This window comes from Polyodon spathula, chromosome 37 (genome assembly GCF_017654505.1).
Source record: "Polyodon spathula isolate WHYD16114869_AA chromosome 37, ASM1765450v1, whole genome shotgun sequence".
NCBI classification, from domain to species: Eukaryota; Metazoa; Chordata; class Actinopteri; order Acipenseriformes; family Polyodontidae; genus Polyodon; species Polyodon spathula.
In genome coordinates this window covers 2,692,533-2,753,480 of record NC_054570.1, presented here as the reverse complement: position 1 = coordinate 2,753,480, position 60,948 = coordinate 2,692,533, and the positions used below count along the sequence as shown (strand labels likewise).

General features: G+C 36.6%; 3 protein-coding genes across 4 annotated transcripts; all 3 read left to right on the top strand.

The window, feature by feature from the left end:
* The first annotated feature begins 6,691 nt into the window (after nt 1-6,691).
* On the top strand, nt 6,692-12,059 carry LOC121304368. 2 transcript variants are annotated; one of them, XM_041235468.1, is made up of 6 exons: nt 6,692-7,057; nt 9,747-9,768; nt 10,213-10,245; nt 10,329-10,388; nt 10,997-11,035; nt 11,331-12,059. In XM_041235468.1, exons 1-6 carry the CDS (start codon nt 6,932-6,934, stop codon nt 11,690-11,692), a joined length of 642 nt encoding a protein of 213 aa, XP_041091402.1. In that variant the 5' UTR covers nt 6,692-6,931; the 3' UTR covers nt 11,693-12,059. The 2 variants fall into 2 exon arrangements, with proteins under 2 accessions (XP_041091402.1, XP_041091403.1); XM_041235469.1 differs by lacking the exon at nt 10,329-10,388.
* A 17,015-nt stretch (nt 12,060-29,074) lies between these two features.
* On the top strand, nt 29,075-30,896 carry LOC121304363 (lymphotoxin-alpha-like). The gene is made up of 4 exons (XM_041235460.1): nt 29,075-29,274; nt 29,893-29,935; nt 30,070-30,135; nt 30,469-30,896. The coding sequence occupies exons 1-4, from the start codon at nt 29,092-29,094 to the stop codon at nt 30,876-30,878; spliced, it is 702 nt and encodes a 233-aa protein (XP_041091394.1). The 5' UTR covers nt 29,075-29,091; the 3' UTR covers nt 30,879-30,896.
* Nucleotides 30,897-38,493: 7,597 nt separating this feature from the next.
* LOC121304374 (lymphotoxin-alpha-like) lies at nt 38,494-38,985 on the top strand. Its single transcript, XM_041235477.1, has one exon. The coding sequence runs from the start codon at nt 38,551-38,553 to the stop codon at nt 38,935-38,937; it is 387 nt and encodes a 128-aa protein (XP_041091411.1). The 5' UTR covers nt 38,494-38,550; the 3' UTR covers nt 38,938-38,985.
* The last annotated feature ends 21,963 nt before the right edge of the window (nt 38,986-60,948 follow it).

Genomic DNA, 60,948 nt, shown 5'->3' with positions numbered 1-60,948 from the left:
CAGTACAGTACAATTATCACACAGGGCACAGGAAAGAAGGGCTTTAAAATTCCTTTTAGCAGTAGCCACATTATCAGCACCCTATCCTACTTTTCAGACTCACTCTGTGTGACCTACAGCACAGGTATTTGAAACATTTGTATACTTAACACTTTCAGTCCTGAATTATCTACCTCAGACTGGGACCTAGGCAGAGAGAGAAGAGAAAAGCGTGTAGAGAAGCAGTACTCAGCACAGAGACAGGAGAGAGAAGAGAAGGTGGGCAGAGAGATACAGTACTCAGCACAGAGAGAGGAGAGTGACTCAGTGCAGAGAGAGGGGAGAGAAGAGAGGGCAGATAGACAATCAACACAGGGAGAGGAGTGGAAGGAGATAAGAGAGGGGCGAGTGGTACTAAGTATTGGGATAAGGGAAAGGGAGAGAGGAAAGTCAGTACAGGGAGAAGGGGGAAAGAAAGGGGTTCGGTTTGTCTATCTGTCAATGCGTGGGCGTCAGATCCGTGAATTGCTGAGACAGGTAAACGAGTCGGTAAAGGGCACCAGCCGGGTTACAATAAATAAAGCACACAGACAAATCTATTATAATGAAGTCAAACCTGGGTGCCTGTTATGAAGTTTTTCCACCACTAGATGTCAGCAGAAACACGTAACATTCCCTCAACTCAGCTTATATTGATTAGCCTTAAAAAAGTATGATGCAAACACTGTTCATTCTACAGGGTGATGCAAAACTTTTGGCCATAGCTGTAGATGTGTTAAGCTGCTTTCTGTAATAGCCCTAAATTTTAACTTTTTTTTAATGAGCATTCGATATTGAGGCAACTATTTAAAATCTAATGTAAATGACATGTTTTTTATATATATATATATATATATATATATATATATATATATATATATATATTTGTATGAGCTTAACATGCAATCTACAGCACTCAGTATTCCCAGGTGGTCTCCCATTCAAGTACTAACCAAGCCCAACATTGCTTTGCTTATTCATTGCACAGTAAGTTCTATATGAAGAGCTATTCGCCATCACAGACGTTGCCCAGGGGTCACTACAAGGAAGTAGCTCTTCTTGATCCCCTATAAATGACGTCAATTTACACAATAAAAAAAGTAACACCCCCCTGTTTGCAATGTACACGGGCAGTGTGTGTTCATGTGGTCTATATAAGCTGTGTGAAACTATTCAGCAACAATCCTGGGAAAGCAGAAGGACCTCAGTGATTTCATCCGTAATGTCTTCTAGTCAAAACATTTGTTGTTTGGTTCGTTGAGTTTCTTTCTGTATTTCACGGTCCTCTGAAAGACTCAAGTGGAAAATCCATGAAGTGTAACCCTGACACATTGACCACCTCAGCATCACAAACAAGAGCTCTCCAATCTCAAAATCAAACTCCCACGCCAGCAGAAGACAGCGTCAGCACACCAACAGCCTCAATGCTGGGTCGGGAGATACGTGCTCCTTCATTAATAATACAGCATTACTTTGAATGAAACAATAATAACAACAATAAGAAAAAACAGAATTAAGACTTCTACCCACTACTGAAAAAAAAAAAAACTGAAAATGTATGCGTTTTGGTAACACTTTAGTTTTGGGATCCTTTATAAGTGATTACAAACAAGTGATTAAAAACGTGATTTAATATTTGAAAGCCCTGTTCTGTTTTAAAGGATAACAATCACTCTACTCAGAATCTGATTGGCTGAGGTGGTCAGTGAGATTTATAAATCGGGATTAAATGTGGCTGGAGAGAGTTTGAACTCATGAAACTTTGGAAGTAATTCGATGCTGAAATATTAATTTGGCATTTACAGTACTTGAACTTGTACTTGAGAAGCAGTGTAGGTCTACATGTGAAGTAAACATATCTCAAAAGCTTTTGTGAACAAAAAACAATCTTTCAATTACTGTTATCTTTGTAAAATATCAGGTAATTTGCCAGTGCCCTTTTGGAAAGGTATTTTTGACCCTCCCACTCTGCATTGACATTACAGTGGCTTTCTGTGATAAATAACTTTATCTAACTTTAGATAAATAACTAGTGAGTTTGCTCTTTACAAAGCAAGCAGAAAACAAAACTGTGGTTTCTGAAGCCCACAGTGGCCTACTCTTTGCAACACTCATCGGAAGTTCCCTTGTTCCAGTGGCAACCACAGCTAGGTATAAAAAGAACCTTGAAGACAGAGGCCTCTTCTTCACTGACACCAAAATGTCCGGCCTAAATTTTCAAGCTTCTAAAATGATTCAGCAAGGTTTTTTTTTTTTTTTTTTTCCCCCTCTTAAAGAGCAAGCTATGGAATGTGAAACTTTTAATTACACAATTGTTGATATGGTTGTTGTTTTTTTAAAATGCAGTTGGAGGGAAAAAAAGGGGGTTGTATTGAGTAATTTTTTCATATAATGCAAGGAAAGTAACCTAGTAGGATACAATACAATAACTTGAATGTAATGTGCTATACCTAAAACAATTTTATAGAACTGACAAATGCACCAGTGTTCGAATTGCCATTTCAAATTCATTTTTATCTTTATTCAAGGCAGTATTTATCAGTATATGTATAACCTAATATTGGTGCACTGTATTCCGAAGTGATGTTTCATTAACAAACTAAAATAACACTAACACAATGGAGAATGAATGAGAAGTGAATCATGTTGATTATTTATTATGCCCCTGGTTACTAATGTAAATATTTAAAAGCTACCAGTACTATTATTCCTTAAGCTGCAGTCATAGAAACGTATCACTGTTATAACACATTTATTTCTGAAAAAAAAATAAGGTATATAAATGATAGACACTGACAAAATGTTTTTTTTTTTTTTTAAATCACTGTATCATTTATCCTTTACACTTCAGAGACTTTGACTGAAGCATGTGCACTTAATCACCTAATCAGCGAGGCAGTTGATTGGACACTGGATATGGAGTGATTTCAGCTGTTGAATTGCAAGGTTGAATAAAAGCAATGAAGAAAATCACAGAAAAAAAAACCAATATGCCACATCTGTCAAGAGAGCAGAGCCTTCGTGCGATCGGCATGCTGGAGGCTGGGCTGGGGCAGCGTTCTGTGGCTCCCCTTCTTGGGTGCTCACAGCCAGCGATTTCAAACCCGGCGAGACTTTTGCTTGGTTTTCTTGATCTTTTGGTGATTCCACTGTTCGCACCTCTTCTGTTGTCCGCAGTGTAGGTGTCCAGCTATCATTTGAAAAACATATTTCTACTGTGGTAAAGGCAGGGTTTTATCACCTAAAGAAAATGTCCAGAGATTGTTGTTTTCTGTCTCCCAACGATGAAGAGATCCTTGTGCATGCAACCTCTCCATTGGATTACTGCAATGCTCTTTTTTTTTCTGGTCTTCCTACTCGTTCTCTGAATCGTCTTCAGATGGTGCAAAATGCAACGGCAAAGGTCTTGACAGGCACTAGATGGACAGAACGCATCACCCCGGTCCTTATGCATCTGCATTGGCTTCCTGTTCATCCTCTTGCTGCCTTTAAGATTCTGTTGCTGACATACAAGGCTTTGCACTGTCAGGGTCCTAGTTATGTTACTCTTGGCGGGCGTAGTTTTAGCTGCGTTGCCCCTTCTCTCTGAAACTCTCTGCCCGGCTACATTCGTGACTCCACACCAGTGTTGAATTTTAAGACACATTTGTTCTCTGCAACCTTTTTACAGTGATCCTGTGGACTTGTTCTTAAAACTTTTCATGTTTTTTTTTTTGTAATTATTATTTTTATGAATGGGTTTTTATTTGCATTCTACCTGCTTTTAATGTACTTTTGAATTGACTGTTTATTGTTTGCTTGGTTTTATTATTGTTGTTATTAGTATATTCCTGATTCTGTTTTTTCATATTGTGCAACACCCTGAGACTCCTTGTTGTGAAGGGTGCTATATTAAATTAAAGTATTATTATTATTATTATTATTATATTATTATTATTATTATTATTATTATTATTATTATTATGTCTGGACCTGGAGAATTTTGATTGATTAAAAATTATCATTATTATTCATATATAGACTATAGTTTGCTTGAAAATATGGGATTCATTTCATGGGCTGTGCATGGCAGAAGGATTACAAACTTGGCTGAAGGCTTATTTGATAACACTGCCTGTATAGCCTTTCATCTATTTAACATGTTCACTATATCTCTTAACCATTCAGCAGTTTATAAATCTGCATTCTAAAACAGCTTTTAAATACTCTTCTGTCAAATAAGCACATTTGCTTATAAATCTCATTTTAACCTGCGTTGCTAACCTCCCCAAATGATCTTCAAAGGCAATGTAATGGCTCTGTGTTATACTAAGCTCATGTAACACTAGGTTACTTCTTGTGGGAACTTGTAAAGCAATTATGTTGTAGGGGATATTTTCAGCTAAAATCAAGACAGTAAAAAATTGCTTTAAAATGTCTCGATCGACAAGATGCTCCAGAGACATTTGCCAAGAAAATTAGTTGGAGCTTTTGGGGCAACACAAGTAAAGGACATCTACAATGGGATGGGAGTTTGCCATGGTAGAATGGTACCAGAGTATGTCAACTATACCCATCCCCAAAATACTGTACTAAGAGGTAAAAAAAAAAAAAAAGAAAGAAAAAAGCTGTCTCCAAAAACCCCAACAAGTAATTTCTGTAAAGCACGAATGCCTTAATTCACAGACTAGAGTGGAACAGAGATTACAGTATTATTCAGACCAGGAGAATGTATGTTTACAGTTTTAACGAGACTGTCTAAAACAAAAGAATAAGTAAAAGATCGGAACCAACACTTTCACCCATAAAATTTTCCACAGCACAGGCCAGAGAGTTGCTATCTTCTTACAAACTCCCAAACAGCTTGATACAGAAGGCTGATAAAGCATGCGCTCAGAAAAGTGGGTTTCATTTGCATACAGCAGCCTGCAGTTTACAGAAAAGATCCTTTATTTTTTTTTAAATATCTTGTTGCAATTTGAGATCAACTCAATACTTTAACAAGCATGCCAGTGACATCCATCCCTCATTGGCACAGATACAAGTGTGACATACAGACAGATGGACAGACAGCCATTAAGAAAAAAAAAACACTAAGAAAATATATCCAGTTTCAACACCCATCAAGGCATGGTGTCTTATTTGAGGTGCGCAAGTTGAGAACCCATTCTAGAATTCTTAAAATGAAATTTTGCGATTCTTAAAAACAGATTAAAAAAGAAAACAACAAAAACAGATAGATAGATAGATAGATAGATAGATAGATAGATAGATAGATAGATAGATAGATAGTCTATTATGCAATGCTGTTTATTTGTTTTGGTCCAGTAGACATGGCTTGGTGATTAGCATGAATTTCCAGGATGAAATCCCATGTTAATTTGGAGTACTTGGCTTTGAAACAAAGAATGAAGAATGAAGGCATTATCTACTGGGAATATGTTTAGTGTCTTCACAAATAACAGTCCACTTAGGCACTTCAAGATCGTCGAGTTGAGAGAAGTGGGCATCTGGCATTATTCTGTTCTGATACTATCCACTGTCCAGCAAAGAAGAATGGGAACACAGCACCCATTTACTTGCACGACTTCAAATGAACAGCCCAGGAGTTGAATTCCAGCGCCTGTAGATATTCTTCCCATGTTTATTTCTAATACTTAACAGCAGGTGTTTTTCTCTCTTTCAGAGTAAACAGCTGTAGGAAACATGCAGCTAATGCATGGCAAATCACCTTCTCACGCTAAAAAGCTATGTAAATTTCACTGAAACGTTTTGCTTGGCAACAAGGTCCTAAGAAGTATCTTAGACTTTAGCAGCAGAGCGCTTGTTTTTAACTAAAAGACATTTTGACCATTCAGAATAAATAAGACCCACACTGGCCCTGCAGAATGTGAATTTTGGTATTTATTAGGGGTGTGCTCATATTCTATTTTCTTTAAGATTTAGTCCCAAGTTTGTGCAACGGTGGCTCCTAAGTTCTATGGAAAGGTTTCAAGAAATGTTTTCCTTCTCGGTTTACATCCTTGATACAGCAGCACAGGAAGTATAAATGGCTGTGAAAATTAGCTTCCAATCAGCTTTTAATGGACGCGAAGTGGGAGTTTATTGCCACTGATTGGCATTCAATTGTAAACATGAAGGAAGGGCAGATTTTCATGCTATGAAATTCATTCATTTGGTTTTATTGAATACCTGTCGAGAAAAATGTATTAAAGGGAATATTGCACACCCCTAGGAATTATTATTATTATTATTTTATTATTTTTTATTATTATTATTATTATTATTTGAACATGTAAAATATGTACGATTTCGTACACGATCTTACTCTTTTTTAGAATTAATCGAATTAGTAAGCTTTGCATTAACTAACTATTAGATTGATTGATAATGTAGAAAAGTTATGACTTTGAAACCTGGCGATGGGGCCCCGGAGGGGGGGGGGCGGACGGGGACTGATTCTGGTCAAAGTTTTATTTTTAAATAAAACTATAAATTCTCCTCTCATCTCTCACTGGCTAACCACATTCACAGTTTTACACTAGCCACTGAATCAATATTCAGGCAAAAGGCCAAAAGAAAAAAAAAAGAGAGAAAAACACACACACACACACACACACACACACACACACACACACACACCACACACACACACACACACACACACACCACACACACTACACACCACATAACAGATACATTACAGCTACTGCCGCAGGGGAAACCCTCTTCGAATGAGGAGACTGCTATGAGAGTATGATTTTCCAGACATAGTCAACAAAGAGCTTGTGAGTGAGTGTGCAATTGTGTATTTCGGAGCGTTTCTCTAACTCTCAGCCTCTCAGTTTCCCTTTCGGAGTGGATGGTGTCTGAGGTCCCTGGTGTGACGGGTGTCTGATTAATTTACTGGCAGGCTTTTACAGGACAGGCAGGAATGCAGGCCTCACCTACATCCAAATTGTCATGGTTGCTGTTGCTATGGTGCGCTGTCTTGACAGCAGCCTTCCTGGGAATGGCCTTCTTTCTTGTAACAGGGCAACATTGTGACAAAAACAAAGAGGTAAGTCTTTCTGTCCCTCTACAGAGAAACTTGAAAAGTTCTTTTAATCACTAAAGATGCAAATCTCAATCGATTTCTGATTGCCATGGCTTTTATTCTGCGAATCGCAATTAAATCAGTCGATTTAGCTGCTCTCTTAGCTCTTGTTAGCTTGGGTCATATTGGAATGGTTATGTTTTCGTGTATCAGCTGTCCAGTGAAAAAATATATCTGAAGTTCTCACCTGTTAGGGGTCTGTAGGGGCATGAGTGCTGATTAAGGGAATATCAACAAATTATAATCAACAAATGAAAACTGATGTTTCTTTTAAATAGGTAGATAAGAGAAAGTCAAAGGTAAATGTTAGGGGGCGAGGGGGAGAAGTCTCCCTGTGAATGGCTCGGAAGTAGATATGTTTTGCAATATTAGGATGAAGGATTTCGATTTTTTTTCTTCTTTTTTTTTGTGATACGAGAGTGTGTTCCTGGATGGACTATCTCAATTAAAACCCTTTATGGGTTTACAAGGGCAATTGTTAGTATCTGGGAAAAGCAAGTACAGTCATATTATTATTATTATTATTATTATTATTATTATTATTATTTAGCAGACACTTTTATCCAAAGCGACTTACAGAAATTAAATAAGACGTATATAAGTTACAGGCAATAAAAATGGAAAACAAACACATTTATACAATACAAAATAAACAGAAAAAAAGGTTGTGAGGCTTTGATCAAAAGCATGTACTGTAAATCTACAAAAAAATGAAAGCAAAGATCTGAGTATTGGTGAAAGACGGGAAACAAAAATCCTTTCCTCAGTTATTTTGGTACGTATCTATCAGTGTCCTACTAAGAAAGATTCATTCCATGCGTCAAATCTGTAAATATTCCTTTGTAGGTGTATATGAGTCTTTGAGATCGATTAAGAGGCTTTTACAGTATATCATGATTTATATAAGTGGGAATGCATGTAAAAAAAATAAATAAATAATTCTCAGAATTACTCAAGCTACGTTTTTTGATGCAGGACAATCTTTAATGCTTTGTTAAACCATAAAGATAATTCAGCTGATGGTTAATCTATTCTGGTATGTTTTAATTGTTCATAACAGATAACATTATTAGTATATTATAAGATGCTACGAGACATTTGTTAGAGTGAGTAAACCACCTGGAGGGCGCAGGGTCTCTGGAGAGGCTAAGAAGCCTGTTGAGTTTATTATCTGTAAGCTTGAAGCACACTATGTACAGCTATGGCCACAATCCTAAAATTATAAGCGATGCAAAACTTTTGACCATAGCTGTGCACCAGAGGATTGGAGAGAGGCCTGGGTCTAGAACAAAAGCTGGTCCTAATGATTAGAGCTGAGAAGGGACAGGGAAGGAGGGAGGGAGGCTGGCACTAGTGCTTTGAGCTGAGGAGAGACTGGAAGGAAAGGTGGGACGCTGGCACTAGTGCTTTGAGCTGAGGAGAGACTGGAAGGAAAGGTGGGACGCTGGCACTAGTGCTTTGCTGAGGCAGGAGGCTGATTCTACTGGTTAAAGTAGGAGAATAAGGGAGGGAGGCTAGCCATAGTGGTTAGAGATGAGGAGGGAGAAACTGGGACTGGGGACTGGAGGAAGACCAACTCTTGCGAAACGAAACGACGGACTGGGAGGGAGGATTTAAAAAGTCTTTGGATAAACCCACAACTATGAGGAACTAGCAAGTTTTTCAAACAAAAGGAAGTTTCATGTTTCACAGCAGACTGGAACTTTTCAATTCCACTTAAAACAATCTGTAACTCACTTATTTCAGTGCGCCTCGCTGCTTGGAGTTTCAGTAGCATATGTGTTAGCAGAGTTTCTGAGGGTATCGAAAGTGGTCTGGGTTAGTTTCACATCTCCTGAGGTTATTTTTTTCTTCTGTTTCTAGTAGGGTAGTTAAAATACCAAGGGTTTTCACATGGGAAGTGATCTTTTTAGAAATCAATATTCTGTATTGTTGTCTGCAAAGACATTAAATAAAACTGACCAAAAACATGAGAATATCCTCAATAGCCCACACGGGGCTAAATTCTCAAAGCTATTCACTCCAAATAGTCCAAAAAGATGTAAAACAATTGAACAACAAAGAAACAATCTGGGACTACTAAAAAGGCACTAGCTGGTTGTCTGTTTTGTATATAATCTGGTTGGTAGCCATAATATGTATGTTTAGTAAATGGAACACGTGTTACAGTGACACAGGAGAAGGGAGATTACAACAGCACACCCTGGTGGTCATTTTTCAAATCACCTCCCTTCAAAGTTGGTTGAAAACATCAGGTGGTAAACACAAAAGATACTGCCAGAGAGCACACATAATATCATATTAAACAGGTTATAGATTCAAGACAATGTAGATGGTACCAAGAATTTCATTCACTAACTCTCCACAAACAAAATAGGGGAATAGAATGAACACCCGCCATGACACTGTCAAGCCTCTATGGGTCGTCAGGACAGCACTGAGGGATACAGCATGTGACCAATCCTCATCGATTAACAATAGCCTCTACTTCATTCAGGATTGTATTGCATTGTATTGTACTGTACTGTATTGTACTGGGGTGGGAATCTGCAGGCAATGATAAGCAGTTTAGTTGAATCACTTATCTTTTGGAGTTGTGTAGAAAATTTCATACACTAATTGTAGATTCAATTTGTTTCCCATTCCAATTCAGGTAGACAAAGATGCAACTAAAGGTAACTATTATTATTATTATTATTATTATTATTATTATTATTATTATTATTAGCTCAAGGGTAGGTGCTCAGACATCCTAATTAAAAAATGTAATTAATTAAAACATTACAATTTGGGACAATAGGACAATAGCACAGAAACCAGGACCAGAATTTGAACAGATTTAGGACAGACGGTTGGAGACGCGACTTCACACAGTGGGGAGGGTATGGGATGGGTGACCTAGCCATGCTGTTGATGCTGAATCACTGGAATCCTTTAAGAGCTCAATCAGCCGCTAGATGCTGTATAAAACTCATTAAAAAAAATGATATTTATTAATTTTAAAAAAGCCATACTGACACATCTTTCTTCAATTTTATTAATGACTCATGCTTATGTCAACTCTTATTTTCTACAAAACAAAACAAACAAAAAAAATAGAGTTGTCTTTATTTTTTCAGTTAAAGCAAGTGGACAAATGGGGCAACGATACAGTAAGTAGATCTCTGTTGTGTTTGTGTCTGTCTGCCTGTTTTTCTGTCAGCTTGGACTAACTCTGTGCCAATCGCCCCTGTAGACAGCACTTCTACTGCAGCGCCCCCTACAGTCACCAGTAAGATCTTACTCCCCAGTATCGGTGAGTTTGGAGTTTTTACTAATTTAGTACAATTCTTTACTATAATGGTTTCACGTTTACTCAATAGCTTGGTCACAATCCCAGTTTGCTTGTCTGATTCTCTCTATAGATTTAATCTCTAGCAAACATAGCAATCCGTATAATTAATGCATTTTAAAGTACATAGAGATAATAAAATCATTCCAGAAAATCTTACTAATTTTGCATTACCGTCATTTCGTAGGTCCTATGTAAAAGACAACCTCATTTTGGTAAACTTGTATTTGATATTCTTGTATAATGCCCTGGTGAGACCATACTTGGTCTCCACACTATCTTACAATTGAATGCCTTTTTTTTTTTTGTAATCACAAGGCTGCTTCGAAAAACGACCGTATGTGCAACTTTAATCCCTGCCTCCTCTTCATGTGTGGCAGTTACACAGGTGCACCCCCTAGTGGCCATTCCTAAAACTTCTGAGATTCATTTTTGTATTTTCAGAAACCGCAGTGGTTGAAAAATGACATTAGTTAGTAAGCGTGGTAAATAATAACCTTAGCAGAGGCATCGATATTATACCCAACTAACAGGATTTTAAACAGGTATGTTTATTCAATGTCTTTAAACAGGTGATCGCCGCAGACAAACGCCTCTCATTCACTTGACCAGTAAGTATCAGAAAATGGTTTCAAAAATTGAATTGAGATCCTGAGCGACCGTAACAGCATTACAGCAATTGCAGCTTCCAAAATGGAGCGGTTCTGGTTGCTTTAAATGTGTGCAATGATTTCTATTCAAATGCTTATGTAAAAATCGCAAAGATTGTATTCAGGAATTACTATAAATATGCTTTAAAAAAAAAGAAATATACTGCATGTTGTATGAACAGATGATCTCTGCACATATTAATTTTGACAATGGGGATTGGTCAAGCTCTCGTCATTATTTGCCACATCTAAACAGGGACAAACGAAGGCTGGAAAAACTCCCAGAGCACAAGACGGATCTCTCTGAAGTCCGACGTCATCGTGATAGAAGACGACGGATACTACTATGTGTATTCACAGGCAACTTTCCTGGTGAAAAGAGCAGGTGTACAGCTAGGCATGATCCTCTTCAAAAACAGCCCCAGCTACCACAAGAACAAAACCATCTGCGAATCCATGGACTCTCCTTACTGGGAGCAGCGGCCCCTATCCCGGACTCTGTCCCAGGGCACAGTGGTCAAGCTAGAGGAGGACGATGAGCTCCAACTCGCTGTCCAGCCAGAAGAAGACCTCGATCTCGACTCCATGTTCTTCGGAGCCTTCAAGATTTCAGAATGATCGCTGATTTTATAAAAACTAAGCAACCGAAACGTCAAATTCTAATATGAGGGTCACATTTTGCCCTGATCACAGCCTTGACATGGCATAGACCGCAAGGTGTTAGAAGGTGCCTCGAAGGATCTTGTGTATTTTATACAGTTGGCGAGGCAGATCGTGGTAGTGAATTGTCTTGAGCCCGTTGCTGCTTTAGCTGCTTAGCGCATCGGCTATCTGAGATCTGAGCAGATCACAATCTGAGAAAAAGTACTGATCTTTTTTTTTGTTGAGCGGGTTTCTTTAGAAATGTAGTGTGGAATTGTACCAGCAGTTTTTTAAAAATGAGATTGTTCAGCTGTAGCCAAAGGTTTTGCATCACCCTATAGAATTAATTAATTTTGCTTCATAAAGCTGAATGAAACCATTTGAATAATGTTACGCTACCATATTGAATTACATACCGCTTTGTAGTTTTCCAAAAACTGACAACAATTATGTCAGTAGACTTTTGCGATATCATCTATATATATATCATGTATCAATCCTAAAATTCTAGGTGATGCAAAAGGTTTGACCATAACTGTCGTGTAAATTTTGTAGGAACAAGTCCAACTTTTAATCTTAACTATTGAACAAGAATAAAATGTCAATTGTATTCATATTTGCTTTATGTTAGACTATGCCGTTGTTACTGTATTTATTTTAAATAAAGTATTTAATGTTTTTAATAAAGAATGAATAAATCACTGATCCATCTACATGAATGAATGTCGATAACATCCTACCAGCAGATGGCAGTGCAGAGACAGTTTAAAAAAAAAAAATGTAACTCATAGCAATGACTTCAAATGAAAATAACAAGCACTCATATATTTGTTGCAATATATTTTTCATTATTTTTTTTTTCACTATATATATTATTTCATGTGAAAATTTAGAAAACTGTTTTGCAAATCCTAGGTTTTATTTGTCAGCAATTTTATTTTGTCAACTAGCACCCCAGCTTAGAAGTAGGGTCAATGCTATGTAACCCAGTGCATTAAATATTGCGTTGGCAACTCTCTGCCACTAGATGGCAATAAAGGTATAGAAAAGAACATATATTCTTTTCCTGGTGAATATCAGTAAGATGAACGGTAAACCTCCATTATACACGTTTTTGACCGATGTCTTCATGAGAAACCGAGTCAGCAGAGAAACATTTTCACTAATGCCATCATCAGTTTTACTGATGAAAAATAGACGGGGCTTATTTGATTGTTTTCTTTAGTAATCCTGGGTTAACCACAGATGGATGATACAATCTAGGTTAATTCCACAGTCCTGTAAAATGTTCCTAGAAATTCCAGTTGAGGTTATCCCACGAGAATGTGGATTGATCAAGTCATCCTCTTAAATCAAACAACTTTTTTTTTAGCAAATGCCTTAGACAACATGTGATATGGTAAGTCTAAAAAAAGCCAAGTTAGAACAAAGACAAGGGTGATCTACATATGATCAAGTTAAAGGGTCTAATGTGGTGAATGTGTATGGAGTAGCCCAATGTAGTTACTTCACAAGTGAGAAAGGTTGAATATTAGGGTGTTTGTAGTTATCCTATATGAAGCCAGTCCCAGGTCAGGTCCACAGTGTATATATTATAAATATTAATATATATATATATAGCAAAATATATATATAGGATATCAATTTATTGTGAAACTTTTTGTATGCATTTGCTATCTTCACAAGTATAAATGCACATGTCATATACAGTTCTGGGATCCTTGTATGGGTTCACTGATGGCTGCAAAGGGAGCACCCCACGTGGTCTATTGCAAACCGTCTCCCTTGAGAAAGTTTTTTTCAGAAGCAGCCCCTGTGGTTGAAAACTAACATCAGTTAGTAAGCCTGTCAATAAAAACCCAAGCACAAACAGCAACAGAGGATTATATAAAGCACACACAACGGGATATTTAAAAGTTACTCATATGTTGATGGTATATTGTATCCCTCTAAGCATGACAAAATAACCATGAAACGTGACCTGGATTCTGATGTTGAGCACCTTTTTCAATGAGAGTATATAAATAATGTATTATATTATTAGTTTAGTCAATATGGCTAGTTTGGTGAAATATTACCGTTAGAAAAATACAAATAAAAAGTTGGAATTTGGACTTCCCTGACTAGTTTTTCAGTCAACCCCAAACTCAGCTTATTTATGTATTTACTTGTATAACAAAACGCTACACCGGAGAGATTGCCTGTGTCAGGGTAATGTACTCATTGGATTTGTTCCCTAGACTGTGACGTAAGAATATGCAATACTTCTGCGATAAAAAAACATTAAAAACTTTGCGGCCATGGAGCGCTACAGAACCACGCTGTTCATTTAGATTGGCACGGGTCCCCGCAATTCCACCTGATCTGTCTAGAATCAATCGAGTCAATGGGACGTTAGCAAGGAAAATCATCCTATTGGAATGGGCCAGTGAGTACCTGGTAGCCTCCCAACAGTGTTTTAATGGACATCGGATGCAGTAGCTGCTAGAGGGTGGGAAACAAGCAGTTGAAATAGCAGTAAATTATTTTAATAGTAACACTGTTGGGTGTGGGTTGGAGATTAGGGTTAGGGGTTGAGATTTGGTTAGTTGTAGACATTAGGACGGACGGACGGACGACAAAAACAAAAAAAAAACCGTATAACAACTGAGTAACTTTTTTTGGTATTATTTTAGTCTTTACTACTGCTTTCACCTATTAATGGGAGATTGAAAAAAAATACATATATATTTACTGTGCAGAGAACATTGATGGCTGGTATATTCATCACCGCTGTCTGCACAGTAAACACTTACCAGTTCACATTTTTTCTTTTCAATTTCCCATCAACAGATGAAAGCAGTAGTAACGTTATAAAAAAAAAAAAAAAAAAAAAAAAAATCCCCTAACACACCTGTCGCGGGTACCTGAGAATCAATCCCTTTGTGGCGGCTGCGTGGTTTGCACCCTGAAGGAAGTGTCGGTCTCATTCATTACAGTCCCGATTCGAAGGTGAATTGAAAGTACGTAGGTATTGTTCCACTAGTGAGACGGCGCTCGAAACCTCGCTTGTTCGGCAGGTAATTCCCCCGGCTACAGTCTACTGCAAAAAATAGATAATTAGATAAGGTTTCAGGTTCAAAGAGTGTGCTTCTTTACCTCAGAAACCATTCCAGCAGAAACAGTAGATAGATAATTCAATCCAAATCTTTTTCACGAGCCTTCCAGGGACAGTTATCTGCACAGTTGGATTTTCTTTGACCTGTAGGCTGACAAAACTCCAGGATAGACAGGTTCCAGGTTGTAAAGCAGGGGTGTCCAATCCCATTCCTGGAGAGCTATTCCACTCCAGGTTTAACAGGTAAAAATAAATAATGAACTACTTCAGGGTCTGGATGAGGTTCAGTTAAACCGTTTAGAATAGGGTTGGAACAAAAACCAGGAGTGGATCCACCAACTTTGGCCACCCTGTTGTAGAGGGTATCATACCATTCATATTAATAGGGATTGGACCAAGAAATGATGTTGAATTATGCGGAATGCCGGTATGGGTCAGGATTAGACAGTTCCTCCACATCTTCTCGAAATTGTCACAATAATAAAAAAAAATAATAATGTGATTTTTCTCGTAAAATATAGCACACAAATTCTATTAATCCAGGTGGATGTTTGGTTGAGTGTGTTGTTTACTTGTATTCACTACCTTGGTTTTATATGTTTTATATTTCTATATTTTTATATGAAAAATATATTGAATATTTTTAGAGAGAGAGAGAGAGAGAGAGAGAGAGAGAGAGAGAGAGAGAGAGAGAGAGAGAGAGAGAGAGAGAGATGAACTGTGAATACACCCTGAAAATATATAACAGCACTGCAGAATTACTACAGTATAAACAACAAAGCCAACATCTATATTATAACACATGAGAACATAGTAAATCTTCACAACTTAGGGTATAATTACATGACACACAACTTTTGGTTGTGTGTAAATATGAGACCCTCACAATACCAGATCACATGATCATGTTCACTCAGAATGGGGCTGACAGTAATAAGAGGTTGCACAGCTCAGCACAAAGCACCAGGTTCGATTGTATTGTTCAGCTAACGCTTTCTCCGTTCTAGGTCACTCAGCACAAGCACAAGCTGACAATTGGGTTTTATTATTATTATTTTTTACTAGACTAGCAAAGTCCCACTTAAACAAGTCCCAATTAAAAAACCCTTGGCATGGAAGAAACATGAATCTAAAAGGGTATCAGTATGTGTCCATGTATTTCAAATTATTATTATTATTATTATTATTATTATAAAAATACAGATTTGTATTTATGAAAGTATTTTAGACTGACAATTCTTTACACAACATCTAACATTCAGCCTTTTTAAAATACTTGTCTTTTCTGTCAGTCTCTAATGCTTATGCTTGGATAATTATTTGCTGTGTTTACTAACTATTCCATTAATACTTCTGCTGAGATTCCTCAATGCTGATTTTGTGAAGTGAGGTGGGGAAGCATATTAATGATGCACAGGATTCTGTGCACATCTGGGGCTGCAGTGCACAGAGCAACACTAATATGCTTCCCCACAACTTACTTATTAGTCATTTTATCCTAAGCGACTTACAGAGACAAGGCGGGTGAACTATGCATCACAACTGCTGCTGCAGAGTCACTTACAATAGCATCCCGGTTTACTTCCTACAAAGGACATACATATTAAACAGTGAAAATGTTTCCTGATTAATGCAAAAGTCACATAACCGTTTTATTTTCATTGCATGATAAAAAAGATATAGATCCAGCACCATTAACTTGGATGCAAGAAGGATCTGTAAACCCCCTGCCCTACCCAGGAGATCCCCGTTCAGCTAGGTGTTGCTTTTCTTCAGTACTCATCCCCTCAGTTCCGATGAAGTTCAAATGCATGGTACAGGAGAGGCTGTCACTACCCATTGCAGTACATCTGTGACAGAAGAAGTCTTGCTATGACTTAGAGACAGTGCTGCTGGGAATTTGAAAGCCTTTTCCAGGTAAACTTGCCACCCACTCACTCACCAGTCGCGGTTTCCTATAAAGAGATAATATACTGTAAAACAACAGAGCATTGCAAGGATGCAACATAATCGAGATAACATAAACAAAACAGCTCTGAGCACCAAGCAACCCATCTATGTGGGGACTAAATACCAAGCGTGCGGAATAGATATTAGTCACTGAGATGAAACTGAAATATGGTAGGTAGGGTTGCTATATGCTGCTTAGTTTAGCTTTCTGAGATCTGGTGAGGCTATAACAGGAAACTGTTGTCTGACATACTTTATAAGAACTCACCTGACTTCTACAGGTGTACAGCTATGTCCACAAGTTTTGCATCACCCTCCGGAATTAACAAAAGTTGAATGAAAGCTGCTGAATAATGTTATGTTAACAAGTTGAATCACGCATCACTTTGTAGTTTTCCAGATACTTAACAAAAAACTGACAACAATTTTAAAAAACTGACATTTCAAAATCTAACATGAAATACTGTACTACTGTCATGGCTTCCGGTAGACTTTTGCGATCTCATGTTGTAGTTTCCTTGATTATGTGATGTTAAATAAAAGATCTAAATTATGTTCATATTGTTTTTATTATGTCTCAATCCTAAAATTATAGGCAATGCAAAATATTTGCCCAAAGCTGTGCATTTGTAAGATCTGTGCAACTCACAATCCAAGAAGAACACATTTCCTTTGCTTTGCTTATCTTTCTGAGATGTCAGCAGATCGCAATTCAAGAAGACGTTCTGACCATCGCTGATCCAGCTGCTATAGTGTAATTGATTTCTGAGATTTGAGCCAACCACAGCCCAAGATGAAGAATATATTGACCAGGCCTGGCCCTGCTTCTTGTCTTGAGTTGGGCTGGAGATCAGAGTGGATACCCACTCAAGAAGCAGTATCGACCAGGCCTGACTCTGCTTTTCAATTTCATCTCTTTTGGATTAATTTATTTCAGCAGAGAATAGATTGAAACAGCCACTTTTTTACTTTTGTGCCTTTTGTGTGTGTGTGCGGTTTTCTTCATAATCAAGAAACCAATATTCACCATTTCCTGTAAAAATCAAGTTTAATTGAAACCATCAGAAGTTATGTCTAAGTAATTGTTTGTGCAATAAGGTGTAGAATTCGATATACAGCTATTGCCAAACGTTTTGTATGACCTAGAATTTTAGGATTGAGATATAACTTTAATGAAAAAAAAACAAAAAAAAACTTTTGGAACATAATTTAGATCTTTTGTTTAACATCATGTAATCAAAGAAATTACAAAATGATATTTGGAAAAGTCTGCCATAATATTAGTACAGCATTTCGTGTTAGAGTTCAAAGCGTTAATGTAATTCAATATGTTAATGTAACATTATTCAGCAGGTTTAATTGGACTTTATGAAGCAAAATTAATTAATTCTATAGGGTGATGTTCTGTAGGCTGCAGATGGGACTGACTGCAGCCTGAGTTTGATATTTGGAAGACTGAAACAAGATGTGGCTTCAGTTTATCTCTCCGAGATATGAATTTTAATAAGTACTGTATTGAGCAGGTTTCACATGATGCTATGGTTCTATATCATTTCTGAGATCTGAGCAGATAAGGGGCTAAGGAGGTCCTACCTATTTTGAATAAAGATAAGATTCAAACATTTCTTTATTACATGTGTTTTTGTTCACTTTTTTTTCGTTTATTGGTTAGAAGTCTCGTTCTTGCTCCCAGAGTTATATTGGAAGGGGAATGGCATTTCTGGACTGGAAACATGCAATACCACTTATATGAAAGAGTGTCATTTCCCAAGCTTGACTCCTTATCTTGGCGCTATATGTTAACAAACGCTGTTGGAAATCTGGATTGGAACCAGAATTGGAACTTCAGGGGACTCCTGGGTCCCAGTCTGAGGTAACGTGTAAATACATGTATAGAAAAAAAGGAGTTTATCCTTCAGCTTGACAACAATGATTCAGAACTGAAACTGTTAAACAAAGGTAACATTTTACTTGAGAACATGCTTTCTTTTAAAAAATGATATCTACTAACATGCTCGTTTAATGAAGCCTAAGAGCCTGATTATTTCTCATTTCCTTCCTTTATTACTTTATTATTACTTTGTTTCCTTCCTTCATATATTGACTGATAAAATGTAAATGCAATGGCAGGCTGATTAGGTAAGGAGGAGAAGAAAGCTTCTCGGAGAGAGCGGTAATTTGGATCCGACGAGCAAGAAACCCAGCCACAACTCAATGACGAGAAGCATTAACCCCGCCTGGCCCTGCTCGGCTCTGAGCCAGATCCAGAGGTGTTGTGAGGCCACAGTGGCACGGTTTGGTTCTGTCTCAGGCTGGGGCTCTCACAGCTCGAGTGTGCCAGTGGAACAAGGGTATCCGCTTCATATATTTCATCCTTACCTATACATCACTCAGTGGTGGTATATCTACAGCTCTGCCCAAAAGGTTTGCATCCCCTGTAAAGTTAATGAATTCTGCTTCATAAAGTCGAATGAAACCTGCTGAATAATGTTATGTTAACATATTGGATTACACCCCGCTTTGCAGTTTTTCCATACACTTCATAAAAAACTGCCAAAACTTGGAAAATGTGACATTTTGAAATCTAACATGAAATACTGTACTACTGCTATGGCTTCCAGTAGATTTTTGTGATATCATGTTGAAGTTTATTTGATTACATGATGTTAAATCAAAGCTCTAAATGATATATATATTTATATTATGAATATATTATACATAATTTATAATTATGTCTTGAGCATAAAATTCTTGCTGATGCAGAACTTTTGGTCGTAGCTGTAGTTGTATTCAAAGACACTTTGACAAAGGTTTGTGACTGGAGCACTTTCTCGATGCATTGAAGTGCATCTGTTGCTGTTTCCTGTAGTGCATTTGGGGTCAGAGGTGCCAGACCATGGCAGCTATAAGGGGAAGCAGCTTAAAGACAGGAAGGAAGGTGCTGAAGAGGTGAAGTGAATTTCACTCTCCACGACTATAGAAAGCAACTACCAGAAAAAAAAGACATGCAAATTGAACGCTTCCTTCAACCTTGTATGGTAAAAGATATCATTTTTTAAAAAGGAAATGCATATACCCTTAAATGAAATGCATGTACGCTATAGCATCAAAACTGGGCAGTATGTTTCACCACTTTGCTTGAAGAAGCACTGCTAATAATAAAGAAGGGTTGAGGAAGGACTAATAATATAAAAATGCAATGACATTTTTTGCTCGATACAATGTAATACAGGGTGTTCACTTACTTACTTCTTTGGAATACAATAAAACGTTATTTTGGAATTCACCTTTGCTTGTTTTTAACTGTCTTCCTGTAGATGCTATCTCCCCTCACATCCTGTCCCACATTACTGTCAAACCTCTAACCACTTCCTGGATTGGGCCTGTCAACAAAGGAAAAGACCAAGAAATGAAAACTGTTTTTATTTCAGTGTGCATTTGAACAATACAAACAGGCGCCTTGCAGATCGATCTACAATAAACCCTAAAACAATTTCTGTCACTTGTGCACAGCCTCATTTTCTCTGATTGACAGCAATGTAAACTCACCTTCAATGCTTTTCAGTGTTACTCTTATAAGAGTTTCCTGTAGTAAAGCAAAGTGTAATATCACACAGTGAAAGCACGGTAAAGCATAGGTAAGCATCGCGAAGCAAGAGAGGTGCGGTAAAGATTAAATAATAAGATAAAATAATTCTACATTGCTTTTTTTGATTCTTTTCTTTTCTGAAGGTGAATTTAGGTGATTTTAAAGATTACTGTTTGGTATAGACGTTCCCCTTTACTATCTTGGAGTGACAGAGAAGGCAGAAATTACAGTAACAACGCCCTAGTGGTCATTTTTAAAATCATCACACTTCAGAAATGTCGCTTTCCAAAAGCAGGCCCCTTGGTTGACATTTTTTGCAGGGATATTGGTAAGACTGGTAAACAATGTACAGACATGGAGAAAAAAAAAAGATATTGAAAGAGTGCAGATTGGCAAAAATCCCCTTTCACAGGTAGAAAATGTTAATGCTTTCTGATTGTAACTTTGCTTGAGATGAAAGTGGATTTAGTGGCAAACCTCAGAATTAAAATGATGCCACTCCTGCAACCCACATATTCGCTGGTTTTCCCCCTAGCTGGATCAGTCACTTCCCCCTAACATGCATTTCTCTGTCTGTCTGTCTCTATCTCACCAGGGGTTGCTGTGACAATATTAACCCCAGTTTTGGACTGAGAAAAACGTATCACAGTAAGACCAGTTATCATTATCAGAGATTCACCAGTGTTGGTATAATTAATAACTGGTTTGCTGTGGAACTTAATATTATAGTACTATGCATTGCATTGACAGTATTTTTAATCAGTACACTATATTTTATATGCACAACACACTCCAACAAATAAAACAGAAGAAAACTGTATGCTACTGTACAGTGTGCTGTTTTATATGACATTTCAATACTCTGCAACTGTGTAAAACAGATTAGGCAAATGTTTTAACCAAACTCAAAATATAGCAACTGCAACTTTACATTTCTGTTTTATTTTTATTTTTAGTGTTGTTGAGGGGCATTATTGAAAGTTCCTGACTAACAAGAATTATAGTGCGTTTTTTAGTCAAGTTTTGAAGCCATTGACATGTTGTTTGCTATTAAAGGAGTGCTGACCAAGCTTTTTAATATAATTTTCATACCTCTTATTCACTATGAAATTCTTACAGAACACGTAACTTAACCTTTTTTGTGTTCTTTTTTAAAACAGACTTTGTAATCACACCTCATGCGATTGGGTGCGTTTGCCCGTAGAAAAATCCCTTCAGTGCAATACGATCACGCTCTCGCTTGCAACTGTGCTGGTTTTCTGTCATTTCAATCAGAGCCAGCATTGCTTTCCTGGTGAACGCTTCTCAGTGTTGCGAAATGCATTGCCTAGTTGACCCATGCAAGATGCGTGCTTTAAAATGTAAAACAATTCAGCGATAAGTGTAAAAAAAAAAAAAAAACCACAACGCTGTTATATAGTCAACACTGGACACAAACCTGGTAACGTACAGTAATGATCCCAGAACAGTAATGTCAGCTATCGTCACCACATGCATGTGCTGTAGGGAAAGACATTTCTGTTGCTAGATTTGGATACTGTCGATAACTTAAACAAGTGTCCTTTGCAAATTCCGTCTCAATGGGTCAATCTCATACATGTGAAACTCATACATGTCACACATACGTGCGTACGCCCGCACTCCATTCCCTGTCGCCTGGGGGAGGGCGGTGGGGGGGGGTAATTCAAATAAAAATAGAAAAATAGGTCAGTTCTACAAAGCGGAGGAATGGAACAGAAAGCCCAGTCTGTATGACTGCTGGATTCTGTGACCTCGTCGCGCACAAACCACGAGGCAGGAAAAGACGTGGAGGCATTAATGCATGTCAAGTTTCCTGCGCTGAGACATTCAGGGTCGGTATTCACAAAGACTAGTCTAAGAGAAGCATACTATGCCTTAGATTTGCTCTCTCAGTCATGGCATACACAAGGAACCATACCTACAAACATTCTCAGTCATAATGTTACACTGAATACACCCGCAGGGCAAAAATGGTTTTAACATATGCAATAATGTCGTGTGTGTGTGTGTGTGTGTGTGTGTGTGTGTGTATAATAAGTACCTAAGTATGTATTCTCAATGCATTTCCTTTTTCTTATGAGCTGGAATATGATCCTAGACATGAACGCTAACATCTTAAGGATATGCTTATTTTTTAAAACATTTTTAAATAGATTTATTTCCCTGCTGTGGTTTCAATCTATTTAAAAGGTGTGCCACAACTTGTACTCTTATTTGGAATTGGTTTTAAGAAGTATTTATCGGCAGGTATCCCAAGAGAAGCTGTCCTTCCCTCATGTATACAATTGAGTACCAATTGATTGGCAGTTTATTTCCTTATATGTTGGCATATCAAGGATGTAAACTGATAATGCCAAGTCAGTTTACAGTCTTGGTACACCATTCATTGGTTGCAGATAAATATGTCTTAAATTCTCAATGAGTACTTCTCTAAAGTCATGGTTTGGTTTAGAGAATGTTAGAGGTTTGCTGTGAATACCACTTTAATTGAGACTTAACTTTCTTTCGTGAACAACAGAACACAACTAGGCTTTTTTACAGATAGATACACCTCACTAACCACCCCTACCCCCCCCCCCCCCCCCCCCCCCCCGCTCTCTCGTCCTGACAGATGTTTCCTAATACAGTGTCTGACTACAGGTATGTATAGAAGGATCCTATGTCCAGAACTGAGACGGTTAATATAGAATGCATCCGAAGAGTATAGTATGATTTTTATCTGGACCAATGGTTGGCGTACTAAAGTGGGGTAAATAGAAAATCCCCCAATATCTCCTTTTGTGTGACCCGGTGGGGGGGTGGGCCCCAAGGGTTCGGAAGAAATATACTGTAGAGACAATCCTTTGTGCTATAGGGGTGATGGAGTGGGGGTAGCAGTTCAGTCTCCATGCCTCAAGTCTTCCCTAGACTTTAAGGGCCACTATCTTAAGCCCACCCTGGCCTGGAGGACAACCCTTATTGTTTAAACATAGTTTACAAATTGAGCTAATCCCATTGATAAATTGTTTAAAAAGATAATATGCCATGAGCTGTTTCTTTAATTGAACTGTTCATGTAGTCTAAACAACTCCTGTCAACTGCCCTACTTTTCAACAGTGACATCACAGGAAAATATATGTTGCTGACATAATTGAGTCACATAATTTGCATAAAGTCTCTCTTTTGTTCTCTCTGGATATATGCTTCTAAGTGAAGCGGATTTGCCCTAACAAGGTGGCATGACTGTGAGTCAAGAAGGCCTTCAGAGTTTCACCACAGTCAAAAATAGACCTGGTATCGACAGCAATCTCGTTGTGAACCAATCTTTCCTTTGAGGGGTGAATGAGGAAGCAATTAAGACTCAAGGAGCATCTTTTCTATTCAGGCAGGGGTGGCCCTCCCAAGTTGTCCCTCCCACTCTTTTTTCTAAATGGTTTAGTTGGAACAATTATAGCTCCACCATGAAGCAGTTCGTTATATAATTTTACCTCTTAAATCCGGAGTGGAAAGGCCCTCCAGGACAGTGATTGCACACCCCTGTATTAGAGTCTGAGGAAGGGAGCCTTCTCCATGCCTCAAGTAATCCCTAGACTTTAAAAAGTAAGTAGCTGGGTTCCTGCAACTGTGTAAATGACATACCTTTTCATTTCTTCTTTTCATTGTTAACGTCCTTAAAAACTTTTTGCACTGATAACTCACATTTGTTTATCTTTAGTTTATCTATTAAGGTACACAATATTGTCGTTATTTTTTTTTTCTGAAAACTGAATTAATTTGTGAGTTATCAAGTTTTTCCACCATACCTTTTTTTTAAAAAATGTTTTCCATAAAATTTAATGTTTAATGGTTATATTAAGCACAAAATTAAATAAATAAATAAACAGATCAGTACATCGTTGTTTACTTATTTATTAAATATGTCAAAGTGCAGTGACTTTTTTGTACTGGTGGAAGGAAATGTTTATTCAAGATTTCTGTTATAATTGCAATAACTCACTCCCATAGAGTGTAATAATCACAATTAATAGGCAACAATGCACACTTTTTGTATCTTATAACTTAAAACCACAACCACAGATATGATAAATATCCCATGATGCATTTTCTACTGCAGTTTCTGCTTAGATAATCAGAGCTCTTTTTAAACATGTCCTAAAAGATTACAAAAAATACTTGATAACCCCCATCGTTTTCTATTAGCAACCAGATACAAGGATATATCAGACAGAATCTGAGAATTACGTTTGTCAACAAAACAAAATAAGAAAGAATTATCTTCATTAGAAATTTGGGATTAATTTCTTTGAATGTATCAATTTCTCGATGGCTGGTTATTGTCTGCCTGTCCAGAAAGCAATTCATAGGCTTAGTTAATATCTTTCTGAGAACTGATTGCAGTGATAGAATAAATGTTTAGTAAAGTTAAAGACATTGCAGCTAACAAATAGTTCCCCTAACCCTATCCATGTTACACTTCCATTGGCCACATGGGTCTCAATGTGTGGTCATTAAATAAACTCAAACTTGTGTTTCCTTTTTAAAACACGGTCTCTGGTGTGGCCGAGAGTTTTGCATCAGCCTATAGAATGAACTAGTTCTGCTTCATAAAGTCGAATGAAAGCTGCTGAATAATGGAATGTTACCATATTGAATTACATTCCGCTTTGTAGTTTTCCCAGATACTTAACGGAAAACTGACAGAAACTGAAAAAATGTTACATTACATGAAATCCTGTACTACTATTATGACTTCCGGTAGACTTCTGAATCTCATGTTGTAGTTTCTTTGATTACGCTATGTTAAATAAAAGATCTATTATTATCAATAAGGGAAGCAGCTGGTTACTTGCAGGACATAAGCCAACGAATGGGCGGGGACAATTCCCCCGTGTTGGCGAAATTATCCAGGAAGTGCAAGCCAGTCTAAAAGCACGCTTTGCAAACAGAGATTTTTTTTTTTTTAACCCAGTGTAGTACCAGATTTCATGTTTTAAAAATGAAAAGATACATTCTTCTAAAATATGTGGTTCTTTTTAAACTGCACATCTGAGACCCAAATATGATTGTTATTTCGTTAGCTACAATTACAATACAAAAGACACATACAGTAATAAGATATTAACGTATAGAAAAAAAATACATTTCAGCCTATAAATGCATTTGAAATCGGCAGGAACCTGCACCCGTATAGAATGTTTTTCTCCCATATGCTAAGAATACATCCTCTTCTGTGCTGTACCTTTTGTATACTCCCTTTGTGCTGTACCATGCTCTCCCATTGTGCTCCATGCTTCCCTTTATCACCCTCAACTGTGTTTACATGACCTCCTGTGCTTTAACATAATCCCTGGTGCTTTACCATGCTTCCCTGTGCACTTACTACTGTATAATAATAATAATAATAATAATAATAATAATAATAATAATAATAATAATAATAATAATAATAATAATATTTATTTTATATAGCGCCTTTAAAAGCAACATCTCAAAGCACTTTAAAACAAACAAAACAGAAAACAAAAACAGTCATGAAAAATGCCTTTCTACAAAAGTAGGCCTTTAAGCTAGATTTAAAAGCATTAAGAGTTGCACAATCCCTAATCTCTTTAGGAATGGAGTTCCAAAGTTTTGGGGCATACCAACAAAAATCCCCGTCGCCCAAAGAACGCGGGTGAACAAAGGGAGCACATAACAATCCGAGGGGTGCAGACTGATAAGAGATCAATGCTGTGGAGCCAAACCACGTAAAGCTTTAAGAGTAAGAAGCAAAATTTTCAACCTGACAGGCAACCAGTGCAGGGACTCCGAACAGGAGTGATATGGTCCCTTGCATGTGACCCTTGTGAGGATACAGCTGCTGAGTTCTTAACATGTTGCAATTTGGACAGCGTGCTTTTGGAGACGCCTGCAAGCATGTATGGTTCTCTCTATGAATGACACATAAGATGTTTATCAGAGATTCTATTTCTGTTCATAGGTGATGAAAGACAGAATGACTCAGCAGTCTTCTCTTGAATCACAATGGAAAACACTAATGCGATCTAAAGGCAAATCTACTATCTGATACCTTCTAATTATAGGGCAATGCTTTGACATGCATATTTACCTGCGTTAAACCCCTTGATTGCTGCAGGGAATATTATATTTTTTATAAGTGAATTGATTTTGTGGGTTGGTTTTGGAAGGACTGAGAGGAGAAAGCGTGTGCGCTCTGTTCCTGCAGTGATGTTGCTTGGGTGCTGGTTTATTTCAGATGCTTGGTTTAAACGTTTGATTTATTTGTTTGTGAAACATGTGTGTGAAAAGCGCTTGAACTGCAATTTTCCGTCTCCCGCTGCTAGCCTCGACCGCAGCGTTACCCTTCCACACAATCAACAGCATTTAAACTTCTTCAATAATTAATTTAAAAGCCACTTGGGAACACATTTTTTATTTCACCCGGGGGGCGCTGACAAACGCTTACAAACACCTGTTATGAAACTAGCAAATGTTAAGTGCTTGAAACAATGTCCTAATTTGCCTTTAATGAATTAAATTTCCCCTCTGTAGCTGTCGTAACGGATATCAACTAGATTAAGTAAAGATAAGAAAAAAGCCTTCTTAGAAACTATTTCAACGCTCTGCTTTTCAGATACACCCTTTCCTCTCAACTGTCTTTTTTTTTTTGTTTTTTTTGTGTCTCATTTTGAAATATTGTATTCCAAAGACAGAATATTCTTTCATTATATTGTTTCATTATATTGTTAATATTTAACAAAAAAATAATTCTTGAGAAGACTCCTTAAAGACGGTTTTCTGAAGACAGCTGGGGAAGCCTTTTGGTGTTGCACAGGCTTCAGTGCCCAATGCTTCCGCTGTTTCCTCGCTTCATAAAATAAGCTTTGAGGAGTCTTGTCATGTGTTTATTTTTTTTAATTTTTTTTTTTGCTTTTTGACCTACCTAACACATTTTCTCTCTAAATCAAAACACATATTGTGGAGATCAACGGGACATATATGGTTCAAGGGCCATCCATTAAACAACCCTGATGCTTTTATGCATGACTTTATAACCAGGCTTCCCATTTTTATTGATGTCCTTTGTCTATGCTTATTTTGATCTGTTTTCGAGTTTTAGGTTAATGTTTTTTTTTTTTTTTTTTTTTTTTCGTGGGCCTTCGTTTTTCATATACTGTAAGACATTATTGTTTTCTGTTGCTTTCCAAAATTCTTGGGCGTTTTGTCCTATCACAATATGTATAGTACTGGACAGTATTTGCACACTTCAATTGTAATTTCTATCCTTTGCTGTCCAACGAAATCCTTATGGTCATGGGCACATTCCTCTGTGGTTTTTGTGTGTGGCATTTTCTCCGCAATTTGCAATTCTAGTTTAAATTCCGCAAGCAGGTGAATACTTTCTATCGAACTGTAACATAGCTTTAAATCTTGCGAGCAAGAACAATCCTCAGTTTCTAATTATAAAGTTGTTTTAAGAAATGTCAGGATTTGCTACCACTCAGTAGCGTCGGATGGGTTTAGCACTTTGGGGTCTGATGCATGTCACAAGTCAGATGTCAAAGTTATGTTGCTATGGTCACCCCATGTCGGGTTTGAAGCCACAGTGAATATCTTGCACCACAGGGTCGCTGGTACGAATAATTTGAATGCTGTTTTTTTTTTTTTTTCTTTTTCTTTTTTTAATTTTTTTTTTTTTTTTTTTTTTTCTTTTTTTTTGGTTGCTGTTGGTCCCTTTTGTATATATTTTTTGTTTTATGTGTTTTGTGTTATCTGTACTAAATAGGGTGAGTCACAGACTACTCACTTTTTGTTATGGAAGCCTAGTGTATGCACATTCATTTCAAATATGACGTGTACCTGTAATCTTTATAGTTAAAGTTATAGCCACAAATTTAAACACATAAAAAAAAAAAACAAACAAGTGAAAATAGCTTGGACCCTCAATTCAGAACGAATCAAGGTGAGATACGCCGATTTCATTTTGATTGTATCGGGTATTTTAAAGTTTTTATCGGTTAAAACTGAAAACCAGTCTGGGAAGAATGACTGCGTCCCCTACACACACACACACATACATGGGTGTGTGTGTGTGTGTGTGTGTGTGTGTGTGTGTGTGTGTGTGTGTGTGTGTGTGTGTACACACTTAACTTCTGCACCCCCAAATCTAAGTGCGCAAAACACATTATTATTATTATTATTATTATTATTATTATTATTATTATTATTATTATTATTATTAATAATACTTGGAAGAGCAACGAAACGACTGAAAAAGATTCTTAAAGCTGTATGAATTCATTCTCAGCTATTTTTAGTGAATGCTGTACGTTTCAAAAGTTACGAAATTTGGTCTTTGGTAGTTTCTTGTTCCGCAGTGTTTCACTTTACAAGTGCATCTTTGAGTTTCACCCTCTGTCCTCGACTGTCCCAAACTTTCCCCCCTGCAGTGAAAACTAGTTATCCAATGCATTTAAAAAAAAAAAAAAAGGAACTTCACATTTCCATAATTTCGAAGTTGGCTTTGATCTAAAAGTGTTTTCTCAGTCTGTGTGTATGAGTTTCCGTTATTCTACCACCCTGTTGACATCATCACACGGGTTTTCCCAAGAGGCACTTTTAAAAGACAAGCTGAAAAATGACAGAAGCACTTCACTCTTGAAACAACTACCACTACTATCACACACACACACACACACACACACACACACAACTCGAAGTAAGCTAGTCTCCGACGCCATGGACTCGCAGAACACGACCCTCGACGTGGAGAATGGATGCAAAGTGCTCTTAAGGGACGCTCAACCCAGAACGCGTGTAAATGTGAGGTGCGCTATCTCGCTGCTTTCTATCGCGCTGGTCGGTACGCTGCTGTTCGCCGGACTTCACAGTAGGGGGAGCTCCACTGGTGCCGACTCTCAGGTAGGTAACTTAGGCACACCTGCAACCGTCTCTGTCATTATATTGGTTTATTGCAAACCATTAAATCTAGGTAGATGGCAAGAAAACGTGGACAGTGAAGTTAATTGATTAATAAATAATAATACAACAAAAATGGTTTTAAAAAAGAATAACAATGTTATTGTTTTAAAATGTACATATTTTGTGAAGGGGTATATATATATATATATATATATATATATATATATATATATATATATATATATATATATATACACACACACACACACACACACACACACACACACACACACACACACACACACACACACACACACACACATATATCCCTTTTCAGAAAACAATCGGTTGTTAGCCAGTCAAAAAAACAAACAATTGTTTGTTATGTTTTAGTAAAACTCATTTTTGTTAAAATTTTATAGTTAGTTGAGAACTCGCAGTTGTTATAACTAGTGCCGGATATCACCCATCCCCATTAATAATAATAATAATAATAATAATAATAATAATAATAATAATAATAATAATGCATTTTTTACAGTTATTAGTATACTTCAAATACCCACAGAAAAAGTATCCTAGATTTACCAATGTAAATGTATCTTTGGTTTCTTACAGAATGACGAACTTCTGCGAGTCAAGGACGAATTAGCGGAGAATGGTAAGTACTTGCGACTGAATTACTTTAAATAAATAAATAAAAACACTAGCTGCAGTTTTGTAGACAAGTTGTTTTAATTCTCTTTACCCACGAGGCGGCGCTGGTTTATGTTCATTTTTTTTTCTCTCTTTCAGCTTTTCAGGTCCGAACACTAAAACAAATGGCGAGCAAGCCCAGCAAAGCAGCCGCGCATTTAATAGGTAAGTTTGCTTCATCAAATGTTTTTTTAAAAAAATACACCAATAGCTCCCTCATTCACTGAAAGGACTGGTCCGTCCCAAAGTGTTCCCTCACTTACCTCAAAGAAAGACCCCTCCCGTCCAGGACAGACTCATCAAAACAACTTGCATAGTCGCCTCGCCGGATCATTTACATATATATATATATATATATATATATATATATATATATATATATATATATATATATATATATATATATATATAACCGATAAATAAATCATTGAGAAAGCCTTCTACTCAGTCAGAAGCTTGACATTGCAATTCATTATTTGCGATTATCGTTTTTTGCAGCGGATGTTACAGAAGGCAGCAGCCAAGTGTCCTGGCTAAGTGATGTTGACCAAGCGTTTTCAAACGGGATTGACAATACCGAAGACAAGATTGTGGTGCCGAGGACCGGCCTGTACTTCGTCTACTCGCAGGTGTCGTTCAATGGACAGTGTAAGGGGCAACCCGTCTATCTCTCGCACAAAGTCGAGCGATTTGCCGTGTCCTACCCTGAAAAACGCAATCTCCTGAGCGCCGCAAAGACGGCGTGCATAGAGACGCACGGGTCCTCGAAGGACATCTGGTATAAGACCATCTACCAAGGTGCCGTCTTTAAACTGGAAAAGGGAGACACACTGTCCACCAAAACTGGAGGGGTTGACAAACTTGTAGTTGATGGGGGAAACTCTTTCTTTGGAGTTTTTGAACTCTGAAAGAAGTGTCCTTTTTCCTTTTTTGAAGAATTTGATTACAAACGGTTCACAAACGTGTAGGGGAATAAATATAAAATACCCTCTGACACGACCAGGAGTACAGCATCGGTTGTAATATTGTACACAGTGCATGTAAGTTATTTACACACATGTTGTGTTTATATTATTTATTTTTGAAATGTAATTTCTTTGTGTTATTTATTAATGCCAGGTATTTTTTGTATATGTTTGTATGTACATGTATATTTGTTCTGTAGCTGTGCAAGTCAGTGAAGCCCACTGTTATTTACTGTACATCAGCATGGCTGTTGAGCTGCATAGTTCATAATTTATAATACAGCATGCAAACACAACCCCGTTCAATCGGGTTACAGTATATATGCACACCTATATATTTATTTATTTAATATTTATTTACTAAGTGTTGGCTTAATTATGCTATGGAATGCTATCAGAGGCTTAAAATCAGTTTTCTATGCACATGATCACTGGTCCCTCTTCTGTAGTGTTGAATGTATATATACCTAGCTCCTTCCTGTGCTGTAGGTTAGATTCACTCCCATGGTTTAACTAACCATATTCTCAACATGTTGCTAGTACTATTAATTGGTAAGAAAATGTATTTTAAGCCCTGGTTAGCACTCAAACCAAACACTAAAAGGCTCTACTCTGTTCTCGCCTAATACACGTTGGGTGTGTGTATTGCACAGCTATATTTATTTATTGTGTAATGCCTGTTGGTGTGATATGTGTGTGTATTGACTGCAAATGAATCAATAAAAAATATATATTTTTGAAAAAAAAAAGCTTTTCTTTTTCCCCCCTTGTGATTGGGATATTCACAGACACCTACAAATATTGTTCTACCCCTTCAGCCCTCCTGCTTACTCACTAAACATCTAGTAACCTTGAAGGTGAATACTGAAAAGTATTTTTTCCCCTTTTATCCCACAGACCCCCTGCTTGCTAAATACATTTCGCATACCTCTGCATTTAATTTCCCAATAGTCTTTTGTTAATATGCTTTTTAATGCTTAATCACAAGTGCAGTAACATCCCAAAATAATATTTATTATTAGGAATATAGAACAACTAGGTGGTGTACCCTATTCTTTCTGAAGAGGCTCACTAAATATCTTGGTAGCTCTGAACAGATAATAATCTCTTAATGAATAATCCATCCCATAAGTCGTGTGTCCACACCTCGATATTATCAATTTACTACCTAGTGAGACACGTGCTTTCCATTTCACCCACAGAGCATTTACAAAATGCTAATCAGTTGAACCATAATATAAATGAATTAGTCAGTGCAGTGTATTAAATATCATTTGATGATAATTCCAACTGATTTAGGCAGCACCAATAACAGAATGTAATGTAGCAAAGAAAAAGAAAAGGTTACATAGATTACAACTGGATATTTGCTAGTTACAGATGATCCACTGGAGAGTAACTTTTCAGTTCTTAGTTTTCAGTCCCCTTTGGCATTCATTCTAAATGCTTTTCATTGCAATTTCTCCCATGTGTGTTCTTTTGTATAAGTCTCTAATGTGCTTACATTAAGAGTTCAGGAGGTGATGGTATGTAACATAGGCTGGATCAGCCAAAGCATCTTTATATTAGTAAGCACCAGCACCATCTAGTGAGCAGTTGGTGTATTGCTAGCAACCCTAGAGAAAGCATTACCCAAAGTGGTCACTACAGGGTGCTCTACAAACACACTATGGCTTATCTAGTCTAGTTTATATATAGCTATGACAGGCAACTAGAGCAGAAAAACTGATACTGAAGTCATAGTCAAAGCACCTAAAAAAAAAATAAAAAAAATTCAATATTTGATTAACTGCAATAAAGCCATATTTGAGCTACTTTCTCTTGAATATTAGCTGATCACAGCCTTTAATTTTACTAGAAACATTTTTTCAAGCCAAAGGAGGCTGATTGACTGAGCAACAAAATGCATTTTATTTAAAATAAAATAAAATCAAGCACTGGCCGTTTAAAATATTACAGATTTAATGGTGACTTACATTTAGCTCTTTTTTTATTTAATAGCACTGTTTTAAAGTCTTGAGAACCATACCAATATGAGTATTGCATTAGTGTGAGTTACGGACATTTCAGACTTACAAACAACCTCCATTCCAAAGGGGGTTTATAACTCTGAGGTTCTGCTGTGTTTCAATAAATGCAAGGAAACCCACTCAGAAAGTCGGATCCTGCTGATTACTACATCAGAACAAAATTCTCTGTTGCTGTCATGGCCTGGTCTGCGTGACAAGTAGAAGTGTTTGATTTATGAAAGTTAGTCAATGTGCAGGTTCTATTCCCGTTTCACTTTTTTTGTCTTCTTCTGACCATCACATGGTTAGACAGGGAATTTATTAACTTCCATGGGTATTCTCAAATTCGGTTTCTATATTTAAAAATACATCGGTTCAAAATCTGCAGTCAAACTTTTAACGTTCCTCCTGTTAATGTGTTTGCTATCACTACATTGGAATGTCCTGTCAAAAATACAATGGCCAATCAATAGAGACACATTCCTGATACTGAGATGGTACAGGACACTGAAATGTGCAAATGTACGGTTTGCATTACAATCTGTTTGTACATGAACAGTATAGTATTAGAAAAACCAATAATGCACGCAATTGTAATCCATGCAGTAACTTGTACTATACTTGAGTTTCAGAGTTAAACAGGTATATATATTTTTTGTAACAGAACCTGTGTGTTTTCACCTGGTTGTTTGTGAACTCTTAATACATTACTAATACATTACATTTGTAGATATAGTCTGTATTAAGGGTGCAAATCTACGTTTAACCGATTGAACATTTAAAACTCTTTTACTGTTTAAACGGTCATATTCAATGAAGAAGTCAGTTTGTCCAGTTATGTGTAAATGCATCAGAACACCCCATTGCTTCTGTTGTTGTTTGTTGTGCTTATGAAATCAAACCCTTGTAACATGGTCAAAATAGGCAAATTAGAGATTGTCTAATTTACCGTAAAAATTAGTGTATAAGCCGCACCGGTATATAAGTCACCACCCCCTTTTTTGAGACAACAATTTCAGGAAAAAAGCCTATAGGTCACACCAGTGTGTAAGTCGCTCCCCCCCTTTTAGATCCCTAAAATGCCTAGAAATTAGACTTATATGAAGGTTTTTACAGTAATTGATGCCTTTAATAGGCCACATGTGCAATTGATTTAAAATAGTATTAGAAAAGGAACACATACCGTGCATTTACAGGCAAGGACTGAAGAATAGCAATACAAAGTACATGTATATGGTATAGATTGCATTTACCACAGTTCACCCTCTGCCATGTTTATTAATATGCTTTACCATACTTCACTATTCTTTACAATCCTTCTATGCTTCACTATGCCCTCGCTATACTGTATTGTACTTTGCTATTCTTTTATTACGGTACACTTTTGTGAAGGTTGGATTTGAATTCAGTCAACACCAATTGCATCACTATGTGGACCCTTTGTGTCTTTATCCAAACTGTACTGTGTCGTTTCATCACAAGACAACAGGATTTGGAATCCCAACGAAAACGAATGGCAGAGAAATGTCTCTTGCGACTAAATAGGGTAACAAATAGGTCTTATAAAGTCTCTGACATCATCAAAATGATGATATTTTGAGATATTCCTAAATGCCCTCATTGGTAAAACTGGAAACGGAAATGAAACTTCAACCTCCAGCATGTGTCAATGAAATCAACTTCCTCATAGAGGCATTTTAGTTATTATACTGCTTCACCCTTTATCCCATTCAATAGGGTTTAGATGTAACTACCACTATGGACCAAAAGTTTTGTATCACCTAGAATTTTAGGATTGAGACTTTTTCATTTTTTTTTTAAACCTATATGAACATAATTTAGATCTTTCATTTAACATTGTTTAAACAAAAAAAAAAAAAAAAACTCCAAAATGATATCGCAACAGTCTTCCGGAAGCCATAATAGTAGCACACATTTTTCAATTGTTGTCAGTTTTTCGTTAAGTATATGGAAAACTACAAAGTGGTGTGCAACTCATTATGTTATCATCATATGAAAACATATCGCCCATAGCTGTCGACCTCTTGTTGATCTCAAATATAGTGCATAAGAACTGAGGCATCTTGCTCACTATTTTGATTATTAGAATTACTTTTGTATACCTGTTGCTATGCCTCTGTTTGCCCTGGTTACAGACTTTGCATGACGTGGTACAGACTCCACAGGGTGTTGGAAGGTGCTGTTTATTCCAATCACTTAATCATGTTTCATACCAGTGGTGAGAAAAGGGGGGCAGAGGGTTGTGATAATGAATCTTACAACTTCATCATATATACTGTGCAATACATGTGTAATGCCCTGCCTGGTGTAATTTCATGGTAACACCAAGTACAGGTAATTCCCCTGTAATTACACACTTATTCCACCAGTAGTTACCACATAACAGCAGGAACCAGAGAGTTATTATAGTAATCTAAAGAGATCCCAATTTAGCTGTGGTATTCAACTGTTTTTTAAAATTTATTTTACTTTATTTTGTTAGTTAGTTAAACAGATATAAAGCAAAAATACAATTGTTTTTAACTTACTGTATATGTCCAATATCATATTTAAGATATATTTTTACTGCAATTCCCTACAATACAGTACAATAAAACACTGAAACATATATATATATATATATATATATATATATATATATATATATATATATATATATATATATATATATATATATATATATATATATATAATTTTAGATGAGATTTTTTATTATCGACATAAAAAGTTAGTTTAGTTGTCATCAAACAACATCACACACGTTATTTTATATTTACAAACAAAAATAATAATAATTAAAAAAAAAACAATTTTTAGTGCAATATACCCTATATTTAATAACGTTGAATTAATACATTGCTAGTATGGTAGAATACTGTAATATTGCTTAAACGTATGAGATACCAAGTCTAGTGACATCATACAAAATCCTTGGGAAAAGTACTGGAAATCATAAAATGACAGTGTAAACCAATCGAGGTAAACTTCTTAACGAAGCATTCTAGCATATGTATTGTTAAACGAGGGTATTCTTCTGATCAACTACCAAGAATAAAGCACTAGATAGCTTGAACGGATTAAAAGAAAAAGTGACCTGACGTAAGAAAGACTATCCTGCAGTCTCATTAACACCGCCAATCAGTTTCAAAATGAAAGGCAGAGCTCAATGTAAAAGTTCTTATTGAATGCTTTGGGGTAGATAGACTATTTCTTCAAACACTTCATACTATATGTGTTTGATAAACCAGGGCTGGCCAACCAATCGTTCATTAAAAGTTGATTATCCCATCCCTTAATGAGTTTGAAAAGACTTCCAAGCTGAATACCATAACGTTATTTGCAGATATGTTAACGTAATTTAACAATATATATATGTGCAATATATATATATATATATATATGTATATATATATATATATATATATATATATATATATATATATATATATTATATATATATATATATATATATATATATATATAAACTTTATGGAATACCTGGATAGAAAGCCCAGAATCCTGACTTTGACATTATGGGTTTTAATTTCCACAGAAACTCCACACAAGAGTGGAAACTGAAGGAGAGCTATCAGGGAAAGTATCTCTTACCAACACGGAAGTTCCATTCTGCAAAACTAAAAGGACTTGCTTATAAAAGGCTTGTCTCTTTAGAAAAGGCTCATAACTGAGCATCCAGTCTCACAATAAAACTGACTCTTAAAAACACACACTCACAAAACAACAGCCAGTGCACCTCAATTAACATGGAGAAAACGGTAGCTTGTGACTCGTCTCTCGCTCTGGATATTGAACACAGCGGTTTCGTGCTGGTGAGAGAAACGTCGAAGAAATCCGACCGGTGCTGGAAGCGGATTAGCTTGATTTCCTTTATGCTCCTGACTGCAGCCTCATTTGTTTTGGTGATGCTGTACTTTGGCGTTATACCTTCAAAAATTAAGGTAAGAAGCTTTCTGTCGTCTTAATTTAGAAAACTTTGCGCATATCTAATACTATATTGAATAAACTTTTTTTTTTTTTTTTGCTTATGATATTTAAAGAAGGTTGTTTGTGTTTGAAACGTTTTCTATATTACTGCGACTCTCTTCACTTTAAAACATTAAATAACAAGTTAAGAGGAATTAAATTAAAATACAGTAACACAGGTGCAGTGTGTGATATTTGTTCGTAAGAAACGACATTTCGTATTTCATATTTGAATATGAATTCTATAGAGGAATAGTAAATATACCCGAAAGGCAACAGAAATAAGTCAATCGTTTCTTATATATTCTAAACACAACATGACTTACATCTATCAATGAAATACATTGTAAAGAATACCTAGGCTGTATATGTGTTTTTATAACAGCAGCATATAGGTTGTTTTAATTTGAATATACAGTATGTATTTACATAGATGTTAATAAAGGAATATTATCAGCAAGGTTCAACAGTGCAACAGAAGTGAAACTGGAAATGTATTAATACTAATTGCGATTCTGTGAATTAGAATACAATACAATACAAATAAATAAACAAACAAACAAACACACACACCCAAAAGTCTGTAATTACGAATAGGGCATATAGCGTTGAACAAAACAATAATAAGAAGTACGAATTATTATATTTTAATAGTAGTTTTCCATTCTTATGCCGTATTTACTTCATGATTATCAGGATGGTAGATACACTGAAAATAAATCAATATATCTATATATTGTCACTGCTAAAACGAAAGCCGGCTTTCTTTTGGTGTGGTTTATTTTCTTTGATTTGAAATGCCGTACTTCAATAGTTAATCGTTATGCAATACACGCCATGCAAATCATGATTCACTTTGCAAAACGAGCAGGATATTTGTAGACTTTTGCAAAGCATGGCTATGTTGGGACCTGCTATCAGCTGTGTGGTCTTTGTGGTTGGCTCAAGCGCTGAACTAATGTTAATCGTCTTTCCTTATCAGACAAACACAGTTATTTCTACAACATCTGAAGGGTTAATGGAAAAGATGATTGAAAGTGAGTAGTCTTTTTTTTTTAATATTCTTTCTTTCTTTCTTTCTTGGCCTCTGCTAACAGATGTTGTCATTTTTCCTTACAGGCATGCCTGACTTGAAACAGATAGCAGACAAAAAAGATCAGAAAAACCCAGCAGCACATTTGATCGGTAAGTATCTGGACAACACAATTCTCCGAATCACTTTCCACTGTCAGAACTCTTTTCTTTTGCTGGCTTTGAAAAGCGCCGGGACTAGTGGTCTTCCAAGATTCCATTCAAATCATGTGCCTGTGTAAATCCATCAGCACTGCCAGTCCCACAGCTCTGCACACTGTGTGAGCTGCGCACGCATTGTCACATGATCTGAATGGAATGAGCAGAGCTGTTCTGTCCAGACAAGCCAACCAAAGGCACCTGAGCGGAATGATTGCAAGGACCATGTAATAGCAATTCACATTTGGAGCTAGCAGTTAATAGCACCCTAACCCCAATTATTTCATCCCCCCCCCCCAGCTAATTTCTCCAAGGACCACGCTAAGCTGTCCTGGCTCAGCAACGTCAACCAAGCTTTCCTTCAGAACGGCATGCGGTTGGAGAATGAGCAGGAGCTGGTGATCCCTGCAGACGGTCTCTACTTCATTTACGCTCAGGTGGTGTTCAAGGGGATGGGCTCTTCGGAGGAGGACAAGGGCGCCTCAAACTCGTGGAATGGCTGCAGCGGCCGTGGCTCCTCCACCAAGATTCTCTCGCTGTCGGTGGAGAGGTGGTCAGACGCCTATCCCGTGTACGAGTCCATCCTGAGCACCTCACGCTCCATCTGCCTGCAGACGAATCAGGGAGGGGTGTGGACCGTGCCCCTGTACCAGGGAGCATTGTTCAAGTTAGCTCAGGGAGACAAGCTGAAAGTGAACGCCAACCTCCTCAATCTGATTAACGACAGTAAGACCTTTTTTGGGGCTTTTGCGGTTTAGGTGAAATCTCTTGTTGTATATGCTGAGAGAGTTTGATCATGGTACGAATCCCGCTGGCACTGTCTTTGACTGGGGTGCAGCGTTGGCACTTGGATTCAGTTAAATCCTCTTTTTCTTAACCATCTTGCTGCTACTTTAAAAGCACATAAACTGAGTGCTTATAGTTACAGTCGTGATCCACAGTCTGTTGCCTTTAAACCTATGCGTAAAGCTCACGGGTAGATTTATTTTAAAAGCATCTTGATTAATGGATGCACACAAAATGAATTTCCTTTAACTCAGAGTGAAATGCTGTAATTGCAACCTGTTATTCTATGATCCAAACTCACCGTACAGATCTATGAATGTTTTATTTGTGGTAGGATTCTCATTGCAATGTTTACACTACTAAAATGAAAGAAAGCTATATTCATGGGAAAAAAAGCAAATGTATTTTTTAAAAGAATTGATTATGTCGTTATTATTATTATTATTATTATTATTATTATTATTATTATGTTATAATATTTATTGTTATTTCAATAATCCACAGTACAATAAGGTTAATATATTTACTTATGTTATATTATATATATATAGATATATATATATATATATATATATTATATAATATATATATATAAATGAATCAGTTATAATTTATATCTATATATAGCATATTATATAACTTTATCTTACTTCTTTTACACTTTGGAGTTAAAAAAAAGTAAAATATAATTGCTTTTAACTAGTATAATTTGCTAGTGTTTATTCTCTCAATACATAAAAATATTGAACTTTTGAAGTCTCGATACTGCCCCCTATCTACCAAAGCTGTTTACTTCAGGCAATCTAGTATTTGGGAAAAAATTTCACCTCTAGCAGCACAGTGATTATATTATCATTCTTAGCATTCATTATGGTCAATTGCTCGGCCTTAAATCAGTTCTTAGTCCCCCCAAATGGAACTTAAGATTGGAAGCAGTTTAATTTCCTTTAAAACAAAACAAAACAAACTGTAGTAAACTGCTTTGAGGGGAGCATAGTCTCATACTGAGACAATGTCAAAAAATATTTTATATTAAAATATTGTAATAAAACCAATACCTGTCTGTTTTTCGGTCTGTTTAATGTTATTTATTTATTTATTTATACTTTGTATTCGTTGTGTTCATCAAATAAAAAATAAGAAAATGAAAACAAAACATTTCTTCTGTATTTTTTTAAAATTTATTATTATGTGTGTTTGTCTCCGGGTATTTTCTGGAAGTCCGAATTGAATAACTTTTAAAAGAATGCTAAGCAACACTTTAAAATCCCTATTATCAAATTTGCACTGCAATGTTCCATTTCCCCAGGCTTTTTCCACTATTATACTATTCATTTGTTTCAATATGTTTTCACTCTGGGAAACTTTTATAAGACTCTGTTTTTAACACTAGCAACATTAGCACCGCACCTCTACACCGCAAATACTGTGGGAGACGTGTCACCGTTAGGGGCTGTCCAACATTATCATAATTTTCTGAAAGCGTACAAAGCCTTTGCTGGGGGTGGGGAGTAGTGGAGACTGCCTGCGTTTTGATCAAAGAATGAGAACTCTTTTAAAGAACTTGAAGCATTCACAATCAGTCCTGTAATAGTACTGCGGCCACCAGAGATGTCGCTTTTGTCAGAGTTTGTGATATTTTACATTGGGTTGAGAACACATGTTTCCTTCACACTCCTTCATCTATAGAAAGAAGATGGAATGTTTGTACTAGCCAACAGATAGCCTATTGTTCTAACTTGGTCCACAAGCATATAACTCCACCAGACATAATGTTTTTTTTAATATATATCGAATACACATGTAGATGTTGGGGGACCATGTGACTCTGTGTACAGTAGGACTGTTTAGGACAGTTCAGGCTTTTCAAATTGCATTGCAGTGCATGCTGGTGAGTTTAGTCTGTCTCGGGTGCCATGCACAGCAGGACCACACTTAACAGAATGCATAGAGTCATATGGTAACCTTACCTCCATGAAAGTAATAAATATAACTGTCCTTAAAATGACTCTCGGTGGATAGGTGATGTCCTAATTAAGATTTTTATTTTCTACACACACACACACACACACACACACGCACACGCACACACACACACAGATAAATAAATAATGCACAGGCCAATTAAAGATTACAATCTTCTAGCGAGCAGTCAGTCATGGGGAGGAAAAGATTCTTATCACAGATTCTGCAACCATACAGCGTTGTGCACGAGAACACAACACTGATGTAGATCAGCATTTCCTGTTTGTACACAGTGCACATGCACGATACAGCGAACCAATCAAAAGTGTCCGTTGTTAGTATTGCCAAAATTAGTATTTTAATTTTTGTTTTGAAAATATAGAACATGCTTTGGGTGTCATCATTTTTTTTTTTTTTTGTGGGGGGGGGGGGGGGGCATGGAGAGGGAATCTTGAAAAATAAGACCCTGTATAATTTTGGACAAACCCTTGATGGTACCATAATAGTATAAATTTGCAGAAATTAATTTATCTATTTTCACATTCTGATTTTTTTTCCCCCCCCATTAAATCCAACTTATGCAATTTGGCTAATTTGAAAGTATCGTGTTTCTTTGAACACTATCATCTTTTAAAATGTATCACATCTCATAAGTGCTAAACAGGGGTTCTATTGTAAAACACAAAGACCTAATGGCTTTGTTTTACAGTAGCTTCCATATATGATAGCCTGCTTTGTGGATCATGGTTTCATGCCTTGCTGTTCGTGTCGATACCTGCATGCCCACCTTTGCCCTGCCGATTTTAACAAGTTCTTCAGGATTCAACACTACAGTGGCTTGTTAAGACTAGTGTCTTTTAAATAAAACAAACAAAGAACCAAAAGATGTTTCACACAAGAGAACAATGAGCAATTCCTCTAATGGATTTCAAAACCATTGCTTAGCTGTTGAAGCAGGACCTGTGCCTCTGGGAACGGAAAATTCTTTTTACATTTTTCTGGGCATGATCTGGTGATTTCAACACGGATTGCTAAACAAACACGAGGCAAGTCATTCAAGTCGGCAGCTGACCACAACAAAAAGCTTACATCATGAAGGATATGTAAACAGCGGTGGGGTTTCTCAAGCTTCATCATCATGTGAAGATTACATTTCAAACCTCTTACAGGCACAGTGTTCCATTCTGTAGATCTGGTCGTTGTGATGTCACAATACACAGATCTATTTTTGAAGCAATGGGATCCATTGTTCTGTTTACTGTATATATTGTTTTCATTTTATTTCCATGCAGACGTGTGTTATTTTCAAATAGAGCCACATTTAAAAATTACAAGTTAAAATATCCTGTTCTAAAATATTTATAAATGCATTGTACCAATGATGAAAACAAACTTCAAAACACAGCTTTTTAAAGCAGATTGATATTTTGCTAGCTTAAAAGAGCGGCGTTTGAAAACTATACTATTTAAGTGGTTTTATGTTTCCTAGATTCCCTCTAACTCAATGCCTCAGTTCGTGTCTTACAAGCTAGTTCCTTCCCCTAATGACAGACATGTTTTGCAAGCAGCGACCTTGGAAGATACAGTAATGGACTGTCATAATGCATGTCTCAGAAATCCCACTCAAATTCAAATCACACTAAATGGGATTCTTCTCATCAGTTTCCCTCTTGTGCAAAATGTCAATGGACTAGATAGCAGTGGATAGGAAAAAAACCATCATGTAGGTTAAAGTCTATCAATTTTCATCCAAAACGCTGATTTATATAAAGAAAATCTGTGTCTTTACATTCGATAGATACATTTACCTCAATATAAATATCTTTTTTTAGTGAGTAAGGCAGATGTTCAACTACATTATGCATATTATAACGAAAATCAACAATAAAATACCAATGAAGAAAAAATAAGATTCAATTTTTTTTTTTTTTTTAAATAACAGTTTAGAATTTGTTTATTTATAGTGTTACAGGTTTAAAAAAATAAAAAATGAATGTGTCATTTTTTTTTCTGAAGAAGTAGTGGCTCAGATCAAGTTTGGGAATCCTTGAAATGCTGTGCTGATTCAAGTTCACCAAAGTTACGCGGTTTCCATTCGCAAAGAAAAGAGGCAGGCGGGCAAATTTAATTATTTTACCTGGAAAATGGGGAAAGTACAGATTTTCACCCGTTTTCTTTTTTTTTTTTTTTTTTTATACCCACTGCTAAATTCCCAGGAAATGTTCTATAACATAAAAACCGAAACCAAAAGCAGCCTTGTGCATAAAGCATATTCATATACGCCAACGGTCCCTATATGGTTGGGACAGTCCCAATTTCCTATCAAATGTCCCAATGTATAAGAACAAAATCCCCATAAAAATAAAAATAAAAATACTCTCCACAGCAGAGTCAGTGAAAACCAGACGCTGTGCTCTTGGTGCAGCTGATACACCTTCTGGTCACTGACTTACACAAAGGGAAGAATGCTTTCGGTCTATTTTTACTATCATGATGGTCTTGTGGTGTTGAGTTGGGGGGGATAAGTCTATTATATGACACTGAGTGTTTTTTGCGTATGACCTCTCCCATGTGTATAATGCATATGACCCGCCCCCCGGGACATGTGTCCTGCTGAACAGTTTCCAAATGTTGGCAAATCACATTTTTACCAACTAGAAGGAATTGCTTGCTTAACTTCTAGTTATGTGTTTGAAGTTATGAACCACCTACAGCAACACAGGCAGAAGATGCTGTAAGGTGCTTAAAACGTTGCAACAGACACATTGATTTCATAATCATTTTTACCCAGCAGTTTATGGAAAATATCTGGGCTTGGTTATTTGTTATAATAATAGTTATAATAATTTTTTTATAGATATTAGTCACCACTTACTGTACAGGTTTTCCAGAGTTAGCATTTAGCGTTGTTATTATTGGTCTTTGTTAAACTGACAGGCCTATTACAAGTCAGGGCGCAACTTCAAAAGATTATATTTTTCGGACTGAATCATTTTAGTGAAACTGGTGGAATCGTCCAGCTACACAGGACTCAATTAACCTTACCTTATTCAAAACATTTGCAAAGCATGTGAGAAATGCAGAAATGTAATGTTCGTTATCAAGGGGAAACCAAAATAAAAAACCATTATTACAGAACAAGCACCCGCACAATACGTGCCCAGGTCATGGGGTGTTTTATAAATAGAACAGAAGAAAGAGTGACACTTGGGTAATCCTTCTATGAGTATGAATGGAAACTTGACCCTTTCGGTACATCAAAACATTTGTTTTAAAAAAAAAATTATTTTTTTTTACAAAAGTAATATAATAATAATAATAATAATAATAATAATAATAATAATAATAATAATAATAATAATAATAAAAATAATAATTTGGCTCCACGAAAGAGCTAAAACTTCAAGTTCTGTGGACAGTAGATAGATAGATAGATAGACAGATAGATAGATAGACTAAGAAACTGCCCAAAGCTTTTGATACTGTATACTATCTGAATGCAGGACTATATTGAAACTCAAGGGATATGTCACTGAATAATGTTTATGGAGCTACAGATAGGAAGTGACTACATGTTATTTGTTTTCAAACTCATGAGTGACACATTGATTTTACATTCATGACTGTTAAACAACAGCCTACCTACACTCTCCCACTTCCTCTCCCCACTCCTTTCCCAACTAACACAACCCCTCCTCTCCTACAGAACACTATCTGGTCCTACCCACCTGCTTCCTTATGGGCCTGAAAAAAAAAAAAAGGATAATTATGCATGATTATGACTCACCTGACCTCATTTAGCTTTGTTTCCAGTTCAGGAGTTTCACAACAGGAACCACTGCATATGGAGTTTAATTCAGAGCTATCTCTTGTAATATTTAAACTATTATTTATTTATTTATTTATTTAAATTTAGCACACAATTATTTTACTGTTGCTTTTCTACCCAAATTAGAATGCCCACATTCCTTCACCATAGCAACTCCCCACAATAGCTGAATAGAATATCAGTGGGCCTCCTTTGATCCCCAGGCCAGTTCCAGGAGCTTGACAGCAGATGCCAGCCATATATAATAATAATAATAATAATAATAATAATAATAATAATAATAATAATAATTATTATTATTATTATTTTTATATAGCGCCTTTCATAGTGGACCACCATCACAAAGCGCTTTACAAGATAGGAGACTAGGGTGTGTGAACTGTGCATCAGCTGCAGAGTCGCTTACAACAACGTCTCACCCCAAAGATGCAGCACAAGGAGGTGAAGTGACTTGCAAAGCACTGTCTGTAAATAAACTATTGATGTTGTGGCAGGGAAGGGGTTAATTCCTACCCTACTAAATACATGTGAGAATGTGGCTGTTCCCAAATGAGATTATTTGTGTTAACTGGGAATAGCCACAAAGTATACAAAGAGAGATGAGTCACTTGAAAAGCTCACAATGTATATTTTAAGCTCTCTAAATCAAGTCACAAATGCCTATGAGTATCACAAGCTCTCTGCCTTCTAATAAAGTCTCAAAGCAAGTTCTGTGAGCTGACTTCATTCCTATATTTGGCAGACTAACTCTACCCCGGAAAAGAGAACCTCCCTTTTCTCATGGAGGAAAATATCTTCCTCTCAGTGTATAGCCACAGCAACAATAATATCTAAATAAACGTACTGGTACACAACACCTCGAACTGCATTGTAATCCCATTTTAGAAAAGAAAACCTTACACAACTGCCTTCTATTATGTGCAGATTTTAGGTACTGCTGTTATGTTTTGGGTCATATTGACCCGATGAAATTTCAAACTAATTTAAACAGCCTTAAATTGATTAAATGTTTTTATAAGCAAAGGTTTTATTCTTTTCTGTTCTTTTAGTCCAGGAGACTAGACCCAAACCTAACAGGAGGGTTAAACATGTATGATACACACACACACACCGTGTATGTGACAGTCTCACCATCATAGAGGAAGTACTGACCAGGCCTGACCCTGTGGTTGTTGCTTAGCAATCTGGTTTATATTTGTGACTTGTGAGCCGATAACAATCTAACAATGTTTATATTCAATCTGAGATCTGAGCAGGTCATAAACTGCAAAGATGTCAATGTACACAAAATGAAACTGTTGAAACTCTGTACAAAATTATACAATACGATACACATTTATTTTTATATGCCACTGCATCCTGTACAAAGTTCAAAACGAGAGAGCTCATATGTACAATGCACTCCATCTACAACCAATTATATACAAGCATATTTTAAAAAAAGTATGTTTTGAATTTACTTAAAATAATGCAATGGCTCAACCTGCCTAGTGATGTCAACAGTTTCCACACACGAGGAGCACAACAGCAAAGAACATATAAGACTACAGGGAGTTAGTAGTTCTTGGTGATAGGGTAGACTTAATCCATAAAGGGCGTTGTAAATTATTAGGACAACTTTAAATTCAATTTGGTAACTCACTGGTAAGGGCCCTTCTACTGGAGTAATATGTTGAGAAAGATGAGGTTGAGAAAGCCGCCTGGCAGTAAGTCAAGAACATTCATCACCAGTTAATTTATAGCTAACTACAGCATGACAAAGCAAACAAACTGATGGCTCTCTCTCTCTATTTTTTTTTTAACTGCCCAAATGCTTTTTCCTGCAACTGCATTTACTTCTGCTTGACATAGGTCTTCAATACCCCATTTTTAATTAAGCTGTTAATTTCTTATTCTCTTCATACCGTTGATATACAGTACGCCTTGCTCATCACCTCATGTCCACTCATGGGTGACGCTACAGTAGTGGACCATTTCACCAGTGTCTTCTGGGTCAAAGCCTGTCACTAGCTGCAGAAACAGTTATTTTGGGCCTACACACAACTTTCCTTATTGTGCACCAACTCGGCCAGCCATCACTAAATTAGTTTTTGAGGCAAAACTTGAAGCTAAACTTGAGTCAAGTGACAGTATAGAACAGTACCAGTTTTAAAAGAAACTCAGAAACTTGTGCCCAGAGTTCCTGCTTTCCAGCTGTGACTTCCCTCTGTACTACGAAGTGAAAGTAACCCATGTCTTCTTCCTGCAGTATACTATATTCAACTTGCACATGGCTAACACACCACTACAAATACCTTGAATGATTATAATTGACACCATCGACTTTAATAAAGTGTCATTTTTTTATGCCTGGCCAGTCTGAATCCATTTTTGTTAATATTTGGTGGCATTTTAGGTAGAGGGCATGAATAGCCATGTGTTTACATTGTAATAATTGGGTAGTTATTGACCTACTTTTATGTGGTCGTTATATTGTAATTGCATTGAAGTTGCCTTGAGAACAACATTTTGTTGCTGAGTCTGGAATGTCCTTTCGTGGCTTTTGTTTTATTGCTTCATTGTGTTCCCCATGGCTTGTGCCATGGGGATGAAAGAGCACTCTGCATGCGCTAGACAAGCCACAAACCTACCTTAAGCCAACCCTGTGTATTGCTGTATTCTTTCTTTCTTTCTTTCTTTCTTTCTTTCTTTCTTTCTTTCTTTCTTTCTTTCTTTCTTTCTTTCCCCCGAATCCTCCCGCACACCCCTGAAGCACCTTTTCTTGTTTGTGTTTTTCTGCAGAAACTCAAGGGAGCCCTCCCTCCTCTTCAGTAATAAGTAACAGGGCTCCCCAGACTGCCAGCCCACTGTTGGACTTCCCCCTCCTCCTTCACAGAGCGTGGAGACAGTGCCCTCGAAAACGAAACTTCCTCAACACCTCGCCCACTCAGGCAGCCAGCTTTCCTCCCCACCTCGGGTCAGGAGATTTTCCTTTTTTTAGTGAAACGTTCTTAATTCAGGGTTAGAAACTGACGCTAGCTCTGCCACCCCACACCGGGTTTCAAAACTACCCTCAGTCAAGTATATTATTTAAATGATCAGGGGTTTGAGAAATCAATAAGTTATTTACCAAAACACAATATCAGTTATTATTGTAGGAAATAGTCAACCTGAGTGTAGTTCTTTTCCCCTGTCATGGTGGAAGTATTTGGGGTTTGAATGCCATCACAGATCCTCTCCTATACTGACCCTACAGAGGTGAAATTCTCATATATATATATATATATAAGATTTAGTGAATTAGCCAGCTGTCTGTCCATCTAATAATCACAGGGATAAGAGACACTAGTTAGTTAACCTAATTTAGGGACCTAACATATGTTAAGGGTAAACATCAAATATTTACTCACTTGAGGCTGTTTTAATGTGTAATATGACAAATGCATTCCAGCCTTAGTCATACTCAGCAAGTTCACAACGAACAGGCATTAAAACACACACACACACGTTATGATATCTCTAAGCGAGTGGGTTTTTGAGCTCCAATGTAGTGCTATCATAACTTTTCTCTCTAGAGGAAGCATTGAGGGAGGTAGTCAGAAAGATGTCATTTTTAAATAGGAATCTAATCCAGAAATAGACCCACCAGTAACTAATCAGAATGAGGATTATTACATTGACTTTGAAAACAGTTGTATCCCTTTATAGAGAGATCTTACACATTGATGTGAAATTCAGAGATTATCTACATATAAAGTATCTACACCACCACCTACTGGGAAGAACATGAACTTCAGCCTCACAACAAAAACTGTCATAGATAAAACAGTTTTTTTTTTTTTTTTTTTTTTTTTTTTTACAAATACGAAATACTGCAAAAGAAATAAAAAATAAGAAGGAAAATTATTATATAACCAGTACTCAAGAATTAACAAAGGTTAATTAAAATTGTCTTATTACAGGGTTACAATGCCTTTATTAAGGAGGCTGTATGGTCCAGTGGTAAAAGAAAAGGGCTTGTAACCAAGAGGTCTCTGTTTGAGCAAGTCACTGAACCTCCTTGTGCTCCATCTTTCGGGTGAGACGTTTTTGTAAGTGACTCTGCAGCTGATGCGTAGTTCACACACCCTAGTCTCTGTAAATCGCCTCGGATTAGGGCATCTGCTAAATAATAATATTGAATATAACCATCTGTACGATTAAACAGACACAATAGCATTGCAAGACAGTCTTTATTCTCTCTGGTTTGCAGCCTATACAAAATAAGATATTGTAAAAGGCTGTGTTTACTAACTCGAACGTATCAACTGTGTGCTAACACTGCCACCTAATGGGAAGAATGCGCAACTCTTGTCCCACAACCTGTTGCAGAATAAGTAATGAAAATATGTGGTCCTTTCAAAACTGCACATTTGAGTCCTATACAGCGAATAGATGTGCTCAAAAGGCAAGATGTATGCAAGTATTTTGATAGCTACAACCTTTAAAACAACTCAAAATTGCACATTTTAATTAAATCTTCATAAATATATTTATAAGAAACCAAGCAGATAGACAAGCCAGCTTGGTTTCAGCAATGTATTACTTGAATACTCCTTTGGTTTGCATGGGCTACAGACCACCATAGCGGTGTATCTTGACGAAGGAGATGGTCTCTGTTAATTCCTGGTACCCCTTCTCCTACACCAAGAAGATATACTTCTCGTCTTCCACACTGCCGTTTAGTGATGCCATCGAGGAATAGCCACTGGGCCCCGGCCACACCTCCACTGTCTCCCGTTCCCATGACGACCCGCTATTAAGGGACCAACGCAGGGTGAGTTTCACTCCTGAGACAGAGAGAGAGTAAAACAGACAGGGAGTTTTTAAAACCTTTTCTATTGAGTCAGGCGTACAGATAAATCACAGATAGATAAAACACAATCCTGTCGGTTGCTATTTTGATCTTACCTACCTGCCCGAATTCGGCTGACGCCCCCAGGATCAGCTGCAAAGACAGGACAGCGATTGCTCGTAGCATCACTATAGCATCGACTCTGCCCCGAGTACTTGAGGTTATGATGCCGGTAACACGCTCCCATGCAGGGTTGGAGCAATCCTTCCTAGAAATCAGGGAAGCTGCAATCAGACCGAAAAACAAGGAAAAAGTTTCTTATCAAGTGACTGCTGCGGTCATGTGACCAGTAAAGCGCCGATCTGTAAGACGGGTGTTGACTGCCACAATGGTTTCCATAGCAACGGGTACCCACAATCATCTTTGCGTGGCTTTTTTTTTTTTCCAGGATTTCAGTGTTTAAAATAGCTTATGGGCTTATTTATTATGTTATTAACTTTACTGACTTATGGATTTGCGGTTCTAATGTATTGGTGTGTGTGTTGAATTAATGTATATGTGCATAACCAAGACATACGTGAAAATATACAATAACCATTATAGAATGGTTATTTTACTGTGTGTGTGTGGATTATAATTGTAAATTAAATAAAACAAGAGTTCTTTACCAATTAGTTTTTTTTTTATTATTATTATTTTTTAAATCCCTGATCCCTGTTTCTGTATTCCGATTTCCGATTGCCAGGCTTTTAACTTCCACATAATATTTTCACATCATTAATTTAACTTAACATTTGGATTAATGTAATTATTTTTAATATGTTATTGAATGAGAATTGTTAGAAGCTATACTCTAATCCCAGTATGTATTTATGTGTTGCTGGTCGACTAATAGAAATGTTCGTGAATACAGCGTTTTGATTGACTGAGAGGGACTAAACGATTTCTAATATAATTTTCTGTCTAGTTGAGCTGCAGAATTGCAAGCCTTTTTTAACAAGTTAATCCTCATTTTCTGATATCAACAGTTCTATTACTGATGTCTGTAATGGGGTAACTAAAAGCAAAATCTAAAAAATAAATAAATAAATAAATTTATAAAGAAAAATCAAGTGTGAAAGCATTTCAAGTGATGGTCATAATACGTATCATTGTTTTGAGGACTGTACTGAAGTTTATTTACTGTTTAGAAACACTTGCCCTAGGTTCGTAGGTGCCAGTTTCAAACTGTTGGAAGCAACCACAAGCTAAGCAGTTTAATGACTATCATACATTCATACTTCAAATACCACTTTGTGAATAGTGCTTCTCATGAGCAGTAATTTTTGCAGTCTTGGGTATGCAAGAAAGCATCTGTCAACCAAGCACCTAATATCCTCCCTCTGTTTAAGTCGGTCAAATCAACTGTGATGCAAACAGGAACTGACTCACAACAGGGAGATGCACCGTTCTTTTCTATTTTCCAGAATACATGTCAGCACACAATACAATTCACATTTATAGCGCCTTGCATCCCAAGGATCCCAAAGCACTTCACAAACAAACAAAACAATTAAACCATTAAATGTCAAACAGTCTAATACAAAATGCTATAAAATTAAAATAAAAAAAAGCGACAAAAAAAGTGGTTTTAATTATAGAAGAAACGAAGATAAGCTAGTTTGTAAAAATAGAACAATTAAAGCAGAATACAAAAATGCAATAAAATTGGAATTTAAAAATAAATGTACAGTTTAATTGTAAAATTAGAAAAACCAAGATTCCACCAGGTACCTCTATCTTTCCCAACCTGTATTACACCAGGGTCTATAATCTTTAATACGATAATACAACTAATGATTCAGGGGTTACAACTGTTTTTGGGTCAAATTCCTGCGCAGTCCTGTACAAACGGACGCATTTAAGGATTTGATTTTCTCTTTTTGACATTGAATTTCTTGTCAATATCATGCAAATGCTGGTTGCCAGTTTCACTTTCTACCTCACGTTATTAATAACAGGGTTATTTGAATGAACAGCAGTCTCTTTCTATTCGGTATTTGCATGCTACTGAGAAAGACAACATGAAAGCAAGGATGTTTGTGCCTTTTGATTATACACAGTGTGCCTGCATATTATACAGTGTGTCTCTCAACACTGAAATTAAAATAAATAAATAAATAAAACAGAACATTTTACACTTGCATATTTATTATCAAGAATGCAATTTGATAAGTTCCTCTGTATTCTGAACAGCCCACAGGTCTGTATAGGTCTGAAATAAATATCAGTTATCTCCTGCAATGCATTCTTCTTGATGAGTCACTTTGTATATCACTTTCTCTTTTAGTCATTACAACTTTGTAAATAATTTTAAAGAACACCTGTGGTTCAAAAGTGTTCTAAAATATGTATTTTCTCAATTGAACCTGTCTCACCTGCAACTATCTGCTGCTTGTATTATAATAATAATAATAATAATAATAATAATAATAATAATAATAATAATAATAATAATAATAATAAATTTTATTACCATTTCATTCACCCTTTCCCTCATAAAAAAAAAAAAAGCAAGAAAAACCAAACGTTTTGCTCAGCGTACTTATTTGCATGTTGCTTGTGCTGCTCACCTGCAGTCAGGTCTTTATAGCCGCAGGTTCCTGCAGCAGCTCCTCAAACTGAAGGAGAGAGAGGACACACAGACAGGAAGCTGTGAGACTGCACTGAGAAGGTGAGCGCCAGATCATTCTGATTAATGCAATTTACAAAAGCGTAAAACAAATATTTTGAAGTGGCAAATTTTGAGCAAAAGCAATTTCAAGATAAGACATATATTAATTGCTTTTTAAAATCAGGAATATAAATCAACATTTATAACATTTTTATATATCATTACATGTATGTGTGTATGAACCAATACTTTAACATAACATTATATATATATATATATATATATATATATATATATATATATATATATATATATATATATATATATATATAATATGATTATATATGAATCAATAGGTTGTTTTTTACAAGTACAAAAGGTTTCAATGATTTGCATTTAAGTATTACTTGACCTGTGTAGTGGTTATAATTTGCCCTCATATGTATTTAATAATTTAAACCATTGTTGTACATGCACAAAACAAAACCAACAATGACATTTTTTTTTTTTACATTTTGTACTCTGCAATGTTTTACATTTTCTACACTGCAATTAGACCTCATTTCAATTTATCAATCTATATTAGGGGTTTTAATCTTGACATTTTCTATTGATCAATTAATCATCTGATCTATGCAATCAACTAATCACACCTGTTTGCTAATGATATGAAGTTGTATTGAAAGATAATTATGAGCAATACAAAGTATTTACATAGTGTTATTTACTGTAGATGTTTCATAATGCTAGCTAATGTTTATAGCAATTTACTAACCCCAAGTCTCAAATGAAATGACTTGTACAAAACACAAACAGTAAAACAGATTGCAAAAAAAAACAGGAAATAACTTTTTTTTGTGATTAGCTGAAAATAATAAAAGACATTCTTATTAAATGTATAATATAAATAAACCAAGTCGTTTTCTCTTCGCGCTTTATGCTGGATATTTGTATGGCTCAATTCCACATTATTTACATTTTAATGATAAAAAATTAAATATGGTGATAGATTCTCATGTTCTTTCCCACTGATCTTTGTAACTCCAATGCTGTGGATGCTGTCTGTTTTGAGGGTTGTGACAGGGTGAGGAGGTGTATGTTTGGCGACACAAGCTCGGGTGAGGCTATGGAACTGCAAAATGAGTGCCAGCCTCTGTAAATTGTGTTTGGTAGTGGTTTGGCAGGGTTAGGGTTTAAAAAAACTATTAATTGATTGCTCGGTTGTCAATCAGTTTTGCGGTCTAGGTAATTGGGGCGCACCTGTACAGGTTAGGTGGAAGCGTTTGGTATTTCTGTATATGTTGTTTTTTGTTTTATAGAATTTTTCAATCAAAGGAAAAGAATGTGTTTGGAACCGTGGCTTAGTGAAGCTGGATCGGAGGAGACACAAGATTTTTTAAATGTAGCGATTCTTTATTTTTATATAGCTGATCTTTTCATTTTAGCCTCGCACAAAAATGAGGAAGCTGATTTGCACAATTTGTTCCAGGAAGCTGTCCTTTTTCCATGCAAATAATTTGGTTTTGCAATGACTGCAAAATAAATGTAAAATATTTTAATGATATAAAACTAAGAAACAAGTACATTCTTACCCTAAGCAAGACCTTGCTAGTTTAATACTGTTCAATATATTTGAATTCTTTTGGATTATTTGCCCTTTCCTTGTTGTTCACAAGACCCTGTACATAATTTCCATGTTATCTTGATCAGATTTATGCAAACATACATGTTACAAGAGCATTATGAAAGGGAGCTTGTTATCGTGGGCGTGCGTTAGGCTGCTTTTTTAAATAACATCATTAAATATGCATGTGCACAAGCTGAAATAAATATGAGGCATTCCCCTGGGTCCTACTGCCTGTAGATACGGACCAGGGTTCTGAAGTGGTTTCCAATACAAAACCAAAATACAAAGAATTAAAAACACAAATTAACAAAAATGCAAAAACTGTCAAGACTGGGCTTAAGATAACTTAAAAAAAAAGCATTGTGTTGCCAGATACAGTTATTAACTTTTTTTTTTAAAATGTATTAGTCTTATTTGTAAAAAGTGGGAGAATGTTCCGAAGGTTTTAAGCAGGTCTGTGCCGAGTAACGAGTGCAAAGAAACGAGTATTTTTTTTTTCGTGAATAAAGATCCACGCAGTAATTTTGCTGTCACTCCAACTCAGATGAGATTCTGTTTAGGCACCCCCTGTGAGAATTCAAGGAGACTGCTGTTTGGCTTTGTCATGTCTAGTATGCATTTGAAGGATCAGGAAGGACAGCTGGGAGTGCAGAAAGAGTGGTGGTGGTTGTTATTATTGTATATAGTCACTAGTACTGTTCTGGGGGGGGGGGGGGGGGGGTTGGCATGAGGAAATGCCTCCATGGAGCAGCCTTTTCTAATCTTGTGCTGGGTAACGTGTTGTTTGAGCAGCCTTTAATGAAGTACCTTCTGTACCTAAAACTGGACTTACGATACCCAGTGGGTTATTTTACTGTTATCAAATTACAATATGTGTCATTGTTAAAAGCCGTTTAATGGTCACCCAGAACTATACAATCTGTCCAAACGCGTCTTAGTTTCACATGGAATTTATGGTAAAATACTCCTTACCTCAAATTCCTATAATTCATGTAAAGTAATCATAATTTATACTTCTGTGTTATAGACTGTATATATATATCAATTAAATATATATATATATAATATATATATATATATATATATATATGGGCGTGCACATTGCGAATCGTACTTGCTGTTAAATCATTATCCTAATATCGCCCTTTGGAGAACGCACCTCACATTATACCGTTATAATTTATTCAGGAACTGTTGTTAACAGTCGCTTAAATACCATTTAGAAATCGTCGTTCGAAATAATTTTTCCACAAATACATGCTTAAGTTCAGCTGGTTTTTACTAATTTCTTTCGTCCACAACGTGGCATTGTACTGTATATACATTAATACCATTATACATTAGCTGCAGAGTTACATCTCATTAGTTAATATACGAATGTGCATTTCCCCTACAAAAGCATCTTAGCCCCAGGACACACAAGGAGCAAACACAACAAACCTGTGAATATGTGTATATATTTATAATATGTTAATCAAATTATAGCTGGACAGCACCAGATATAATCTGCATCTCCACATTTTTTTCAATGGTTGAAAAAGTCTTCTTCTTCTTCTTAAGTTCTTCTTCTTCTTCTTCTTCTTCTTCTTCATGAAGTCTTCTTAAAAAGCACAGAGCACTCTGGTGATTTTATGTATTATTATTATTATTATTATTTATTATTATTATTATTATTATTATTATTATTATTATTATTATATAATATAATAAAATACAAGCCCATCCAATACTGGCTTGAATTTCAACCTGTATTTAAAGATGAGTTTCTCTTTGTTTCAGCCTGTGCTCTGTCTATTATGGAGAAGCAGGTGTTCCTGATGTTGTTGCTTGCCGGTAGGTTTGTATTAATCCCTGCACAGAAGCACATCCCTGATAATTGGGGTGCAGAGAAAATGCCTCTAGCTGCGTCAGATGCCAGAATGTCTGACATGTACACTGGAGTATTCATTTTATTGAAGAAATAATTAGATCAATTATATTCATTGATAGCTTAAGTTGTAATGAAAAACCCATGAGGACTGGAGATTGACAGCCCTGGTCTATAGTAAGTAATGTACATTCGAAAGCTCCTGCTCCCCCAACAGGTAGCACGACTCATTACACACCACAAGACACAATGTAATGTCGCCAAAACAAACAAACAAAAATTTAAATACGTCCCTCATAAATCATTTATACTTGTCAAATTTGGTCATTGTAGATAAAACGACTGTGATGATTATTGAGTTACAAACACATGTCAATCTTAAATCACAGATCCAGGACTGTTAAATACATTACAAATAAATAAATAAATAAAATCTGAAAAGCCAATGAATACTCAACTCTGTGTTGCAAATAAGAAGACAATGAGTCTCATTTTAAAGCAAGTGCCGGGGGGGGGGGGGGGTTGATGGTAATAGAACTAGTGAGCTACTACTAAGAATTATTTAAAAGCGCCTTCCTGCAAGTTCTTTCTTGCAAGTTTTATTTCTCTCAAATCTGTTGTCCTAAATAAACAGCAGCAATGTTGGGTCAAAGGGTCAGAGGTCAACGGCGAGGTCCCGGATCCATTCATCTCACACGTATCATCTCAAACGGGATACGAGACACAAATGTTTTAGAATCAGTTGGCTGAATGTGCAAAACAAATCTTTGTCCCAACCCTTTGTTAGATCATTATTTATAAAAATGACACTTTATCATGTTAGTCTTGACAATCCAAAGAACACTATATATGCATGAAATGTGCTTAGTTGTGATTTGTAATCAATTAAACATTGGTTTTTCTTGGTTTTTCAGAATCCTGTACAGACGCTTCCTGCACTAAATATTACTTTAAGACAACGTCTATGAACTGGTCTACAGCTCAGACACACTGCAGAGAGAAATACACAGACCTGGCCACTGTCAACAGCCAAGAGGAAGTAATGCACCTCTTAAAAATTATAAATATTATTAGTTCCAATATCTGGATCGGGATGTACCGTGATGTCAAGGAGAACTGGCAGTGGTCCAGTGGAGATGATGTCACCTACAACATGAGACCTGTCAAAAGCTTCTGTGCTAGACTCGATCCAGATGGACAATGGACCGATTCTGTCTGACATGCTACAAACCATTTCATGTGTTATAATGGTATTTTTTTTTTTTTCCTGTTATGCTCTCTGTGATGCGGTGTATAGACCCCAAACTAGTGAAGCTGGTTTCCAGGGCTGCTTAGTTAAATTCCTGTGTAAAAGGTGCATGTGTGTTTACAGGGCAGCATATAACTAGGCTCCTTCTTGCAATAAACTAATAGCATAAACTAAACTCTGAAAAGGCTCTGAAGAATACAGTAAGGGTTTGTCTGACAAAAGCACAGGTCATGTTAAGATGTAGGGTCAGACATACTCAAGACTGAAACAATAACCAATATCCCTTAGAACAAGAAGAACTCCCATTAGCTCCATACTCTGAGTAGTGACACAATCTAGTTCTGCACATGAATAACACTAACACCAGTTTAACTAACACATATCATTGCATCTTCACTTCTTTACAAGTTTTACAGTATTTTCTAAGTGCAGGGTGGACTGCCCTGGCACTAGTGGCTGTACAGGGATTATTGTGCCCTATCTGTATAGTCACTTACTCTAAATCAATTCTGTTACGGGCTTTCTGAGTTCTTACTGGATAGCGTCTCTCAATCTTCTCCGGAGGTTCTTTGCTTGCTCCCTCTAGTGACACAATTTAGTACTGCACATATAAATGAATAATCATAACACCCACTTAACTGATACATCTAGGGCTCCTAGTTTTCAGGTTTTATTTCTGATCACGTGATGTCCCTTTTTAAACATATTTTGAGCCGATTCGCTTTCTTAATCACACTAATTTCCAAAGGAAGTTGTTTCTTTTTACCCTCGTATCTTGACGTGCATCGATCTCACCGGATTCTGTTTGAACCTACATTTTGTTCTGGGTCTAATCGCCGAATTCAGTTTATTAATTTCCACTGCGTTAGTTCCTAGTAGTGCGTCACTAATTTAAACAATCTGGTATTCAGTTAAGGCTTAACCACTATTAATTAAGCTTTAAAGGGAGGGAGAGAGAGGGAAAATAAAACCCCAAAACCAGAAGCCCTAAACGTAACATTACACACATGACCATATTTCAACTTAGCTTTGTTTTATTCATTATGCTGAGCTATCTCTATCTATCTATCTATCTATCTATCTATCTATCTATCTATGTAGATAGATCTATAGATAGATATATATATATAGATATATATATATAGTATATATATAATATACGATAATATAGAATTATTATATATATATAAATGTTTTAAAGGTCTTGTTACTGTTTAATTTAATTTAATGGCTTATTTGTGTTAAATACAGCAATGCAGCCTGCAAATGTTGCAGATGTAGATCATGTGACTCGCCAACTTTCGAATCCCGTGCAACACCGTCTTGTTGAGCTCCACTTTTCATTCTCAATTGATTAGAAAAAGAAACTATTTCAATACACACATTTTCTTAAAGAAAAGAAAACAGTAATATTTGTTATTAGGTAATGCTAATAACTGTACGTGCAGGAGAGCCAATGCACCTCAATAACGACATCTGATCTTCTGTTTGTTGCCTTTTCAGGAACCAGAGAGAGATATATCCTCATTGAAGAACTGAAAACCTGGACTGAAGCTCAGCAGTACTGTAGAGAACACCACACTGATCTAGTCAGTGTAAAGAATGCAGATGAAAATATTCAAATAAAGGAGAAAGCAAAGGGAGCTGCTGTCTGGATTGGACTGTTCAATAACCCCTGGAAGTGGTCGGATGGGGGGGATTATCACACATTTCTGAACTGGTCAGAAAAGCAACCTGACAATTATGGAAGCAAAGAGAAATGTGTGATGATTAAAAACCAAAGTAATACGCCTGAATTGAGCGACGCTCATGCAGCCAAGAGTACCCATTTATTTGCTATGACGGTAAGGAGCCGTGTTTAATCTCTTCTTCTTGTTCTTTTTCAAAAGCTGACAGTACCCTTTGAGCAGGACAGGGCATAGCCCGTTCGGATGAATTAAATCGAGTTTGCAGTTTGTGATAACCTCTTAAAACTTTTTTTTTTTTTTTTTTTGGTTTTATCAATCTGTTCTCATAACAGAACTTTAAAAAAAAAAATCCTTAAGTTCAATGAATAAGGCTCTGTGTGTTCGTTTTAGTAGCGACTGATGGCAAGAAGCTGTTCCTTGTGAAGGAGAATAAAACCTGGGAGGAAGCCACTGAGTACTGCAGAGCAAACCACACTGATCTGGTCAGCATCAAGTCGGAAGAGGAACTCGAGAGGGTGTACCGAGAGGCTAACAATACCAGCTCTTCACATGTCTGGCTTGGGCTGCTGCAGAGCTGTACTTTTGGCTTGTGGTACTGGGTGGACGGAGCCCAGTCCTGTTATGACAACTGGGCTCCAGAACCTCGATGCCAGGCTGGGTGTAACCAGTGTGGAGTGATGACTGCAAGAAATGGGTCAAAATGGACCGAAAAATCCTGCACTGAGAGGTTCAATTTCATCTGCTACAACGGTAAACGGCCTGGTTTTGTATTTTGTACTTAGATACAAAATGATAAAAGGTGCATTTAATGCTTGTGAAAGGTGAAGAACAACGTGTGATGCAACCTTAATTGAACTCATAGTTTGCTTCGTTTGACCTTTTTAAATTATTTTCAGCTCTTAAACAGGTGCAGAGTTCAAGTCACTACAAAATGCTAACTTGAAATCTGCAACTGTTTAAGAACTGAAAAAAGTAAAAAGGTCTAATTTTCAGTAAATGATAAGTTCAATTAAGGGTCTAGTTAAGTAATTGAGAGCTCGGTTGGAATGAAAACCAGCAGCCACAGGGGGTCCCCAGGACCGAGTTTTGAGAAGCCCTGGTATAGCAGGTCATCATCAAGCAGGTATTGTGTTTGGCCAGGCACCATTTCAAGAGATACCGTGACTTAGCTAAAGTATGGCTCTCATTGCACCTACAGTATTACAACATTAAGAATGCATTTAATAAAAAAGCTCACAAGCTATGAACTGCAAGAATAAACAGGCTCACAGTGTATTAGGTATGTGTACATGTGTCAAAAGCAAGATGAATAGCAAAAACACAGCTGTACATTTCTGATTAAAACAAACGGTAGTTTGTAACTAGTTTATTAATGTCTATTTAACACAAGAGTATTCTAGTACTGAGTATATATAAGTGGCTGGCCTCTCTCAGGCAACCTGCTGAACAGCTAAGCTCACAGAACAGGTTACAATTTGGTTCCAGACACTGTTAATTGGGTCCTTAGTGTGTACTTGCTGGTGCTGAGGTTACCTTGACAACAGTGGGCCCACTCAAGGATTTTCACCACTGTCTTTTGAGTTAAATATAAAATAGGCAAAAATAAAAACAGCTAAATGTTCCAAAATCGAGGGAACTAGCCATATATCTGCTTGTTTATTAAAGCTCACGAGTAGAGATTGAATTACTGTAATGATTCAGACTGAGTTGCAGTTACTGCATTTGAAAACTTGCTTTCTATAAAGCTTGTGTGGGAGTGTTGGTGGTGATTCTCTTTGATGCAATCAGTGTTTGGTTTTCATGAAGTCTTGTTTCTCCCCCAGGTACAACTGGCTCTTGAAGGCTCTCAGTGCTACAGCTTCTGCAGCAGAATCGGCTTCTTGCCTTCAGGCTACCTGCGATTTGCTTCACGGGGACGACTGGCTTATTTTCTTTGGGTTTGGACTGATAAGTTAAAGGCATTTTGTTAAAGTGATAATGACCAAAGCTTTTACAGATACACTTCATTGCAAATCGTTGAGTTCTTTTGCTGTATTTTACTTTTATGACTGGTTTAACACCCTTTGATTGCCATTTATTTTGGGCTACCTTGTCTAAGGTAACATTAGTGTAGGTAGTAGATTAGATCTAACACCAGTTGTCAGTTTTCCCAGATTTTTTCCAGCCAACATTGGGAAGCAGACACTCAATATGCTGTACTCTGTATGTCAGGGCTTCTCAAACTCGGTCCTGGGGACCCCCTGTGGCAAGTCTTGTCGTCTTGTCAATTTTTTTAAAAGGCTTGTTTCAAGT

Bases quoted from the DNA above. Each gene is read 5' to 3' on its own strand.
- LOC121304368 (XM_041235468.1), top strand. From the start codon at position 6,932: ATGCAGGCCTCACCTACATCCAAATTGTCATGGTTGCTGTTGCTATGG. The intron at 10,246-10,328 runs GTAAGTAGATCT...TCGCCCCTGTAG, and splicing joins ACAAATGGGGCAACGATACA to ACAGCACTTCTACTGCAGCG. The intron at 11,036-11,330 runs GTAAGTATCAGA...ACATCTAAACAG, and splicing joins GCCTCTCATTCACTTGACCA to GGACAAACGAAGGCTGGAAA.
- LOC121304363 (XM_041235460.1), top strand. From the start codon at position 29,092: ATGGACTCGCAGAACACGACCCTCGACGTGGAGAATGGATGCAAAGTG. The intron at 29,275-29,892 runs GTAGGTAACTTA...GGTTTCTTACAG, and splicing joins CCACTGGTGCCGACTCTCAG to AATGACGAACTTCTGCGAGT. The intron at 30,136-30,468 runs GTAAGTTTGCTT...CGTTTTTTGCAG, and splicing joins AGCAGCCGCGCATTTAATAG to CGGATGTTACAGAAGGCAGC.
- LOC121304374 (XM_041235477.1), top strand. From the start codon at position 38,551: ATGCGGTTGGAGAATGAGCAGGAGCTGGTGATCCCTGCAGACGGTCTC.